This window comes from Pteropus medius, unplaced genomic scaffold (genome assembly GCF_902729225.1).
Source record: "Pteropus medius unplaced genomic scaffold, Ma_sr-lr_union100, whole genome shotgun sequence".
In the NCBI taxonomy this organism is placed as follows: domain Eukaryota; kingdom Metazoa; phylum Chordata; class Mammalia; order Chiroptera; family Pteropodidae; genus Pteropus; species Pteropus medius.
The window spans coordinates 7,136,065-7,197,012 of NW_024349803.1; the positions used below are offsets into that span (position 1 = coordinate 7,136,065).

At 50.2% G+C, this 60,948-nt stretch overlaps 1 protein-coding gene across 1 annotated transcript; it reads right to left on the reverse strand.

Moving 5' to 3' along the window:
* Window positions 1–1,157: 1,157 nt before the first annotated feature.
* Window positions 1,158–59,692, reverse strand: RAB6B (RAB6B, member RAS oncogene family). The gene is made up of 8 exons (XM_039837177.1): window positions 59,221–59,692; window positions 33,215–33,273; window positions 14,456–14,509; window positions 14,154–14,259; window positions 12,226–12,337; window positions 11,020–11,113; window positions 7,979–8,045; window positions 1,158–5,651 (listed from the first exon to the last, which is right to left on the reverse strand). The coding sequence occupies exons 1-8, from the start codon at window positions 59,288–59,290 to the stop codon at window positions 5,587–5,589; spliced, it is 627 nt and encodes a 208-aa protein (XP_039693111.1). The 5' UTR covers window positions 59,291–59,692; the 3' UTR covers window positions 1,158–5,586.
* Window positions 59,693–60,948: the final 1,256 nt, after the last annotated feature.

Below are 60,948 nucleotides of genomic sequence, written 5' to 3' on the forward strand. Positions count from 1 at the left end.
GGTTAGCATAGAATCATCAAAGCTCCTTTTTCTGCTCTTAGTTACTGGACAGCAAAACACAGCTACAGTGTTAGGGAAAGCCACCTTGAGCACCATCTCTTGATCCACGCAGGCACTTAGGCAGGACACAACTCAGTAATGTTCACATTCTCATCCAGGGAATCCCAACACCTGGTAAGGGAAGGGGCTGCTGGACAGTTGTGCGTGTAATACCATCCTCAGTGAGATTACGCCCTTTGCTGTCTGAAGTCATGTTCCTCTGTGTACCATAACCTTAAATTCTTGGAACAGCTATACTCTGGCTTTCATCTTGTGCACGCTGGCTCTCAGGCCTCTGCCCTTGACCGTCCCCTTACCTCCTTCCTCTACCTCACATTTTACATCTGGCCGCCATCTATTTCCTCCTAATCAGAGATGGGTTCCTTGAGGTGGTAGATTGGAGGGTGTTCCAGAAACTTTAGAACCTTTAAAGGAGAAAGATAATTAGTGAAGGTGAACTTGGAGAATGAGACTGGAGAACTTGGCTTACGCCACAGCCCAGGATTCCTAGCATTCACAGGCCAGGGCAATTGGCCTGTGCCCATTCATGGCCTCTCTGTCCTCTAAGGATTGGTCCCACAACTCTCCTGGCCTTCAAAGCATCTCTTACTCTGGAGATGATAGATGTGAAGGGGCCTCTCAGAAATGTTCTCTAATTGATGTGGGGTGAAGTTGGAGGTGGTATTTGGCAGCTTGGTGCCACCTGAAAGGTTAAGATGGTTCCCCTTAAATTCTTACCTGTAAATGGTCTCCTGGAAATTACCAGGAGGAAAAGTGATCCAGTCCCTGCAGCCACCCCCATTATCACCCCTCAGCCATGGCAAATGGATAGCAGGAACAGAAGGTATTAACACACCCCGAGTCTCAGTTCTGCCTGGAGTTTCCCTTTCCATCAGCCTGTAGGCAGAATGGAGATTATGAAAATAAGCGTGTCCTACCTTTCCCCCTTCTTAGCTGGCGGAGAGCCCAAGTGAGTAGGAGGAAAAAGCAAAGGGCTTTGGGTGGTGGACATACCACTGGACATAGGAGGGTCTTCATGCAGCATTCACTTGAAGAAATGTTTCCGCATCCCGCCCCCATATATGATTGTACCACTTAAGAGACATTAGACAAGAAACTTTGTTTTGAGAATTAGGACAGTTTATTGTTTGATCAACATGCTGAGTCTTCCACATTTTACACAGTTTTATGTAAAGTCAATGTGGCCATTTATGCCTGCTGAGCCAATAAGAGATGGAAATGCCACCCTCTGTGCTCCTCATGCCCAGTCACTTTTTGGGGATGGGTGAGGGAAACCGAGGGGAGGAGTTGACAAACACCACGTGGTAGGGGCCAGCCTTCGATGTATGGAGGCTTCCCACTGGAGGGAAGCACCCAAACCCTACTGCAAGGATACACCATACCCCGCCAGGAGTGTCACCCACACAGGTCTGATGTCCAGGAAGTTTACACATTGAGAGCCCAGGGTTTTGGAACGCCTAGTCCATTTCAAACAAAAATTCAAAGGGTGCCCTGGTCTGTGAGTGCCCACAACAATCAGAGTAGGTTTGGGGAACTGGCCCTAATTTGCAATGGAGGAGCCTGAAATGTATGCGGATTTTTTCCTGGCTCACTTAGATACACTGAACAGTCTCATGTCCTCACCAGAGTAGAGATGGTCTGAGGAGCACCCATACACAGCAGTCCTTCATGCGCAAGTGCACAGTCACATTCATACACACAGGTCGGCTAAGGATGAAGACAGAAACATCTTGGTTCTGACTGCTTCCAGCTTGCTGGGTGACTGTAAGCAAGTCAACCTTCTCTGTCTTGGTTTTCCTGCCTTTGAAACAGGAAGGGTTACAAGACCCCTGCTTCACATTTCTGTAGCCAGGTGACAATGCCTCACATTCTTGGGGGAGAGGTAGTTTGGAAACTAGTGAACATACAACCCAGTTGCTTGATGCAGACAGACAGACCTCATGTGACTCAGACATACATCCAGTCATCAGCTACATGTTCTCACACCCTGACATCCTCACCTGCCTTCCACCCTGTGAAGAAATGAGGCTGCTCTGCCTGCACAACACCGAAGCCAGCGGTGCCATTATTGTCACACCTGGGACTTGAGGGCAGGGGCTCTCAGCACTGGCTGGCCACCAGGAGGACAGAGACATACTCAAGATGTGTCTGCACCTTTAGTTACCACCACTTCAATTCTCGTTTCTGTTGCCTGAGACACTTAAATTGATCTCGCCACTGTTCCTTGGACCTGGGAACATTAAAGAATTGAAGAGGATGAAAAGAAAATGGTGACAGCGATAGCCTCTAACCGAAAGAAACCTGCTTGTAAATCACCAAGCGTGCTTACCTGGGACTATACAACTGCATTTCCAGGACTCCAGATGCTTTTGTCACACTTTCATTCTGGCATGTTACGTGCATTAATAAATATGCTATCTGCTTTTTCCATCTTACGCTCAACTTTTCAGATACCTGTGAAACAGAAGCTCTTCGACATCCTCAAAGAAAAAGAGAGCCTCAAGAAGATGACCCCGCTCATCTCCCAAGTCAAGGCTAGTCTCAGGAAAGGGACTGAGCCACTGGCTAAATTGAGATAATTTCCTAAAAGGATTCCTCCACTTTGCCTTGTACTAGCCCACCTATTTTTGGCAAAGATGCTGAGGCAATTTCATGACATCTTCAAGGGAACCTGATCATTTTATTATTGAACTTTAACTCTTTGAGTCAAGATCTTACCTACAAGCAAGAGGACAGTGATCGCACCTGCTCAAAACGAGAACCAAAGACCCAATGCACTTCTGCATTGTCTGGCTGGCCTAACAGATGCCAGGAAATGAGGGGTGGAAATCGGGCCATGGAATGGCATGGCAAAAGGACAAGATGAGGCAACTGCCTTCATCTTCAGAGGCCCACTTAGATATGCTGGGGAGAGCCTGGACTCAAAAGAAGATGTCATGTATGTGCGAGGAAAGGCAGGGCTCACAGAGGCCACATCAGGCCAAACACTATCTACTGCGCCTCCTACTGCTCCTCTAGGTTGTGATGGGAAAAACAAAGTTCATGGTGCCTTAAGATATGTATACACATGGGAAGGGAACTGAGTTTCTACTTTTTTTTTTTTAATAGGAATGTTTTAAAGAAAAGCTACTCTTTAGTACCAAGAAGGTAAAAATCTACCATACATTCATTCACCGAGACCCAGTGCAGATCACTGTAAATTGGGGCTGTCCCAGAGGCCACAAGCAATGGCCCTCACTGCCACTCAGGCCAGATGCTGTAACATTGACTCCTTTAAATTCTCACGAGGTAAGTAAGCACTCTTCCAACAAGCACCACTTAGGGGTGTGCCATGGTGGGGAGGTGCTGGCCCACGTGGCATGCACACCCGTGCATATAAGTACACAGAGGGAGAAATGGTGCACATATTCTCGTGGGCTATTTTTGCCTGTAGTGTAACACATCTATGTAATTATTTTATTGATGGCAAGACAATCACAAGTTTTTGACAATATTACTTATTTCAACACGTTGCAGTACTTTTGAATTTCGAAAACTGTAATCACAATGCAAGTTCCAACTTGAGAGCAGGAAAAACAAGAATATACATTGAGCACATGTACCTCTGTGAGAATGTGTGTGTGGAAGGTGTATACACAAGTCTATCTCTCTATATAATTATGTACACACATATAAAAACTAAACACATGACATTAGAATTACGTTCATACATTGGTCTTTGCCTTTTGGAAGAGGAGCTCAGTGGGAATCCTGCTTCCTCTTTTTTCACCTGAAGATAAATTTCTCTTTAAAGATCAGCTCTGACATACAGCCTCCTTAGCAGAGAGTGTGTGACAGGCTCACTGGACAAATATCAGTGAGTCCTGCCAGGTTTCACTGAACTTGCTGGCTGCCATCTTGGATTCATTTCTGAGAAGTCCCAAAATTCACTGCAATAACTTGTTTGAGTGCTGCTTTGTGGAGGAATTCACCCCCTACCACACCCCAGATGGTCATTTCGCTCACCTATGACATGCCCAGCAGCAGCCAGGAAGAAGAATCAAAATGCCAGCTTGGAGAGCAGGTTTTACTGTTTGTGGCCCGAGTCGCTGTCCACTGCCTGGCGTCGTGCAGGCTCGGGGTCAGTGAGTCTGGGTCTATTTGGAATACAGGCCAAGTGGGTTAAATCACTTAGTGAGAAGAGAGAGCTCTCTTCAGAGATTTTACAGGTCCTCAGACTTAGTCCTTCTCAGAAATGAGTCAAAAATGGTAAGGATGACTCTCTGGGCAGCCTTCTGGACACCACACGTCAACCAACCAGAGTGCTACTACAATATGCACAAAGGTATGTGCACAAACAACTACACTGTGCCAGTGGCGCAAAAACACATCAAGAAGTCAGCTTTTCCAGAACAGCACTCAACAGTATTAACCACCAAGGACCTGAGAACATGTATCTTCAAGGTGGTGGTTCTGCAGACAACCCTCCCTTCCCCAATCACAAATGGATTAATACTGTGTGATACAGGCTCCAGCGTCCCTGGCGTCCAAGGAGGAGGGTTTCAGGAGGCACACACTGAGTTTCTTTTTGCCTTTCCTATAGATTCAATCCAAATATGTGTGCTGAACGCTGGGCAGGTTGGTTAAAAAATTTTCAGAAGTACACATGGTGCCCCAAGTCAATAAACCACACGGTGACACTGCTCACCGCTGCCAACAGCACCTCGTCCTTCCTTCCAATGACCTCTTGCTCTGCCAATCACTGGGCAGGCCACAGAAAACACACGGTTGCCTGTGACAACTGCCCTCCACCCCCTTCAAGGCTTTTCAGAGAGGGGAAGGGAGAGGCAGAAATAACTCCCGTGGGGCCTGCTGCGGGGCTCCCTGCAGTCCACAAGGCCTTAACTTCAGCTCGAGGCCATGGCCGATGTTCCACTGTAGCCACAGAAGGACAGAGTCAGAGCCACTTCTACAGAGGCCGTTTTGTTCAATCAGTGTTTGATTTAACCAGGCAAGGCCTGGTTGGTTGGTCTGGGCCAGATGGCCAGGGATTGGAGCCTAATTAAGTTGCCCAGTTAATGTTTTAGTTTACTGGGCTGGGGGTGGGAAGAGGGCAGAAGTGATGAACAGTTCAAAGAGGACAGGAAGGAGGAGGTGTGTGGAAAAGGTTCTCTATAAGTTTACAAATATACAAAAACAAAAAAGCACATCTTTCAAATAAAAATGACTACATTTTTATCTGGCAAAAAGTTGTATACACATGATTTAAATTTTTTTTTTAAATTTTAACAGTTTTTGGCAATCTTAATAAAGTACAATATATTACAACCAAACCAAAAAATAGTTGTTTAAGTAACAGCTGTTAAGAGTGACGTGATCCCTGATGCCCAGCCTCCCTCCCCACCCCACCCTATTCCTAGAGACAGAGAGAAAAGAAAAATCCTCCCATCTTGATAAGCTCATTTCCCACCCCCTTTAGGAAGCTAACCAATAGGAAGCAACACAACAAGCGAGTAGTGTCAGAGGAAGCCGGCAGGTCAGGCTGCATTAGCAGGAGCAGCCGCCCTCGCTGGCTGGGGGCTCCTGGGGTTTGTCCAGCTTGATGTCAATCACTTTGGGGGGCTGGGCTAAGGAAGACAATTCTCGCAGAGATGCTACCACCCTGGCTTACAACCCTGTGCACCCCTCAGCTGCCCTGCGCATCTCCTCCATCCCTCCACAAACACCCAGGGACTCTGCTCTTTACTTGCCCTAGGAAGGAAGGATGCAGGGTCACCAGCTCCCACCCCTCGTCCTCTTCCCCGGCCCTCCCTCCCACTCACCCAGAGCAAAGCTTGTCCTGGGCTGTGGGTTGATCATCCAAACACAAGTAGGACAGACCCTTTCTCAGAAACCTTCCTGGTGACTGGTGCTGGAACACAGACTCCCAGCTGAGGCCGAGGCCTTGTTACTTGTCAGTCCCACCCCAAGGTGCACTGGAGGTGCAGAGCCTGCCGACCAGGCATGGATCCCCCATCTCAAAGCACAAGGCTACGTGGGTCCTAGTGTCACTCAGACACTGAGGATGCCACTGAGAGAAACCACATCCCTTGGGAAGGGCCTCAGCACAGGCCTCTCTCCAGCCCTTTCCACTGATGTCCTGGGCACTGTGGGCTGGAGGAGCACTGATCAGAACCACCAGAGGAGTGGGTTCAAAATGCACAGCCAGGCTGTTCCCTCTGCCCTGACCAGGCTGGGAACCCATCACGCCGGCCCGATCACAGCTGAGGACCAGGCCCTCGGCCGCGCAGGAAGTCTCCTCTTGGGCAGGGCTTCAGCACCTGCTGTGGGCTGCACTGGGGCGGGGGAAGGGGTGGGAGGTATAAGGCCTGCTACAGGCGCTGTTGCTGGCATCCTAGGGATGTTTTTGCGGCCCCTATTGGAGGATATGGGAGAAATTCTTTCACCCTTGCGTATAGTCTGCCCTCCATGTCTGCGGGTTCCACATCTGTAGGTTCAAACAACCTCAGATTGAAAATATTCGGGGAAAAAAATGTTTCGTTGTTGCTGATGGGTACAGTGTAGCTAGGCCTATGATGGTTGTAGGGGGGAATGTGTCTATACTGAGCATGACTCGACTTTTTTTTCTTGTCATTATTCCCTACACAATACTGTATAACAACTATCTCCATAGCATTTACATTTTTTAATAAGTCCACGTGTAAGTGGACCCGCACAGTTCAAACCTGTGTTGTTCAAAGGTCAACTGTATTTTCCATTCGCAATTGGGAATCCAAGGATGCAGAGAGCAGACTGCAGTTATGTGTGGATTTTCAAGTGCAGGGGGTGTCGGTGCCCCCAACACCTGCACTGTTCAACGGTCAACTGTATTAGGTATTATAAATAATCTAGAGATGATTTAAAGTATATAGGAGAATGTGCATAGATTATATGCAAATACACACCATTTTATACAAGGGACTGGAGGATCCACAGATTTTGGTATCTGTAGTGGCGGGGTTGGCGGGGGGAGGGGGGGGCGGGTCTTTGAACCAATCCCCTGCAGATACAGAGGGTGAACTGTACTATAAAAACCCATGCTTCTCCTACAGATCACATTTTCTCTCTTTCCCACTTTTTGGCCACTCAGCCATGGTGTATATTTTGAGTATGACTTTATCTCTGACTTTCCCTTGTCTTCCTACCTTTATTTTCCCTATGCCTTGATTTTCTTGTGTGCGTATACACATATAACATACATTTTTGATCTTGTGTGTATGTATGTGTGTACATACATATAAACACACATTTTTCATAACATGGCAGAGTATAAAGAAACAGGTAAATAGATAATAAACAACTACCTTCTTTCCCACTGGGCAAATCAGACTACCTCTCTGGACCTCAATTTCAGCTTCTGGGTGTTGCCTGAGATTTGGGGCGAACCACGTGAGTGGCATGCTAACCCTGTGTCATGAGCAGTGGCTGTGCAGGGCTGGGCAGAGGAGGCAGGCGGGACTTGGGAGGAGGCGTCTGCTGAGGAAGCCATCTCACGTGAAGCAGGCTGAACCACACTGAAATCATATCTGTGTATATAGAAACCTTCCTTCCAGTGAAGACTTGACTTGTACCCATGAGATACAAATCCATGTTCACTGTAAAGAGCAGTATTACTGTTTCTCACTCCCTGCCCCACACTGTCCCTCCATACACATCCCTCTGGTATCCCCACACTGTTTAGGAAGTAGAAGCTTAGATGGTTTGAGCTAGACAGGTCTTAAAGACCTTGGAGTTCAACCTCGTCCCTGTACAGAGTCCCCCACATCACACCTCAGCCAGGGAGGCAGGGCTGGAGAACAGGCCAGTGTCTGTCCACTGTTATAAAATACTAAGTGAATCACTGGATGGATCAACGGCTTCTCCAGCACATTTTCACTCAATCATCAAAGGAAAAGGATACTCCCTTCTTTGCTTTTCTCCTGGACATTCTCCATTCCAGGCAGAGCCGATGCCACACGTCGGAAGAGCTGGGGAGAGGGGGAGATGCGAGGTGAGCCCCGGCCCCATCCTTCCCCTCCCGCTCTCCCTGTGTCTCCACCCTCTGGGCTTTTCTCATTCTGACCTTGGGCTTTACTCTCCTGTCTGTCCCACTGTGTCCTGGGGGACAGGAGCTACATCGACTTCTCTCTCCCCAACCCCCAGGGCCTCTCACAGAGTTGGGCTTGGGAGGTCTCTCACCTGCAGGCTGGCCAGGGGGTCATGAGGAGCTAAGCGTGGGTCATGTGACCGCAAGGGACCCACACCTGTGCAGAAAATGATCTAGATCCCAGAAGACAAGCCTTTAGGTGGGCTTCTGTCCCACTGTTCATGTGGGAACTAGGTGTGTGGAACTGATTTTCCAATTGCCCTCGAGACAAATGACGCACTTCTCAGGGATTCCTACAAGTTCATGGGCACTGAGGCAGCTGCGCGCCGGGAGCCAGGGCCACACAGTCACAGCAGAGAGAGACTCTTCTAAGAGAATGGCTCAGGAGTGTGAACACGATGTGGGTTTGTTAGGGTGTGGGTGTGAAGGCGATGTGTATACTGTGTATAGAGGTGTATGTGTGGAGTGTGTACGGTGTGAATGTGTCTGTGTGTGTGAATTTGTGTAAGTGTAGGGGGAATGTGAGTGTGTGTGTGTGTGGTGTGTGTGTGTACAAGTGGGGTTTCTGTGCATGTAAGTCTATGTAAGTGCATGGGGAGAACTATGTGTGGGGTGTGTGTGTCTGCTGGGGATGTCAGGTAGGATGCTGGCTGAATGGAACCTAGAGGTGACCATAAGTACAAAGCAGAAGTACAAGGCACCAGAAGATTACGAACACTCTCCTCTCTCCCCCAAAATACCGATTATAGGAACTCAGTGAGCTCTGGGCTTCTAACTTCTCTTTGTGAGCTCTGAGGACAGGGTGTCTCATTCACGGTGTCACCCAGAGCCCAGCCTTATGGGAGTGCCCAGGCTGGCTGAGGGCCCTACGGGAGCACCCAGAGCCAAAAGGCATGTGAGTATGTGGCCGGTGTGCCCGGCAGGGTGCGGGACTCTGTGGGCAGGCTGCAGAGGGGTTTCCAGAGTGGGACAGGCAGAAGCGAGCGAGGGTGCAGAGGGCCCGGGCCATTCCTCACAAGCTTCCTTCGTGGCCTTGCCCCAGGCAGCCCTGCTCCACCTGCCTGATAGTTAAAATGGTCACAGTTCTCCAAGGGCCCAACTGCCAGTTAGAAGGCAGCTCTTGGGATCACATGTGGGTCTCAGAGAGCAGAAAGGGTCATGTTCAGAGTCCAGGAATCTGTACTATACAGAAACTCCTTCTCTGAACCACACAGGATTTCAACTGACCACATTTGACTTCCGCTCAGACCATCACCTGGCTTCCAGAGCATTCTAGAAAGGGAAGTATTAGTGTCTCCCTGACCCTGATCACTGGCACAGAGGCTACCTCTGCTTCCTCTGCTTCCCCGTATTCCCCCATGACTTTCCATCAGCAACCCAGTGTCTCCTGCATGCCTCAGGGATGCATGGCTCCCTCCTCCAGGAGATGCCATGTTAGTCCCAGCCTTACACTGAAGGAGGCTGGGAGGGGGTGGGAGTGAACGGGGCCCTGCTGCAGTCACTCCAATTGGGGCGGGGGCCCCGAGCCCTGGGAGCTTAGGGGCTCTCAGTCTGTCTCTTCCCACGCCTCTGCCACCTTCCCCACTGCCACTGGCACTGTCCACGTGGGGGGAATCATCACCGCATCCAGGCCAACTGCTGTATGAGGCACCACTGGGAACAGCCGGGTGAAAGTGACACCCCAGCCAAGATGTCCCCTTCACTCAAAGTCCCCTGCCCACACCATGGGCACCCCTCCTGCTGTACCTTTGCTTACGTTGTTCCCTTTGCCTGGGACGCCCTTCCCCTTGGCACCTCTCCAAGTCCTCTCCTTCGTGAAGGCAGAAGCTTCTAACATTTTGTGAACTACGGACCCCTCTGGCAGTTTGGTGACACCTACGAACTCCTTCTAAGTGTGTGACATCAGTTACAGAGAAGCACAAAGGAAACCATTTGGTATCGAAATATACTTCTAGGATCTTTAAAGATACAAACTGGTGATGTAGCAGCATTTGTGTTTCCCCACGAACTTATTAAGCATCAAGAGCTGGCAGTGTGTCTAATAAACACTGTGATACTCAAGTAGTGATGCATATCAAGTTCAAGATGCCGCGACACTGTAAGGTGATAAGAATACAGCTGCGATCTGTATGTGATAAAGCCACAGGGGCTGCTGCTGTTACAGAGTTTTGTTGCCTACATTCATCACTGAAGGTAACACTAATGAGCAGTTAGCCGTTAGTGAAAATAAAGCTGTAGGTTTTCCAACCCAAGTCTGCTGACCTGCTGAATTCCATCCATGGACCTCTTGGGAATCCATGGATCCAGGAGAACCCCGCTACACACACATACACACTCCGAGGCTCAGCCCTTCTATGGCTCCTCTGACCTTTTTGGTTCGCCAGGCCTTTCCCCTCTGAGAGCTCCAGCATACAACACAGGTGGGCTCCTTTCTCCAAGCCTGCCTGGCCCTCCACCCCTGAGCACTTGCCAAGCACAAGGTGGGGAGCCCCTGCACCCCACCCCCAGTCAGGCAAGATGCTAGGGAAACAATGCATCTCTCAGCCACCTGGCAGTTGGTGGCTGGACACTCACAGGATGCTATAGGGGCCGTGCCACTGGTTGCTGTATGGCAGCCAATGATAACACTCTCCAGACACCCCGTGAAGGCATGTGCTCCTCAAGCATTACCAGCTCTTGAGGCAAGCTTGTTCCCCAGGAGGCGGGTTTACAAGCACTCTGGTTGACTGCCCCAATCCAGTCACTAGCTCACTGGGGAAAGGCAGGGCCAAGCCTGTGGCCACACGTCATGCCGGAAGCCACACATGGGCCCCGTGGCCAAGCAAGGCCGAGGATCAGTACCAGGTGCATCCTACCTGCTTCACGTTGTAGCCGGTCTTCGCACTGGTCTCGATGAACATGACACTCAGTTCTTTGGCGCGTTGCTCCCCCTCCTCAATGGTTATCTGCCTGGAGAAGAGGAGAGAGGGGGTCAGTTCGGTGAGCAGCAGCCCCTGGTAGACGTGGTGGAAGCAGCCTGATATGAGGGGAACCCGCCCAGCAGGGCAGGGGAGCCGACCGAGCCCCTCAGTCAACCCTGAGGACAGGCTCCGATGCCAGGACTCCCTCCAGGATGAGGGAGCACAGGGCACAGCAGAACACCAGCCCCTTCCCTACTCCTTCTGAACTTTTTCCTCTCAGTTGAGAGCAGGCCCTGTGGCAGCTGGCTGGGGCTGTCCCATACCTGCCTTTCCCAAGAGTCACCACTGCCAGAGCCTAGGTTTATAAAATGCTTTGAACCACATACCGCCCCTCTGGGGGTTATCACCAGTTCCATTTTCCAAATGACACTGAGGTTCAAGTGACTGCTCCAAGGTCACTGAACTACTTAGTGAAGGAATTGGGATTTAAGCCCCATTTTCTTCATTTCAAAGACAGGATTCTAACAAAGTAGGTTCTAATTCAGATTGTTCCTTAAATGGTCAGAGTGTATTTTAGGAAGCCCACAGTCCATGCCTGGTGTTTTATCTGACCAAGTTGGGTCCCTTGAGATGACTTGACAAACATATGTAAGTGGCACCTAAGTTAGCCCTGTTCCCTGGAGCAGCCTCTTCAGAGAACGTATCACACCCACACGCAGCAACAGACCAGGAAATTCTGAGAACCAGGACCTTCACACCCACGCCACGCCAGCACAAGCATTTTATGGGGGCAGAGACACGAAGCACAAGCAGAAGCTGGCGGGAGCCCGAGGGACTGCTGCGTCTGCAGCTGTGCCATGGCCACGGCCAGCCCCAGACCACGCACCACTGGGCCAGGCCAGCTGCACAGGGCTCCACGCAGCCCACGCACACAGGCATGCTCCTGCCGCCAGTGCAAGGTGGGGCTTCAGAGATGAGACCCCCATGGGCAGGGGTCTACCAGGGGCTTTCAAAGCCTCTAGCACCTACAGGGGACCTTTCCCAAATGCAAGGGGACAGGTCAGACAGGGTGCTCACCACTCACGCATCCTAGAACTCCTTGTCCGGGAGGAGCTGCAAAGGCATGGAGGGCAGGCCCAGCCTGCCAGCCCCTGCACCTACCTCTTGTCAGCCAGATCCGTCTTGTTGCCCACCAGCATGATGATGACGTCACTGCCCCTCTCTGTCCTGACATCATCAATCCATTTAGAGGTCTGCTGGAAGGAGTTGAGGTCTGGAGGTTGAAAGTGAGGATAAAATTGGGAGTGAGATCCAGCTCTTGGAGGGAGAGGGGAAAGGTGGGGAGGGGCACGAGATGGGGACAGGAGGGAGGTGCACCCCTCAGACACCCAGAAGGGGACATGGAGTGTGCACCTCAGACACCCAGAAGGGACATGGTGTGCACCTCAGACACCCACAGGAGGACGTGAGATGCACCCTCAGACACCCAGGAGGGACGGGAGTGTGCACCCTGGACACCCAGGAGGGGCGTGGAGTGTGCACCCTCAGACACCCAGGAGGGACGTGGAGCGTGCACCCTCAGACACCCAGGAGGGACGTGGAGCATGCACCCTCAGACACCCAGGAGGGGCAGGAACGCACAGACCAGTGGGTCTGGGCCTTCCACAGGAGACCCACATGTGTTTATGGAGCTGCTGCCCGGGGCCCTGAAGAGCCCCTTGCGTTGCTGAGCCACTTTGCTGGAGGAGAAAAGTCACCCATCTAGAGGGTCACTGTTATGATCTGCTAAATGGACTAGTGGCTTTAATGGCTCACCTGAGAATCAGATCTGACCTTGGAGGCTCAGACTAAAAAGTGGGCACAGAGAACTTAGCTGAGCATGGAAACAGTGGAGGGGGTGCCACAGTAGCCCCTATGGGAGGAGTGCCCTACGGAGCAGACTCTCACCAAGGGGAGCTTAAAGGGGCTCAGGAAAGGGCAGGGGAGTTTCCAAAAAGAACCCTCGAGTCTACAAGTAAGACAAGGAGGAAGGCAGCCCCAGGAGCAGACGAAAGCCAGGGGAAGCAAGGCTCCTTCAGGGCAACCCTCCCCTCAGACAGAAGACCTGGCAGACTTCACAGAGGAGCAGTCACAGGGCGACGCCCACCACTCGGCAGCACACACGCCTGGGGATGCAGCGGGGGGCGGGGAGGGGGGACCCTGACCTGGGAAGCCTGTTTTCCGCAGCCTGATCTCTCTCCTGCTCCATGTCAGGCTGCATAAGCCCAGGCCCCCACAGGGCCCAGCTCTCACCTGCACTCAGATGGGCAGGGAGCCTACGGTCAGGGACAGGGGTGGAAAGAACGGATGGGCGGAGCCAGGGCAGCAGGCTGGGGCAGTGCCCTGGGTGTCTTCCCACCATGGTTGTAACCTCAGCCCCAGGGCTTACCAGGTATGTTCCATTAAACTTCCTGGGGAGTGGGCCCTGCATCAGGCCTTACCCCCTGACTCCCAGCCCCAGGAGCCTTCCTCAGGGCTGTGCGGTCTTTCTCTAGAATAGCTGTTTTGGCCAGAAGAGCCACAGTGTGTGAGAAGTGCAGCCACCCACGGCTCTTCCAAACCTGCTCAACCTCTCCTCCCAAGGAGCTCTATGAGGAGCTGGGATACCAGCTGACAAAACCACAGCTGCTGGGTCGAGCTTGGTCCAGGGACCAGTGTCTTCTCCCACCTTGCCACACATGCATACAGAAGTTGCTCTGTAGGAGTCTTTCTGGCAGCCAGGGCCAAAGAGGGCACAGAGGGTCTCACCTTCACAGTCAGGACCCTGCTCTGAGCAGGGCCAAGCGGGTCACGTACACCCGTGCCTGTCACAGGAGGGTGGGGAAGGTGGAAAGCATGCTGGTGTTCAAAAGCAACTCACCTCCCCACCCCTGAGCACATGCCTTGCTGCATTCAGATGTAAGCACGTATTTGCATACATGTACACGCACATGTGCACGCACATGTACACACACATGCACACACAATGCACACACACAAAGAGGCTATAGCCTGGCTGAGGCTCCAGTTGGGCCCTGGAGCCCTCTCTCCGACACCCAGGACCCACTCACTTGTGATGTCGTACACCACCACGGCCACTGTGGAGTCCCGGATGTAGCTGGGGATCAGGCTGCGGAACCTCTCCTGGCCCGCTGTGTCCCAGAGCTGCAGTCGCACCTGTTACAGGGAGGGCACTGGGGTCAGCAGGGGCAGTGGGGTCCTCATGGGGAGTGTGGGGGTTGGGGAGAGGCTCTGCGATGCTGGCTGCCAGCTCTGGGGCAGGCACAGACTCTGAGTGGTACCCGCCTAAGGGTCCAGGTGTTAAGCCCAAAGGAGCCCTCTCTGTCTCCCAGTTCTAAAGTCAAGCACTCACCGTACGATCCTCTAAGTACATGGTTTTTGACAAGAAGTCAATCCCAATAGTCGCCTGTTAGAGAAAAGCACAGAAAGGTCAAAACTGAAAGGTCTCAGGCAAAGGGGCAAAAAATAAGTTCAGTGATCCAGGCAGTGACAGCCAGCAAAAGGGGGCACACCTATGTCCAACCCAGGGTGGAGCCTGCTCTACTGTCCCTGTCTCACTCCCAAACACACACACAATCAGGAGTGAAGCCTCTCGTCCTTCTCAGAGGAAGTGAGTTTGACCTAAATAAGGATGAGGATAGGGTTTTAGGGAGAGATACAAAAATGCTTTGGGAAGGGAATCAGAGACCCGGGTAAGGAGGCCCACCCCCGCAGGAACAAGGCCATTGGAATGCATATCTCCAGCCCCCTCACATGCTGCCTAGAGGAGCAGGAGCTGGGTGGCCCCCTCCTAGAGCCTGCTGGGCCCCTCCTGCCTCCATCCGTGGCAGCCTTCCCCCTCAGCCCTGGAACTCTAGTGCCAGGTGGGCAGGGGTGGAGCAGGAAGCAGGGCAGCTGGCTTCTTTGTGGGGGCAGAGAGTAGCTGGCTTTCCTCAGGAGCACTGCAGACCTCCTAGAACAGCATCTCGCTAGGAAATCCCAGGGGCTTCCCAAACCAACACATTGGGAGCCAATGGTTCCTAGCACCCCTTATGCTATGCCTGTGCACTCTCTGTCCTGGCACTGGGGAGAGGCAGCTATGGGTCTGTGTGTGTAGTCAGCCTTGTGGCCAGATGGCTGGAACCTGTTGTTCATTCACTATGTAGCCTTGGGCAGACCACCCAATTTCTCTGAGCCTTACCTGTACCCAATGTCTGTGACAGGAGCTAAGATGCCGTCGGTGTGAAAGGGAGTCACTGCTACATAATTAATAATAACGAAGACTCAGACACAGCCTGAACTTCCAGGGCACTGGTTAGGTACAGTGTGGTACATCCGTGTGATGAGAATCCTTGGCAGTCATTAAAAATCACATTCTTGAAAAATATTTAAGGATTTGGGGGAATGGTTATCAAGTGAAAAAAAAAATCAGAATATAAAACATGTATAGTGTGATCCCAATTTGATTAACTGAAGTAAAGATAGAAGTATTTTTCATATTTTCTTAGACACTGAAAAGAAGGAAATATGCTAAAACCTTACACAGTGCCCACGTCTGGGTGATTTTTTTGCTTCCTTCATTACACTTTTCTCTTTTTTTCTACATTTTCTACAATGAACATATAATAGTTCTAGAAACAGAAAGAAAGTATTTTGAAACAAAAAAAAAAATGAAGTTTAAAAACAAGCTTAATTGCATAGAAAATTGTGCTTTAACTTCAAATTGTGCTTTAACCACAAAAACCACAACCAAGGGAAGCCCAGGGAAATAGGAAAGCCCATGTCTCCAGGCTCCGGGGCTGACTGCAAGGCTGTGCAGTGCATTCACACGCCCAGCTCATTCCACAAAGGAGTTTAAGTGGCTTCATCCTCCTGGAAGCTTTGCTTCAATGCAAAGATACAAAGTGTCAAGGAATCACACAATTCTGGAACACAGGTACTAAACGAACATCTGAGACACAACCCCATCCTTTACTCTGGAGAGGAAAGGACAGACCAGGAAAGTTAAAGCACATGCCTAGTGTCACGTCACCAATCAGCGGCAGAGCTGGGAGGTTTGGCGCCAAAATCTTGGCATCGCTTGGGCTCCTTCCACCTCAGCTTCGCACATCTCTCCTGCGTGGTGTAGCCACTGGGGAACAAGTCTGGAATTGATGGGCGGCTTGTGGCCTAAGCCTTGTTCCTTAACAGTCACACAACATCCAATTACTGGTGTATGTTAGAGCGATAATCCTTGTCTTCTGATATCTCTAAGGAGAAATGTGTAGAACGGGTAGATCTCTCTCAACTCATCAGTGCTCAGTGGGCTCCCCAGGGAGAGTCAAGCTCCTTCTGCCAAGTGACGCTTTAGCTAAAAACCAGGTGCATGAGCACAGAAGTGGTGGCAGGGACTGCTAGCTGTGTCCCAATATGCAGTCCCCCTTTCTATAAGGACTACGAATGTGTAGGTGGACTTATGCCTGCCCCAAATAAAAACTGTACTTCCCGGCTTTCTTTGTAGCTGGATGATTAAGTGCTGGTTGTTGGGATGTAAAGGTGATGTACGCATCTTCTGGGCTGGGTCCTTCATGGGGCTGGGGTAGGGAGATGTACTCACAGCTGCTCTCTTTCCCTTTCCCACCACTTGGAATGAAGACAGGTGGTGGTCAGTCATACTGGCCCATCCAGATGAGGGGGACAGAGTACTAATGACAGACAAGTCACTAAGACAGAGGAAGCCTGCATTCCTGACCTTGGGGAGCCACCTCAGCAGCCTTGCACTGCTGACGCCCAGACTGTTGTGTGACAGAACTGAACTTCTATTTTGCCTAAGCCACTGTTATTTTAGGTTTCTCAGAAGACTTAAGGGAAAAACCAAAAGAGACCTATCTTGAAAGTTTAAACATAGTAAGTAACCCTTCCAAAAAAAATTAGCTGCCCATAATTTAATTGCCTATTAAAATAAAACCCAACACTCATCAGAGGAAGGTAACAATACAAGAATCTCCATAACTTATTATTCACAATATCCACTACACAACAAAAAGAGATTACAGACATGTAAAAAGACAGGAAATTCAAGCCATAATCAAGAGAAAAAATCAATAGCAACAGAACCCTGGAAGAATATTAGATTAGCAGACAGGACTTTAAAATAACTGAGATAAATATGTTAAAATATAAAGGAAATGAATATGTTAGGTGAATTGCAAGAGATGTAAGGAAGCTCCAAAAGAAAAAAATGTAAATTTTAACACTGAAAAATACCATATCGAAAATGAAAATATGCTGGATTTGCATAATAGTAACTGGGACACTGCAGAGGAAAGGTCAGTGAACTTGAAGAAAGGCCAAAAGAAATTATTCAAACTGAAGAACAGAGTGAAAAAAGAGACAATAAAAATAAACACATGATTGAGAATTTCTAGGACAATAACAAGTGATCTGATATACATGTAATTAGGTTCTCATAAAAAAGGATAGAAACAAAATCAGCAAGTTTTTTTTGAAAAAATAATGGCCCCAAATGGTCCCAATTTGATTAGAAACATTAAACCACAGTTCCATGAAGTTCAGTGAACCTAAAACAGCATAAATACAAAGAAAACCATACCTAAGGATGTCATAGTCAAATTGTTAAAAGCAAAGATAAAGAGAAAGCTTACTAACAGCCAGAAATAGAAAACACATTATATACAAGGAAACAATGACAAGAATGATGGGTAATTTCTCATCAGGAACAATGCCCAACAGAAGACAATGGAAGACAATGGAACGACATCTTTGAAGTTCCAAAAGAATCAACTATCATCATGTCAACCTAGAATTCTACAGCCAGTGAAAATTTCCTTCAACAATGAAGGCAAAACAAAAACATTTTCATTTTCAGACAAGGGAAAGCTGTGATCATGTGTCGCCAGTGGGTCCTCATTCTTATAAGAAATGCTTTCTTGGTTGAAGGGAAATTTTACAGATGGAAATTTGAATTTTTAAAGAAGGAAGATAAGAGCATGGTAAGTGTATGCATAAATATAAAAACACATGACTTGCCCTTGATCCCCTCTGCTTCCATCCATATCAGCAACAGTTTTTAACACTCTCCACTGTTTTGCTCTTGCTCCATCCTCAGCACAGGTCACTCTCAGAAGGTGACCTAAAGTCTGACTTTACAACATGAGGTATAAACCCCTTCAATTCCTTGGTTTTATGCTCTAATATAACAACAATGATAACCACAGTAACAATGGCTCAACATCTGGGTTCTCATCATTTGCCGGCTATTGTGCTAAGTGCTTTACGTGCACTATTTCTTCCTAATAACCTACATTATGGGTTATGTTCTTTAGTATTCATATGTCACTGAAAACTGTGATATGAGATGGTAAGTTACTTTCCGACTGTCGACAACTGGAAGTGGCAGTCAGGATTCAAAACGTATTTGCAAAGTTGTCTACATGTGTCCAGCCTTATCCCCACATCCCTCCAGGCTCTGGGTATTTGCTCCTTCTCCTGTTCAAACCAAGCTCTCCTTGGGGTCCTCTTGGCTCTGGTCCTCTCCCTCCAAGTGATGCTCTCTCGGTCATCTCCTTTCTCTTCTGCATCTGCAACCTCTCATTCTCTACTCATTCCTTCCTTTTGCCCAAGAAACATTTTCAAAATTCTCACATCCTAAAGAAGAAAAATCCCTCCCTGTCACCAAGGGGCTCTCTAGCTTTGTGCCCATCTCTCACCTCTCCTCAAACGGTATGCTTTTGGAAAAAGTCTCCAAACCCACAGTTTGTACTTCCTCCCTTCCCACCAATTGTTTGACTAGGGCAATCTCGTTTCTGCCCTCTGCCCACGGAAACTCTGCTTGCTAGGGTTGCCAGTAGCTATTTCATCTCCAAAGTATATGGACGCTCCATAGGCCAGACTGCACTTGATGCACTTGACCATGTTGACTACTCCTCTTCCTTGACACTCTTCCTTCCTTTGCTTTGCATGACACTACTTGTTTCTGGCTTCCCCGCCTCTCTAATTGCTGTTCCTTATTGGTTTCTTGTAGGATCCTCTTTCCTTCCCTGTCCCCAAAATGTTGGTGTTCCCTACTGTTTTGTGTCAGGAGATTTCATTTACTCTCACAGCTTCAGAACAAGATGTGCTGATAGCTTCTCAGTCTACATCCCAGGCCTACCCCTGTCCTGAGCCCTAGATCTAGGTCTCCAGCTGCTTATTAGACATCTCTATCTATCTCTAATCAACATGGTCAAGTGCATAGAAGCCAAACTTGCTTCTTCTATTTTTCCGATCTTGATGAATGGTACCTCCATTTTTCTAGGTGGGGCCAAGCCTCTGGAAGCCCTTCCATGTCCCTCCTCTTCCCTTGCTCTCTTGTCCACTCCTTCGCATCAAATGAATCACTTAGCTGATTACTTTTCACCTGTCCACTTCTCTCCATCCCCAGCAGCACTGCCCCAGTTCAGACCTCCAGCCTCTTTTGCCTGAACAGCCTACACAGCCTCCTGACTGCTCTCTCTGCCCTCAGGTTCTCCTTTTAGAGTTAACCTTTCATACGGTACCAGGGTTATCTTTCTAAAGCATAAATCTGACCCTAGCACTCCTTCCTGTCCCTAGGAAACAGTCCAAACGCTTCCTATGGCTTCTTTTCCCCCTTGTCCGTCTTGCATTTTATACTTTAATAACAAAAACACTGGTCGAGATTCCACGCACACAAGCCACTTCATGTTTCTGTGCCTCTTACAATGTGGTCCCCTCCCCTGGAATGCTCTTCCACACAGTTAATACCTATTTTAGAGTTCAAGATTCAGCTCCTCTGCAAGTCATTTTCTGAGCCCTCAGGTTGGCCTCAAGGCCCCTCATTTAACAGTTTCTCTCCTAAATTGCAAAGATCTCATACTGGCCAGTCTCTCCCACTGGCCAGTGATTCGGCGATTCTTGACATGTAGTGTGTAGACCACTTGCTTAAGAATCATATCAGGAACTTGTAAAAATGCAGATTTCTGAGTCCCACTCAGATAGATAGAACCACAGTCTCTGGGGAACTGGTCTAGGAATTGTAACTCCAGAGAAGCCCTCAGATAACTCATTTGTGCAGTAAAGTCAGCAAACAACTGCCTAGACTCTGAGCTCGTGCTGTAATGAGTCTGAGGAGGCCGGGGCATCCAAGGGGAGGGGCAGATTCCTTGCCCAGAATGAGAGACAGAGGAAGATGCTCATGCGGAAGGTGCTACTCACAAATGAGGAAACCAAGGCTCATATAGGACCAAGGTGACATAGGATGTGGTGGCAGAGGCGGGATTTGAACTCAGGTCTCCCTGACTGCAAAGCCCTTGCTCCTGACTATTCAGTTGTATTCCCTCTGCTTCCTGAAATCCTTTCATTTCAGAAGCAGCCATTGTGGCCTGAAGCTGTCACTGAGTTTGCATGAGGGTCACATCTTGTCTGGCTCCCTATTGTCAGACTCTTATGGTCATCAGAGTAATAGCTCAGTAGAGTCCACTTAAGAGAGAGTTCATTTGCATTTTAAGGACAAGAACAACAACAACAACAATGAAGTCAGCTCTCTAAGGACAGAATGGAAACAAGAACTTTTAAGACAGTCTTCGCTGGGCCTTGGTTACCAGAAAATTTCTAGCTCTTCGGCATCATCTATTTTTCCGGACACGAGGCACAAGCAGTTGGCCCCACACTAATGCCAGTGGGAGCCCACTTCTCCCAGATAGGCCAGGTCTACATGGAGAAGGAGGTTATGGTCTTCCCTGGGCAGGTCCCATCTGGCAAACGGTAATTAACACTCACTCACTTGTCTATTTCTGTATGCTTACTATATGTCAGATACGGAGCAGAACAAGCCCTGTTCCCTGCCCCTAAGGAGCTGTTCCCTCCCCTGGGATGCCCTTCCACATGGTTAACACCATTCAGAGATCAAGATTCAGCCTTGAACGTCCAATCTTACGGAGGAACAAAGATTAGCGCACAGAAATGTGGGTCATGCCAGGTGGAAAGAACTAGTGTAGTTAGAGGGGCTCTAAGTGGAGTGGGACCTTGCTTCTGATCGATTTCCTGAGGAAAGGTGGGGCAACTATGCAAGTCCTAACTTCATAGCGGGTGAAGATGGGGGAGTAGTGGAGGATGGAAGGTGTGGGGACGAAACCCCAGATGGAGGGAATGGGAGAATTCTACTTGGGTAATGGCAGGGTTTCTATCTAACTAACCCTCCTGCAGATTATTACCATTATAAACTCTGAACAAAACATAACAAACGACTACCTGAAGACACTGGAAAGTGACTAAGAAGCAGGCAGACTCTGGAAGAGAGTCAACACTTAAAAGAAAGGAACAGCCCTGGGCGAGGTTCCTGTTTTAATGACTGTTCGCTCAAGCCCCTCCTGGAGCTGAGGTGGGGCTACCCACAGTAGTACTATTGAGAAATGAGAGGGCAGATTGCAAAGCTACCACAGAAGCCACAACGTATAGAAAATCCTGGAAATGAGAAAGCCATGGAGAGGGCTCCACAAATTCTGCATATAAATGCTGCCCAAATCTCTGATGACCAAAGCAGAGCCCAAGCAACCTAACCAAGACTGCAAACAAAACAAACAAATCTGAACAGAAATTTAAGTTGCTGCCTACCACAGGGAAGAGAATTGAGAATGTGGGTCCAACCAATACTCTTCCAAAGGAACAAACAGAAATCCATAGTCTTAATCACAATGTGTAGAAGATAACTCAACATTATGAGCCATATGAAGTAAAAGCCATATTCAAGAAAAAAAAGAGAATAATTGGAGACCAGCCCTGAGATGACTCAGATGTCAAAAGCAGCAAGCGTTTTGAAATAGCTAATATAATTATGCCCAAATATATAAAGTTATATGCTCATAATGAAGGTACAGATTTTAAAATCTCAGCAGAGAAAGCCAAACTATAAAGAACCAAATACGAATTTACAACTAAAAAATACAATATGTGAAAACTTTAAATTAATGATGGGTTTAACAGCAGATAAGAGATGATAGATGAAATAGTAAGTGAAGTTGAAAACAGATCAATAGACATTATCCAAAAGGATAATATGGGGACATCAGACAACAAGAACTAGCTCCCCAGGTAGGCTACATACACCCTCTTACAAAAGGCCCCAGAAATCCTGATGATTCCTTGTGACCTCCTATGACTTATACTCCTTCCCAAAGGCCAGCACAAGTATTGATGGGAACATGTGTATGTATGAATGTATGTGAATAGACATATGAATGAGTGGAGATACACCCACATGCATGCAACTATGTATTTATTTACATGTGTAAGTATGTGTATGTGGAAAGAAATGGGTATCTTATGCTTCTGTGGGTATGAATGTCGGGCAGAGAGGGAGTCACTTCTGCTTCGAAGGTAAAGCCCACATCCATAACATGTACATAGTCCTGGCGATGCCAGGAAGCTGAGGTGACCAGGAGCCTTCATGGGCCCTTGGGGAGTGGGTAGGGGGACAGATTTCTGCCAGAAAACCTAGGGCTCCCTGTCAATGCTTCCCAGGGCAGACCACGGCTGTCCAGAAGATCTGGCATGTAGCTAGCATAGTACCCCACCCAAATGGATCTGGGTACGGTCATGTGTCCAGAGGGCCCCCCTCTGTTTTAATGACCTCTGCAGGGTCTAAACAATATGTGGTGGGCTTGGAAGAATACTAGATTGGGAGTGTCCTGGAAAAATGACACTGGGCCTCAGCTTCTCATCTCTAAAATGGGGATAATCATAGCTTCCTTCAAGGATTGGCAGATTCCATGAGTTAGACTATGTGAACAAACTACATAAATGAAATGAGGACTGCCCAACTGACTGAGGGATTTCCAAGAGAAGCTATAGAGACCCATCTCATAGGAGATCCTCTAACAATGTTTCCCAGCCTGGTTTTGTGCAACACAGTCCCACGAGGCGATCTACAGGATAAAAATTAACTATGATGAAATGTTTCTCAGGAAGGTTGCATATTCTAGTCCCTAATATAGAGCCATAAAGCACATTGGCAGAGTAAAGGCTCTGAGAAGTCCTGCACTAAAGAAACATGAACAATTTCATGTAATCCAATGTTTCTCAAGCTTCTCTGTCTAAGAACCTTAGTTCTTGTAATTCCTATTAACATTCCAATAAATTAGGGTTCCCAGCTTCAGGAGAGGCCGACCCTCAAAGAGGTGGGTTCTAAAGGAGACTACATCACTCTTCTAGCTTGCCTTGGAATCTTAGTCAAAGCATTCATTCTCTATACTCCATTTCCTTTTATGAGGTATAGAATAAATTATCCTTGCTTGTACTGCCACAGGGATGTAAAGAGAATATCGAGACGACATGAGCAGCACGTTTGACTCTGGGGACTCTCCTACCAGTCCTTGATCCCTAGATCCCTATCCCCGCTTGGCTGTGCTGCATGAGCCTCCTATCCTGCCCAATGCCCCTTTGAGGAGGCTGGGCTGCACTCTGCTATGATTAGATCATCCCAAACCTGGCAATGCTTATTTATTCCTTTAATATCATCATGCTTGCAAACGGTACTGTTTATGAAAAATGGCAGGCACTTCGTTTTATAGAAAATATGAGGAATTTAACAAGCACAGATTTCATAGGCACATCCACATTTATCTTCTTCTGAAGGTGGTATTAAACAGTGTCAACGGAGGCTCAGACATAGTGCAGAGTGCAGACATTACATGCCTCCTTCTGCACAAAGGGTTCCATGGGCCCAGCAGATCCCCGAGGAAAGAGATGTTCCCTGAGGCACTTGTTGAAATCTTCTTTACTATGTGCATTTATTATGAAATGTATTTTGCATCCACATTCTGACAAGACACAGTAATAAAGTCTGCAGTGGAAATCTGCATGGTAATTTGCATAAATTGACTCAAGACTGTTTTCTCGGGAAAAGAAATCATGAAAAGAAGTGGATGTGTGTCTTCTTTTAGCCTTGGCCAGGCCCTGGCCCATGGCTGGGGAAGCATCCCTAAGTGGCAGAAAGCAGCTGGGACTGACAAGCCCTCGACAATGAAGCTGCTGTTTATGTTCTGCACCACCAACCGTCAGATGAGAGATCAGGGTAAAATCATGCAAATTAACATGTAAATGAGGTTGGCAAAACTTAAGAATTCAGACTGGCAAGTGGGTGCTGTGGGGGAAGGAGACAATGGCCTCTGGAAAACATGCTGGGAAGGGTCTGTCCTTGCCAGCAGCAACGTGCTCTGGGGGAGGGGGTGCTCGGTAGGCCACAGTGCCGGTTCCTGGATTCTTTCAGACACCTTTGCCTCAAAATCTGCAGTCCTGGTGGCCACTTTCCTCTCAGTAGACAGTGGCTTGTGCTCATCAATGCCCAGTTAAATATTTATCAATTGCTCTTTTATTTCCTAACTGGTCTGAAACATCAACCAAACAATATGCACCTTCCACCTTTAAATAAAGGGTTAAATTTCACCAAAATTGGTCAGTTCTTTGAAAAGCCACACAGACGCCCATGGATGTGTGGCCTGAAGCTCCCTGAGAGGGCTCCTGAAGGGTCACATATGGATCCAGGAACACAAGGGAGAAAGATGCTCCAGGTGGTGCACTTTTAAGTCTGTCTAAGGGCTACCTAAGTGTAACCTACAGAGTGAATTAGGAAAGATTACTAAAATCTAGGGCACAGATTTACATCATGAGTCCATTTAACTTATGAAATGTGGCAGGTGCTACTGGAGGACTCAGCCATTACCCACTGGCAACCTCTTACTCTCTTGCTTGCCTAGAGACTGTAAAAGCAGAATTCTGCTTTCCCAGTCTCTCTAGAGACTAAGGATGGTGTGATCCAATTCTGGCCAATAAGCTATGGTCTGCTGGAGGGAGAGGGCATTCTAGGGAAGCTCTTGCTTTCTTTTTCTGCCTTGGATGCAAAGGTGATGTCTGCAGCAACAACAGCCAGGCTGCATGAAGACAAGAACCCACACAGTGAGAAGGTGAAACAGAATGACAGCAAGAGCCTGGGGCCTGATGGCATCACTGCACAGCTGTGCCACCTCAAGTCCCACCACAACTTCTTGCACTGGGGAAACCAAAATCTTTCTTGTCAGCTTTCTGTACTAGAAGGTGACCATATTCCTAATTTGTATATGCTCATCAGAAGAGGGGGAGAGAAAGGCAGAGGGGAGGAGGGAGGGCAAGAAAAGATGTTAGAGCAAGGACAAGTCAGCCCTCAGTCCCTGACCAGTAAATGCCCAGAGGTAGCACTCAGATGACCGGCAGTGCCCCAGTGGGTCTCTGAGAGCAGGGTCATCCCGCCAAACTGACTGGCACATTTCACTATGTAAGGGATATTTCACTATATAAGGCTGCCACCTCACATTTTGACCACAGAACCTAATGTCTGCAAAAGATGGAACTCTGCTGTATTAATAGCATAGAATCGTCCTGTTGCTAGAGTTAACGGAGGACTGGACTTCAGTGTTCTGCGCAAAGTCCAGCATCATCTGGCAGTTGAGAAGCACTGCTCAAGGGTACATGCAGGGATGGTAAGGAGGCCCACAGTTCCCCATAAGGACATTTTGTTAGCAAGTTTTTGTTAGCTTCACTTCAGCATTATCAACTTAGTTTGGTGTAGAGTTGTTTTTAGTTTCGTTTTGCTTTTCTAGACAGTGCTTTTCTAGATATACACATCTATAGCAACAGAATTTTTGGCCTATAAATATCCATCATCTAAACTTTAAGACTCATATGAGCTATCATTTAGATACAAATTAACCACGGTCTTACTGCTCAAGTTTGAGGCAAATGGTCTAAGTGATATAGGAGTTAAATCCCATCCAAACAATTTCTAGGTTAATAAAAATGCAATACTAAGAAACCGAGATGCTGGCCCAGGGTCTCTCAGATAAGTCACAGACCCAGGGTGTCAACACAGGCCTCCTCTGCATGCAGCACCACTTTGAAGGAGAAAGAACGAACTGAGGTATAAGGGAACGTACTGAATCCTTCTCCTTGGTATGTGACCTCACTCTGACTACCTCTACCAGGGATGGAAGATCCCGTCCCATCTCCCCCAGGTGCTGGGTGGTTACCTGGATACCACATGGGATAACTGGTATCGTGGATTCTCTCCTTATGGCCCTCCACCTCCTCTCTGAATTCTGACACAGAAGACTCATCAGCTCTTAGGGCTTGAGGAATCCAGACTCTGCCCAACCTCTCCCAGGCCCGCCCACGTAACAGCCATTTTCAAACAGCTTCACTTGGCTGATCCACCATTACTTCCTGCTTTTCATTTTTCTTTGTGTTGATGGCCCCGATATTCTTCCAGGGTGTCTGGACAGAAACCCAGGGCCCACTCAGACCACTCCCTCTTCTGCACCCCACAGACCCACACTGTTTGCTCACCCCTTCCACTGTAGTGTGCTTCTCTCTCCTTGGCCCAGGTTCCTCACTCAATTCCCACGCAACCCTGAACGACTGCTCAGTGATGCTCCTTCCTCCCCCTGCCCTGTGCTTCCACACACAGAGCTGTGTCCAGGTCTGTAACTGCTCTGCCTGCACCTGCCATCCCTGCTCTGGCCAAATCTGTGTCCTACAAACTCTGAAGTCTTTGACCCCGTCAATGCCCACCTTAGGAACCCTCAATAGCTGTTTCCTGCCCACGAGCCCAAGCCCCTCCAAGCTTCCAGGGCCTTCCACAGTCCCCATCATCAGGGCCCACTTGCCCACTAGGCAGAGCGGCACAGAGCCTGGGGCCCATGGTATTTTTAGGGATCGATGAAAATATTTTAAAAATTTTTAAATATTAATTTCTTTTAAAATCTAAAGGAAAAATTAATATAATAATGAATTTATAAAAATGAATCCAGCCTGGATTATATTCATCTTTATAACAACACAGTTGTAAAACATAACTTCAGTATATATTATATAGTATATAGGATATATATTTATGTATATATACTGTATAAAATAATAAAATATACTATACTATAAAATATACTACATATATACACTATAAATTTTTTTTTTTAACGAAGGAGCAAAGTGCCCATGAAGAAAACAATGCCTAAGGCCATGAAAGTCAAAATGCGGCCCTGCCCAGTAATCCACCCACAGGCCCATCACCCTCCACCCCGACAGGCAGAGCCCCTCCCCTACCACATAACGCATGGCGCGCAGCACCGCATCATCACACCTTGGGCTTCCACAAATGCTTCTCTTTCAACATCAATCCTTCCTCCCTCCAATGCAGTTGCATCAAATCCTCCCTGTCCTTTCCCACTCAGTTCTCTTCCCTCTCTTCAAGAAAGCCTTCCATGCTCACCAGAACAGTCACTAATCTCTGCCTTGTTAGAAGCTGCTCGCACTCAAAGGGCCACACCACTGGCACATGATTCTCCTGCCACTCTTCATGAGCTTCAAGCACTACCATGCAATGGGAGGATGAGCGGGAAGGTACCTGGATGACAATGGCAGATCTCGTTATCATGTGGGCCTGAGACCATACTCCAGGCACAGCCCGTGCTCACGTGGGGCAGGTGTGTGAGGTCCCATCCCCTTGCCTTTACCAGCACACCACCCAGGATCTGGCCTTGCACGCACATGCCCTAGCTGAAAGACTGTCATGTCTCAGGATGGATGCAGTGTCCCTATCCCCCAGGGCTGAGGGCCCAGTTGCCTCATCTCGTGCCCGTGCAGCATGCAATTTGGCTCCTCTGAGTCTCCTGCCTCTTGGTGATCATGTGCTCCATGCTGTGCCACCTCCATAACCCCTGCACCCTGTGCACTGACTTGTTGCCTCCTGTCTGACTAATTGTACCTTCTCTTTAAGGTGAAGTACTGGGCATCTCCCCTCACCCATGGGAGGGACCCTGTTCTCCTGGTTGTCTCTCTGCTGATATGAGCTCTGTGAGAGCTCATTCATCTCCTTACAGTGACCTACCAACAAAAAAGGTGCTTACTACCTTCAGCATCTTATTTCCAAAGTTCCCATGCCCTTCCTGTCCTGTGGTCCCAGCAGGGTAGGGGACCAGGGTCCAGTGTCCATGAGTGTGGGTGTGTGTCCAGGGAGGATGTTATGGCTTGACTATTCCCAGGTCCTTTTTCTTTACTGAGCCCTACCTCAGACCGACCTACAAAGGCAATGTGGGGGCATTTTAGTTGTGGGGCTTGGCTGCCTAAGCCTGGCAACCCCTAGACCACCTGCTTGAGTGTGCTTGGACAAGCATTAGCAGAAACTGCTGCTCCAGAAAGAGAGTTCAGAAAATTAAACCCCACATGGGACAAAGCACAGCTCTCCACACTCCACGATCCCTAACAAATGATCATCCCTGAGCAACTGAGATGTGCTGCTGCTGTGTGGCCCAGCTGGAGCTCAGCTCTTCTGAAAGGCTAACCCTGTTGGGTTGGAAACAGACATTGGTCTGTAGGCTGCAGAGCAGCCAGATGGGTGGCCCCACGGAGTCAATAACCAGGCCTCGGTAAACCTGCTTACTTTATTAACTTACAATATTACACAAAGAAACATATAATCATTTTGAAAAGCCTTGTGAGGAGGAAAAGTGCTGCCAAGATATGCTCCTGGAGAAATAGTTTCCCAGGCCAGAAGCTGGGCCAGTAGCACCGGAAGGACCAGAAAGGCCTGGGAGCCTGGAGGGGTCCATGCTGGGAGGCGAGGGGTAGGCAGACCATGCTGAGGCCCTGGCCAGAGAGTCGGGTCCCCGATGGGATCAGACTGGGAGGTATTAGGACCCTATAGGGGGTTAAAGTATGTTCTCCAAAATTCTGTCTACTTGGAACCTCAAAATGCAATCAGACTTGGAAAAAGGGTCTTTGTGGATGTAATTAATCGGGGATCTTAAGATGAAACATCATCCTGGATTTAAGTGGGCCCGTAAATCCACTGACTAGTGTCCTTGTAAGTAGAGGACACACAGAGACACAGAGAGAAGACCACATGAAGACAGAGGAAGACATAGAGCTGCGCAGCCCGACACCAAGGAACACCTGGAGCCAGCGGACGCTGGAAATGGCCAGGAAGAATGCTTTCCTAGAGCCTCGGGAGGGACTGCGGCTCTGCCACATCTTGTTCCAGTCTTCTAGTCTCCAGAATTGTGAGAGAATAATTTCTGTTGTTTTAAGCCACTCGGTTTGTGGTAATTTGTTACGGCAGCCCCAGGAAAATAATATAGATCTAGGAGATGAGAGAAGAAGCCTTGGGGCAGGGCAGGTGGATTGCTGAGAGCTGAGAGCTCCTCAGGCACACTCTTGGCCTGGTAGGGCGAGGTGGACACAGCCATTCTGTTTCCTTCCCAAAGGCTCCGTGGGCCCCGGGAGTGCTCCAGAAACGCTCCTGCACCCCAGGGAGCAGCAGGGTAAGCTTCAGCAGGCAGAGTAAGCTCCAGCAGGCAGAGTAAGCTCCAGCAGGCAGAGTAAGCTCCAGCAGGCAGAAACCCTCTCCTGAGGGCAGCCCATCAGGCTGGTTTCCCCCCTCATGCTGTGGTAGGAGGTCCAGGGATGGGCCAGTGGTTCCAGCCTTGGCCATAAATTCATCTTAATCACCTGTGAGATTTTAAAAATGCTAATGCCTGAGCCGGCCTGTGCAGCCAAGACAGAAGACCCATGAGGGCCCATGAGAAACCCCAGAAGAGTACTGCTTCCAGATCCGCCCCTCCCACCGCCAGCAGTCACCTGCGGAGGCCTGAGACCTCCCATTACGGCTCTAGTGCAGGTTTCAAACAGGTAGCCCAAGGACCAGGCCTGCAGGTGTGCTTCACTGACCTACGGGAAGGGGAGAGGGGCTGGCCCACACAGAGGGTCAAGTCTCAGCACAGTGCAGGTACCAGAAGGTTTCTTCTCCTGTGCATTTTGAAAGTAATTTCTTAGTTGGAGTTTTACACAACAGAATTTTTGCAGATGTGAATCTCACCAGGCTGTTTGTATGTCTTGATTCCTCGCTTCTTCGAGTGAGTGGATTTAGACGGGGTGATGGGCAGGGTAGTGAGAGGCTGGGGAATGCATGTGTCAAGAGGAGAGCAAGGTACGAGTGTGTAGAGAGGGGTGCCAGGCAGAAGGCGGCAGAAGACCCACTCTCCTGAGGCCTGCAGGCTGACAAGGTGGCATCTCCCCGGGGTCCGCCAGGTGAACAGGATCCCCTAAAGAGGTCTAACAGGGGGACTGGGCTCTGCATGCCCAGGTTCCCTAGGGTCCTCATACCTGCCCCTTGGGGCCTCAGGTATGTTCAGGCTGAGGGAGACTCGGCTGACTGCCACCAGGATGAGGTTGAAACCCTTCCACCCTCCATGCAAGGCTCAGGGCAGGGCCAGATTCTGTGACCAGGTCATTTTCTCCTACTATCTCTTCAGATAGAGTAAGTGCTTGATATCTGTTTTCAGAAAGAGTGAATGGGGGAGCCAAGCCAGAGGCAGAACCAGAGGCACACAGAAAGGATGAGAAGGGGGAGGGGTGACTCTGTCCTGGGAAATGTCCGGAAAACACAGCTAATCAAGGCTTGGTGGGGGGTGGGGTAGAGGCGCTGGGCTGTACTGGCTGATGGACAGGATGTTTGTGGGGGTGGTGGGGAGTAGTCACCGTGCTGGGAGACAACTAGAAACATAACCCAGAGCCCCTGGGGATCTTGTCTACTTACAAACGTCTCTGCCCCCATGTTAAGAAAATAAACAAAATAACATTTCCCCCTCTACAGTCTCTAGAGAATTCATTAAAAGGAGCCTGTGCATACGAAGATTTGGAGCCCCAATCTCCCAGCCTAATTACCATTTTAAAGGGTATTAGGGAAGAAATTCTACCTGCTGGAAAAAAAAAAAGGTCAGAAAAGCCAGCAGTAGGGAGGGTATTTGCTTCCCCCGGGCCTCCTCTGCTTCTTACCATGACATTGACGTTGGGCCTCTATGGCCTCTCAGTCTGGTGGGGTCTAAGCCCAAGTAAGACAGTGCCTCTCCAAGATACTTGGTACCAACCTGCACTTGACACCAGGTATGGCCAGGCCCTGTACTGGGCCCCTACGGGGTCCTGGCCTCAGCCAGGCCCAGAGCCCAGCCAGGAACCAGAGCACATAGGAGTTCCTATAGAGTCTGGAAGCAAATGAGCCCCTAGGACAATGTGCAAGGGTAGAGGGGACCATGGAGAGGGGGAGGATGGGGATGGCCCCACCCACAGAGTGAACATGGACTCTGAGCCTTGATGAGTCAGATGAATTTTTCACAACACAGAAGAGGAGAAGGAAGGGAATTCTAGCAGATGCAACACCATGAGCCAAGGCGTAGAGCCATGATAGTGTCACTGCGTGGGGAGAAGCAAGCAGGGAGGCCCACCGAACCATGGGATGTGGGACGAGCAGTGGGCAATGGGAGATGACTGGAAATGGAGGTGGGCTGAGGTTTTGTGAGATTCAAACAAGACGGGGAGGAGCTGATCCATGTCAATAAGAACCCCTGCAGAGGCTCTAAGGTCATTTTTGCCATCCATCACTGCCAAGAACACCAATCAGCCAAGAGTCTCACTGTGCTCCATGGGACACCAACAAGAGTCATTATAATTGTCCTGATATTCAAAAACATCAAATAACTGAAATAATGTCTGTGAGATTACACACAAATGAACACCAGGTCAGACTTCAGAACTGAAGTCTGTTAGAGTTGGACTCTCGAATGCAGACAGATGTGGTAGGACTCCCCTCTGGCAGGCTCACAGCGGCGCGAAGCCCCAGCCTGGAGAGGACACAACAAAGCGTGGCTGAGATCACCAATCAAAGCCGGTGTGCAGGGCTGTGCACATCACTTGGGGCCCATCTCCTGAGCCTCATGTTCTGACCCTTCTGTCAATTCTTACCAACTCCATTAGTATTCTGTCATTTCAGATGACAGCAGAGAGAAAGCAGGGAATTTGAGAGAGGCAGAGAGAGGGGCTGTATTTGAGGCGAACACAATGATTGGTCCAGAGGGAGAAAGACAGACTGAAAAGCAGACAAAGAATGGTCACCAGCAGTGAGCTGTGCCCCTCATCCTCTGTCAGTCCAGAAAGGAGGAGTGACTTCTTAGCACGGCCATCGCCAGTGTGTTCTATAAATATTTGTCCTCTGAGGAATTGGTGACAAAAAGATTCCATGATCAAATACATCTGGGAAATCGTCCACACTACATCCTCTCAGCACGAAACCATACATTGGTGCAGTAAAGGCCCTGAAAATCCTGCAGTAATAAAAGAGTTGATTTACTTTTGCTTATCAGTGTCCCCCTAAATCTATACAAGTACTAACCCTTCCTCCCCGTCTTTTTTTCCTCATATAACACCTACTAATATTCCTTGGAGCTAGTAAATCACAGAATCTACTGGCTTAGAAAATACATTATTATTTGTCTCTGTCTTAAGGAAGAAAACAATATCTTTTTTTCCTTAAAAATAGTTGAAATGGTTAAATTTGGTGCCTTTTGCAAAAAACTATAGTTTGCAGAGAAAATTTACTTCATTTGCATAACCCTCCTGGCTCATCAGTGGTGCCAGGAAAGAGAAATGTTACTGACCTCCCAGAGCTCAGCCTTTGAGCCATCTGGAGCCACATCTGGGCCTTGAGGGCCAGGAGCCACAGAGGTCTAGCCTGTCTAGCCTCCTGCCTGTGTAGAGAGAGCAGTGCAAGCCCATCGCACCAGCCCCTCCAAGGAAGGAAGTACCTCAGCAATCATGTGTGTGTGTATGAGTCTGTCTAAGCGTGTGCACACACAGGCATGAAGGTCCAACAAATATAACCATGTTCTAGGAGCAAGTTCTCCTACTGCTCTTTTATCTCCCTCATTTTGCGTCTGGTCCATGCTCTTCCACGTGACAACCCCCCAAATAACCAAACACTATCATGGTTTATACTTGCCCATGAGGAGCAAGAGGGCACAGACTGACACGTGTCGTCCTCTACCAGGAACTGTTTCCTTCACGGAGGTTTGGACCTTCAGAGGACTCAGAGATTTTCCTGGGCTGGGGACAGTGCAGAGATGGGAGGCTCCTTCAAGGCCAAAAAAAACGACCTGGGCCTCAGAGAAGTCCCGTTCTCATCTCAGCATTAGCAAGCCCTAGAGAGAGGCCAGGGTGGGCTCCAAGGAACTGTCATGGCTGCAGACACGAGGGAGGGCAGGGGCACCCACGACCTCACCTGGTATGTGTTGTCGAAGCTGTCGTACATGAACCGTGTGATCAGAGACGTCTTGCCAACTGTAAAACAATAAGAAGAGAGGGGTTCAGCTACGGCATCCGAGCTAGGCTCCTTTAAACACATTTCATGTAAAGAAAACAGGTAACGAAACAGAAAAAGCCCAGAGGAAAAGATGAGATGTGGAAACAGATGTGGAAGCAGACCCCGGGAGAGGGACTCGGAGCAAGGTGGTTGCGTCGACACTGGGTGGGCCGCAGAGGCATTCTTGCCAGGCACCAAGGAGGGGGCCTCTGCTGTTCTGTGAATGGTCGCCACCCAAATCCTTGATCCATAAGAGCCCAGCTGAAGCAAGAGACGTATATGAAGAACCAGATCAAGTGGGTGCAAGATAGATGCTCCTCTCACAGCAGCCCACGTTCACCTGGAAATACTGCCCTGCCATTGGTCACAAGCTGGGGTGGAGGCATGCTCTTTAGTTCCCATTCACTCAGCCTGGGAACTGGAGAAGAGGTGGCTTTCCAAGGAACCAGGGGGCAGGGGAAGTAAATGGGTCATTCCCCAGTATCTCTCATGGGCAGGGCTATTTTTTGTAGTGTGTGCTCCTCACAAGACATTTAGTGTCCCCTGACCTCGCTGGGTAAATGCCAGCAAGATCCTGTCATTGTGACAACCCTGGACTGCTCCCGCCCCCAGCCAAATCAGCAAATACCCTCTAAGTAGCAGTAACACCCCCAACTGAGAAACCCCCGCTATGGCCAAGAGAACCAGGAAATCTCTTGGGATTCTCACAAGTGCTGCAAATTTCCCAAACTGCAGGGTTTGGCTTCTGACCTCGCCCTGCGCAGGTCCCCTGGGGCCTGGCACTGGCAGAAATGCCTACTGCAGCATTTCTATCATCTAGGAAGGAAGGAAGGGAGATCAAGGAACATCTGTCAGGTCAGGCTCAGCATGGAATGGTTCTCTACGCTGTCCCGCCAAGTCTCTGCTATGGCCCTAGGAGTCTCAGAAGGGATGGGCCCAGCTTGGCTCAGAGTCCTTCTGCTCCTGGCTGCCAGAAATTGATAACCCTGGTAGGGAAAGCAAAAGAGACAGCATGTGAGAGTTCTCCATTCGGCCTCTCCCCGATTCTCAGATAGTAGTATATCCAGAGGCTGAGCCTGGCGGGGTGGCTGATCACTGCCTAGATGAAGCAGGGCAACCCAACGGGGCTCCTCTGGGAAAAAGGTCCTTTTCTAGTTCTGAAGCCTCAATAGTGTACCATGTAACAGACAAGTGTAACCATCTCCTGACAGCCGACATTTATAAGGAAAAGATGATAGTCTTCTAGCCAGAAGGAACATCTGATGGACCGTGTTTGGAGCAAACTTAGATGGCGCCATCGTTGACCTGGAATTGGTTACCTGGATTCAAATCCTAGCTGGGGTACTGTTCAGCTGCATTATTTTGAGGTGGTCACTGCCCCTCTGGACCTCAATGCCTCATTTAAAAATGAGTATAATAACATCAAAGATTTCAAATGGCATTAGTAGAAATTAAGCAAAAGTGCCAGGCACACAGGAAATGCTTAAAAGTGTAAGGAAGTAGTAGGTAACTGAGATAAAACAAACAAACAAAAAAACGAAACAAAAAAAAACCACCACCACTATTGTACTGACCTTGCCTATCACATCTCTGCATTTGGTTATTCCCAATTTATATCCTTTATAATAAAACTGTCATCTTAAGTACAGTGCTTTCCCAAGTTCTATGGGTTAGAACCTGAGGAGGGTCATAGGAACCCCCAGATTTATAGCCAGTTGGTCAGAAGTATGTCCTTGGGAACCCCATTTGCAGCTGGCATCTGAAGTGGGGGGCAGCCTTTTTAGGGACTGTGCTCTTAAACCTAGGGAGTCTGACACCGACTCTGGGTGGGTAGTGCCAGGATACTGCAGTGCACCAGCTGGTGTCGGAACAGCCAAATTTTAAGATCTCTGAGGCGAGCAGTTAATGCACCCAGACTCCCTTCTAGTTTTACCTGGAAAATGCCCTTTGAGCTCCTGATAGGCATTTAACCTGTACAGAACTTTCTAATGGCTTTAAATCTGCTCTTAAATTTCAAGTGAAGGTGAGAAGTAGGGGCTTCCCACACTGAAAGGTCTGGCTGAAAAGTGCTAAGGGGACCCTACAGTAAAAAGTGGAGCAACCCTGAGCCAGTGAGAGGCGGATGAAATTGGGGAGCGTGCAGCTTCCTCCTTTTCCAAGAGACAATGGAAAGTTACCATCTCCTTAGGAAGAGAGGTATGGCAGGGCCCACTGGTAACTTCCTCACGTAGTGACACTGTACATTGTACACCTAGGGGAAAAGCGGCAAGCATCAGGGAGCAGGGTAGGGAGAAGGGGGGAAGACACGGGTTTTCCCCTGGTGGGTTCTTTCTTTCCTTGAGGCAGCTGAGAGGCTGGGAGGAGAGAGTGGAATCACAAAAAGCCACTAAAAGAACAGGAGGTTCATGGAGCAGCTGAGAACTTAGAAATCCCTACAAGGGTTTCTAATGCCAAGTCGCCCCTTCTCGAGACGCCAGCCACTGGCAGTGGGTTAGTACTGACTCGTTGGATGGAAGGAGAAAATTCCAATAAAACAAGCTGCTCATTGGGACTGTGCAGGAGGAACTTTTGGGTATGAGGTCTGGGCCATGGCCAATATTTTCTGAACATTCCCACAATAACCATCAGAGGCAACATGTGAACCCTGTATTTACAAAGCATGTTCCAGGCACATGCCAGAGGCTATGCCAGGCATAGATTTACATGACAGGAGTAAACAGAAGAGATAGGACACCTGCTGCCTGAAGCCTGAAGGATTCTATGCTTGCAGCAACACTGTATAAGCCCTCAGCACCACCCTGTTTAGTCCTCAGCTCTGAAGCAGGTATTCATGTCATCCCCATTTTATACAAGAAGAAATAAGCTGACAGCTACTTGCCCAGGGCCAGAGCTGCTTGGGGCCAGAATTGGGCAGCCTGACCAGGAACTGAGCTCCTATTCCTGACTCTTCTTGGCATCCACTGGGTTTCAGGATTGTGCCAGGTCATTACTGCCACCACTGTAGATGTCATGGAGTTCCCAGGAATAGCCCCTGCCAAACCAAGGCATTTTTTCCTTGGGACTGGCTGTAAGAGGTCTCGCCCCACTCAGGTGGTGCTTAACCCAGCTTGGAAGGTCAGAAAGTGGGAACTGAGGCGTCTTGTGGGGCGCTAGGAGGGCTCAGAAAGTGAGGGTGGCTAGGAGGGCTCAGAAAGTGAGGGTGGCTAGGAGGGCTCAGAAAGTGAGGGTGGGCAGGTCTGAACACCTGGGGCCCAGCACCCAAACTGCATCCTGGATTGCATGACTGACTCATTATTGATTTGTTGCAAAAGGGAATGACTATGATTATTCCTCTAGGCCCGTTTTTTCTCATTTCTGAGAGCAGAAGCCCTCCTCTTCCCTGCCTCAGAGCTTCCCAAGACCATGTATCCTCTTTCCATGCTGTTAGGATAACATGACTCCCACCCTGTCTGAACTCGTCAGCTTGGCCTCCCTGCTTAGACCCCCTCGATGGCTCGCCCTTCCCTGTGGCATACATCTGCACTCTTCATTGCAGGTGACATGGTTGGTGTGCACTGTCCCAGCTCCCAACTTGAGCGAGTCTGACTGCAGGGCATCCACCTTGCCTCTTGGCCCTGAAGTTCCAGGGGGGAACTCACCAGTCTTCAGGGGACTAACACGCTCTCAGAAGGAAAGTCTGGGCAACCCAGCCCGACATGAACTATAGGAAACACAACTTCACACTATCTGTAGGAGGCTACCCAGGGCCCTGAGGCAGAGCTTATTAAAGAGAGCTCCTTGCACGCCCCTTGCACACCACTGCCCAGACTCTGCCCTGGCATCACATCGAGGAGCTGAGCTGACAGAGGAGCTACCCTGTGGCAAGCTCCTCTCACCTCTAAAGGGCTGCTGCCCCTTCCTCGCCCCATACCCCACCCTCAACAACTGCCTTGGGTGCTGGAACCTGGAAATGGTGAGCTTGCACAACCCATATACCTGGCCACTCTCTCAGTCTCACCACAAAGAGCAGCAAGACAGCTAGAGCCATCACCTGACTGGGCACTACCACTGGGCTGGAGCCAAGGAGAGGCTCAAGAGGGGCAGTGACATTCAACCAGCTGGAACAGGAGTGGGTGTGTGGGAGGGGCAGGGGACACCCCCTGTAGTCCCTCCTGCCCTTCCACCAGCTCCTGCAGCCTCTGAGAGAGCTGTCCTTCCCGCACAGCTCTGTTCTCAAGGTCACACTGTCCCACATCCTGTCTAACAACAGTCTGAGACACGAGTACAGCAAAGCAGAGCTTTTTCTGAAGGCAAAGATTCAGCCCCACTGGCAGGATTTTATTAAAAAGAAGCAGCCAAATCATTATTGAGTTTTGGGTTTGTTTTTTTTTTAATCTCAGCTCATGGCTCAGCAATATTCTTGTAATCTTCTGGTAGTTTAGTCCCACATGATTAAGCAGAGACACACATTTTTCCTTTCAACCAAAGGAGAGTGAGAAATTCATTACTGAGTATTTACCAGGAACCTCTAGAAAGAATGAATGGAAACTAACTCTTACTGGGCTTCTACTTAGTGCCAGACAAGAAATTCAGTGCTTTGCTTAGGGTCCCTCATTTGATCCCATCATGATCCAAGGAGTGAGTTATCATCTCCAATGTCATAGAGCTGTTAAGCTGGGGAGCTGGTGTACAAACCCAGAACTGAAGCCAAAGTCCACATCTCATGCATGACGCTCTGCTAGTTTATAGAAAGATCCAACCAGCAGCAAATCGGATCACAAATAGCAGGGGCCCAGGTTGCTGGGCAGTCAGGAAGACTTTCAGGAGGAAGCAGGGTAGCCGCCAAGCTGTAGGAAGGTAGGGCGAGAACAGGTATTCCAGGAGGAGAAAACGGTGTGAGCAAATGCACAGAGGCAGCGAGAGAAAAAGCATGTGAGCATGGATAGGATGCCACGAGCCAGGTTCCTGGGGGTGGGGGGGTCACAGTATGTCCAGGAACTTGGAGGACACACTTGGAAGCCTCTACATCTGAGCTTTGTCTCAGGAAAAATGAGGCTAAACCAGGTGTGTGAGGAGAGGACTAAGTGACAAACACTGTTCAAGGAAGTTCCATGTGGCCAGAGAGTTAATTTAAACCAAAATCCATCTCTGGGGCCAGATGCAGAGGGAAGGAATGTGCAGGTGGAGAGAGGCGAGGCCGGAGGGCCATGTTGCCACATCAAGAAGCATGGATTCTCTCCCAAGGGTGGTAGGAGCTTCAGAAGGGTCTGAGCAGAGGTGTGGTGGGAACAGGTGTGACAGTTTATAATTTCTATCGTGGATCACAAACTATTCCCCACTCCACAATGCCACTGATATTATTCAGGGGTAAATCTGGGCAGGCCTGTGGCTGTGGCAGAAACGGCACTGTGTGTGACTCCCAAGGCTAGACAGAAAAGGCAGCACGGTTTTTGTCTGGAGAGTTCTCACTCCTCATATTCAGAAGCTGCCCCTTCGCCCTGCTGTGAGGAGGCCCAACACAGCCTAAATGAGGGAGACCACAGACACGCACATGCAAGAAGGAGGCCCCAGTCAACAGGCCTGTGGGTGAGGGAGCCCACAGATGACTCCAGCCCCCAGCCTTCAAGCTACCAGCTGATGCCAAGTGATCAAAGACACACTTTCCCTGCCAGGACCTGCCCAAACTACAGGATCCTGAACAAAGTAAATATTCTTGTTGTCTTGAGCCACTAGGTTGGGGGTGGTTTGTTATTACACAGCTTTAAGTAATCAGAGCAACACATCTGTGCTTTAGGAAGAAAATTAACACTTCTCTAGGGGGAATGGTCTACAGGGGAAGACTAGGGGCAGGAGCCCAGCGAGAAATGGCAGATCTTGGTTAAAGCAGAGGCAGTGGGGCTGGGAAGAAATGGAGAGCAGAGGAGGGTGACAGCACCTAGTGACTGGGTAGATTCAGAGGAGAGCCCAGGACACCTCCCTGTCATTTGGCTTTGTGACTAACAGATAAGAGAGCCATTCCTTGAGCCCAAACGACCTGGACGAGGAACAAATACCAAGTTTTACCCTGGGATCAGATCACCCCTAAAAGCTTTCTTTAAAATTGTCAAACCAAAGCCTAAACACTAGTGCTATATTTTGAAAAAAATCATACAATGATTAATAATAATTCAATCTCATGAGCTGAGGATCTAAGCTTATTTTCCATTATTGACATCACCATGAAACAATTATTTTCTTACCCAAGTGTGAGCTGCTGGCTGAGGGGTCTTGTACCACCCATGGGCTGTCCAAATGAGCTCGGTCCCTGGAAATCCCACCAGTGCAAGGTGGGCTAAATGCTGGCCCTCCACAATCAGCTACCAGCACCCAGCTTGACCTCACCCACCATGGGGACCACTCACTTCACCAGCCTCCCACAGGCCCCAGTCCCCATCTCAGTGGCAGGTCCCATGTAAATAGGTTTTTGTACATTTGGGTGGCTGAAGAAGATGTAGCATCTCTCTACCCACTCAATAAACACCCAGCGGGGGCTTACTGTGTGCCTGGTCCATACCGGGCACACAATTCATAGCATAAAAGCTGATGCACTTATGCCCTCCAGCAGCCCGTGTCCAGTGGTGGAGCTAGATTCAGGTGGAAATACCTAAGATGTGAGGCAACCTGGGTGGGCTACTGAGAAGCTGACAAAAAGGCAAGGTTACCTTCTGCTGGGGAACTGCATCAGCCTTCTGAAGGAGGTGGCTGTTGGACAGGTCTGGATTGGTGGAGACAGGGCATCGGTGGACTGGTGTTCCCCAGGGGAGAGACCAGACAAAGCCGGCGATGTCAGGCATCCTGGGCATACAGCTGTCACTTCTGTACACTTCTCCAAGGCTGCCATGTGAAGCCAAACCCGCCTGGGGCTCTGGGGACAGCACTTATGCAGGCTTCTGGGCATGGCTTGTGCCTGGGCCACAGGCTGACAGCCACGTGGGCCATGAGCCCCAAATTTCCGCTCTGACACTGTCTCCTACCATGAAGAACCCCTCTCTACCCTGTCATCACCACGGTGGGTGTGCGTGCAGGTATGGGTTGACAGATTGCTGTGAGGACCAGAAACGGAGCAGAACGTGAGGCAGAGTATAAGAACTTAGCTGGGACTCCATGGAGGGTCTACCCAGACCCGGCAGAGTGTGCACAGCCCATGAGGTAGACCTCGCTGATCCAGGCTCTCGGCCACAAGTTCACACGTACCACCTACGCCAGCTCTGGGGTGCTGCTGGAGAGACACTGGGGTCCCACTTGGTCCTCCTCAGGGTCACAAAGTGGGAGACAGGAAAGACCTGGTGGAACTCACAGCCATTTCTAAGCCACCGTGGTGGGTTGCTCGCCTCTTAGTTGCCTGTGTTTTTAGGAGAACAGTCCCCATGATTGGGAAAGCGTCTCTGTATCCTTGGCCCACAGGCCCTCTTAATCCAGCCCAGGTCAGAGAAGGTCCACAGTTGTCGGAAGGTGGCCCCTGGGGTTGAAAGGCAGTTCTGCTCCCTAAGGCTCAGGCCAGCAACCCACTCCTAGGATGGGCCGGCTGACACGGCTATCCCATCAGCTCAGTCTGCAGAACACAGATGGGGAATGCCATGTGAGTGCTGGAACGGGCCGGCTGGCCAAGGGGCTCAGTCTGTGCCCTGCAGCTGGGAAGCAGGCCAACCATCCTGGCCCGGTGTTCCTGTTCCTTAGGGGCCTCGAGAGAGGACTCCACCACGTACCTCAAAACCCTTGCCCACGAAGTCCCCCATTACTGGCCTAACCATGGGGTGCATGGGCCCCAGGCCTTGTGGTACCAAGAACAGGTGGGGACGCCAGCTACATCTGTCTGATTCTTGTTTTCTCTTGTTCCATTTTCATAAAACTAAAAATCCAGCCCCATCCTCCCTGCAAGGTGGACAGCCTGGGGGGCTGGGGACCAGGCTCCCTGCTCCACACCCACCCTGCCAACCAGTACTCAGACAGGCGGCCCCAGACCAGGCCTCTGCCAGCTCCTACCTGAGCCCTGAGGGGCCAACTGGCTCATCATAGGCTAAATGAGGAAACACACGAAAAATCCCATTTCAAACTATTCCCCAAAAGACTCAGATGGTAATTAAGAAATATGCAAAGCTCTTCATTGGACACTTTAATTAAGTGTCTTATTTCCCTCTGCCAGAGGAAGCTCAGCCACCTGGGCCTCACCAAGGGACTCAAGGAAGACGGAACAGAGGAGACTGGGGTGGGGGAAGGAGCGGGAGGGGTCGGCAGGACAGTGGTGGGCTGGTCTGGCCCAGGCCCTTTCTCTTGCTCCAGCTGAGAGGCTAACCTATTGCTGACCATCCCCGTTGTCCTCCACCCGCTCTGGCTCCTCTGTCCAAGCCTAGTGACTGAGGAAAACTTGTCCTGAGTCAAGGCTGTGAGGTGTCATTCGCTACCCCTGATCAATCCCCCTGCCTGCTGGAAGAAAGGAAGCCTGGGGTTCAGGAGGGAGGTCTGGCCTCATATGTGCTCCTGGCCGGCTGTGGACCTTGGACCTATCACAGCTCTTGCCTAGGGTCTCAGCTTTCCATCAGAGTACAAAGGAACAGGATGAGTGCATCCTAAAGAATCCCATCAGCATAAGAGTCCATGCTTCAACCATGTAGAAAGGATGGGGACAGGAAAAGGAAAGGCAAAATAAAGTAAAGGTCCCTTGTGACCCAGGAAAGCTACAATGCCAGGTGGGGAGTTTTCCTAGCATCTGCGAGCCCACGGGGTACTCCCAGGATGGTTGGTCCTCCACTCCATTCATTCCTCCTTGAACACCTTAACTCAGCCCTGAGGATGCCCAAGACATGACAGCTTGCTAGGGCTCCACATGGTGACAGGGGCTGGGACCCGGGAGGTTCAGCCTCAGTCTCCCTGCACTAATGTCCTGGCCCACCTCCTGCTTCTTTCCCCAGAGGTTCTACCTTTAGCAGAACAAGGTAAGTTCCAAGGAAAAGGGCTCATGGGGCTGGGCTGGGCTGGGAGAGGCCCCTGCCTCTCAAGTGGCTACACTAGCAACACTGGCTGCCACAGAGCAAGCTTGGTCATGTCTCCTTCTGCCTGGTGAAGTACTCTCATCTTTGCTTTTCTTCTCTTCTTCTCCACTGCAAATCATCCATACCCAGCACATACCAGGAGCATCTAAGAGAGTCTACACCTGACCTGAGATTTCCTTTTCTCCCCTAGTCTAGAGCAGACCCTCCCCAATCATTACTCTCATATTTCCATTGTCTGCACAAATCAGCGGGATAACGAGAATAGATCTCTCTTGTCTGCAACTAAGAGTTTAGAGAGAGAGAGAGAGAGAGAGATGAAACAAAGGAGAGGTAAGCCAAAAAGAGAAGGCTGGAACAAAAAGTTTATTTACAGAAATATACCTTGTAAGATCTTACTCAAGTCATTGAAGTCAGACTAAGAAATTATCTGATGTCCATGGCCGTCAAAGCAAAAAATTAAAAAAAAAAAAAAATACATGACCAACTGTAAGATTCACAATACTCATGAGATAATACCAAACTAGCTGTTGAGCTTTTTATGAGTTGAAGAACAGAAAGTTCTTGAAAAGAATTTGGATTGCAGAAATCATGTGGCCACTTAAAGGGCAAATTTACATGTTTATATAATCAACTAGATGAACGTCACTGGTGAAAATCAAGGATGCTAGCCAGACCAGACGACTCCCTCCTACCCAAATCAATGTTCTCACCCATGGGCCCAGACTGGTGGTGTCCCTGACAAATAAACGATTAAATGGAAAACCAAGGGCCCAAGACTTCAGCTTCTGATCAAGGAGGAATAGGGAACAGATTAACTCTCTCACCTGAAAGAACCAAAACACAGACAAAATATATGATTTTCAAGACACTAACATCAGGCACTGAAAGACAGTGAACCCTGAGAAGCATGAAACAAATGAGGTAAGCCACACAACTGCCCCCAAATTATTGCCTCGAGAAACTTTCAGGCCACAGCATAGGAAAGGGGAGCCGGGTGGACCCTAAGGTGAATAAAGAGAACTGAGAGTCTGGAGTAAACGAGGCAGCTAGAGTTCACCAGAGAGAGTACCGGAGAGGAGGGAGATGCCCAAAGAAGGAAGTCCGGAGGTCTGCAAAGAGTGTCTGTCAAGTCTTCAGCTGAGGACTGATCAGTAAATGTGGGTAAGGAAACTGCTGGAGACTGGGGAAAGAACCACCCAAATGGATTAAAGGAAACAGCGCCTGGCATCCACGCGGGGCTTGGGACAGTGCCTGGTCCCACGTTTCCGCCTCTTTCCAGAGTAGAGAGCCTCATCAACCTCAAGACATTGCGAAAATGACTCAAAAGGGCTGTGCATCAATAGTGAGTAATAATTAGCCCCAGACTGAGCAACGCTCTGATCCCAGTTAACAAATCTTAAGAATATTTGTAGGTATACAAAAATGACACGGTATACAACATGGCAAAAGTCACACTGTCTAGCATCCAATAAGAAAATTATCAGGCATGCAAAGAAGCAATCAAATATACCCCTAATGAGGAGAAAAACACAATCAATTGAAACCAACCCCAAACTGACACAGATGTTAGAATTAGCAGACAAAATCATTAAGAAACAGTTATAACTGCATTTTGTATGTTCAGAAAGTTATATAGAGATGTAGAAAGTGTTAAAAAGGACACAAACCAAACAACAGAGTTTTTACATCGAGGTAAAAACTACAATGTGTGAGATGAAAAACACATTGGATAGGATTCGCAGTAGATTAGACAAAGCAGAAGAAAGTATCAGTGAATTTGAAGACATAGTGATATCTAAAATGAAATAAACAGAAAAAAAGAATAAATGATCGAAACACCAGTGTGTTGTGGGATAACATCAAATGGCCTAACATACGCATAATTGCAGAACTCATGTGTAACCACCATGTGGGCACGTGCACTGAAATGCATGCAAATTCTCCCTCTCCCTCTCTCTCTCTCAATAAAGCAGGCATCAAAAGACTTGGTATATGGGAACCCTTTAGTTCCCCTGGTGTCTTAGTTGTGAAACTGAGAACCTTGCAAAGATGACATCTTCAGGGCTTCTTGAAAACCACCTGAGATCTGGCCAGTCTGTGTGGGCTGCATAGCTCCTCCCAACCAGTGAGCCCACCCACTGTGTGGACCCTCTCTTCTCACTGAGTCTCATATCAAACACTCCTATCAGCTTCAAAGAGGTACAGGGTCTCCCCTCTAGGTCCCACAGCATCGCCATCACCATCACTAGCACCCGCTAGCTTTGACTGCTAGCCACCCTCTACCCTCTCACAGTACACACCGTTACCCTTTGGCCTGGCTTTCCTAGGGTAGGCAGAATGCAGTTCATTTCAATTGGTTTGGGGTTCAGTCCAACTCCAGCCAGGCCCTACACATGCCAATCATGTCCATGTGTCTGAGTGGCTGTATGGATGCCGTGAAGAATTAATTCATAGTGAGTATATGTCTGTTTGAGAGAAGGAGGAAGCATGTGCTAAATTCTCACTGCCAGCTGATCTTTTGACAAGGCTAGTGTTAATGCAATTTGGTAGTTTGTTTAACTGATAGGAACTCTTGGCCCATCCACAGCATAGAGTTTGGCAAAGTAATATATTTTCTCATGTTTATCCTTTTCTTGCCAAGGCAAATTGCTGGTGGTGTTGATGTTAAAAGCCTCACTTACAAGGAGAGATGAGTAGGGCAGTGAGAATGGATAGAGAGAACTCGAAAGGCAAGGTTTATGTTTCCTAGATTGTCAGTTGAGTCCCAGTCAGAGGGGCTTTGTGACAATGGACCCATAGCTCTCATCCACGGGGCACAGCTGTGGCCTGGCTGTGAGACCAAGCTCACTCAGGCAGGTGGGAGGTGGCCTCCAGAGTAGAGTGTAGGCTTCTACGGAATGCCCACCCCCTTTCAGAGAAACTCTTGGGCTGGACAGCTATGGACAGCAACTCCTGTGCTGACTCTGAGGTCTCCATGAGCCTGGGGAGCTGTTCCTGGCGCTTGTGCTGGCCCAGCTTCTCTCCCTGTCCTCACATAGCCTGCTCACTGCTGTTCACCTTGCTGCTTTGATAAAGAATAAACGGGAGCAATCCCAGCCCCCTGCACCTCCAGAGCCAGCTGGGGAGAGAAGAATGGATGTGCAGACTTCCCCGTGCAGTTAACAGAAGCCTCCTCCAGCCCTCAGGACAGACTCAAAGTCACCTGCTCAGGATTCACTCAGGGAAGAGGAACAGCCTTCCAGGTGAAGTTTAGAGGTGAGAGCCATTGCTTCTGGGGGTGGAGAAGGCACTCTAGATCTCAGGAACCCTGGGAATGGACACAGGACCACCCAATAGACAGAGATGACATTATGTCTCCACTCCTATTGGATCATGAATGACTGCTGGTCAGGCACTGGGGTGGCCAGATGGCCAAGCTGGGAGAAGGGAGCAAGGAGAATGGAGTCGATACCCAGGTCTCAGATGCCTGGGTAACCAGGACAAGAAGGTGGTTGTCAGGTTCACCTGTCCCCATCCCATAAGCTCCAAGTCCCTAAGGAGCCTTCTCAAAAGCAGCATCACAGATGGCATGAGCCATCAAGAACTCTGGAGCTGAGCTTGCCCAAGTCTGTCACTGAGTTGAGATGCGAGGGCAGAGAAGAGGGGCCACTCGCCCAGGGTCACAGAGCACCAGGGTCATGGCCAGCCAGTCTCTCTCCTGGTATAGAGCCAAGAGCTTTACCTCAGAGGTTTTTGAGCCCATAAAGTTTACCCAAGTGTGCCCAGGACAGGAAGATGCTGCCTCCTGAAGCCCCAGTGGAAACACACAACATGGGAGGTGCCAAGGAGCAGTAAACCACAAGAAGGTGCAAAAGGTGGCTTCTAGAAAGATCACAGATCACAGCGGCCTCAGAACACTAAGTCATGGCAAGAAGGCACCTGGAGAATGTCTGATGTAGCCCTGCATGTGATGGGAAAAATCAGAGGCACAGGCAGCAGGAAGGTTTGCTCAAGGCCACATAAAGAGAGAACAGTAGCAGAATGAGAACCAAGGCCCAGCTCCCAGATGGCCCTCGCCAGCTGCTTAACCAGGGGTAGGTCACAGCCCTTCCTGGATGAGCCAACTCTTTGTCTGCAAAATAAGGGCATCTCTAAGACATCTCCTCCCTCAAAAAATCTTCACCCCATCTGTGTTAGTTATTTGTTGCTGTGTAACAAACACCACAGATTTGGTACCTTACAACAACATACATGATTATCTCACAGTTTCTATGGGGCAGGACTCTAGGCAAGGCTTATCTGAGTCCTCTGCTCAGGGTCTCACAAAGCTACAATCATGGTATCAGCTGGTCTATGTTTCTTTGGGGTGCTCTTTCAAGCTCCTGTAGTTGCTGATAGAATTCAGTTCCTTGTGGCTGGAGGACTGAGGTCCCTATTTTCTTGGGAGCTGTTGGCCATGGGCTGCTCTTAATTTCCTAGAGGTCATCCACAGTTCCTTGACACATGACTTCTTTGTAGCCCCTCTCATAACATGGCAGCTCACATCTTCAAGGCCAGCGAGAGGAGTCCTCTGAACAGACAATCACAGGAGGGACAGCCCATCATCACCTTTGCTATACCATATTAGCTAGAAGCAAATCTCAGGTTCCATCTTCATTCAAGGGGAGGGGACCTTCATACAAGCTTGTGACTTATGTGGGGTCACTTCAGGTCATGTCCACTATACCATCTCCCATTCACAGGTTCCTAAGAGATGCTGCCTCTACTCTTCACTCAGCCTCCACCTCCTCTCCTATGGGGGTCACCTGCAGTAGAACCTCACAGGTCTCTCTGCCTTAAGACTGAAGTCACCAGCTGGCCTGGATGGAGGCTGTGGGTGCGCAGAGGCTGGACCCCTGTTGTGTCTACGTCACTGTGTATTTTTGCACACTGCTCTGCCCAGTTCTCTCATGTCATATCCAGCCCTCCCCCAAGCTGAGGTGCTGAGGTGGGTGGACAAGCCAACACTGCTGTCCAGACCAGAACCCCAGCTTAGTGTGGCCCTTCTGCTGCATGATGGAGGGCAGGAGAGGGGTTCTTCTGGCTCAACATCTAGGGTTCTGCCCTCTTCTGATATAGGTGGGAGAGAGCCAGGGTGGGGGTGAGGGGCTAGCTGGGCACCTTTTCAGGCCTGCATTTCACATTCCCATCTGGGCAGAAGCCTGCAGTGTTTTGGCTGGATGTGGAAAAGTGGAGGGTGGGACTTATTGAATTAGAATCAGGGGAGAATTTCTGGATCTTGGTGCCACAAGTAGAATCTGTTAATATCCTAAAAATAAGTGGCTAATTTGGGAGCAGCGTTTTTCTCCCTAAAAAGAAACCCTTCTTGGAGGTGCTCTCCACTCAGAAAAGAGCAGAACTCAACCAAGATGTCCTGGTGCCAAGACTAGCTCCTGCTCACAGCAACCCAGCCTGGGAACGGCAGGGTCCCGGCGGGCAGAGCCAGCCAGCCAGCCTCGGGAGGGAAAGACAAAGCTCAGTCTGCTCACCAAAGCCCAGTGTTGGCAGCACCGGGGCACTGGAGCTGACGAATGTTCTCCCTTGAGCGCCAGAACAAGGTAAGAGCCCTCTCTCCACTCCTCCCGCTCTGCCTGGCTGGTGGTTGTCAGCCTCCGTCGAGCAGCAGCCCCACTCCTCACCTCGTCCTCCACAGGAATACACAATTGGTCCCATCACTTCTGTGCCCCAATACACATTAATTTCTCCACAGGAAACTCTAACCTTTAATTCTATCTGGTCAGAACTCTGGGATGGACAGCACCACCGCCGAAAGCTGCAAACCACCCTTGGCTTTTCCAAGGCCCCAGTGCACAGCCAACAAGCCCTGTCTCTGTGGCTCGCCTAGGTCTGTCTGTGTCTGGTGGGAGCACTTCCCTGCTGTCTCTCTCTTCCTCCCATTCTTCTTTCCTAGCCCTCTCCCTTCACTGGATGGGAAAATCAACAAGAAACATTTTCTAAATGCATCACTTTACCCTCTTCAGTCTGTGCGGTGTTTATTCTCTGCTCAGCAATAGGGTCAGAACAGAACATTTTCTCTACCTCTCTCTGAATTAATGCACCGCCCCCAGAGAGACCTGTCTCTGGTGCAGAGGCCATAGTCGCTGCTCTCCTGTCCTGAACCAGGGATGGATCTCTTGGTCCTGTCTCTGCCCCAGTGGCGGGGACAATAGGGGACCAGAGAGGACTAAAACAGGTCAAAGCCGAATTTAGCTGCTTGTGGTCAGCTTCCAGGCCAGTTTTTCTCGAGGCAGCAACTCCTGGCAGGGGAGACACCTCTGCTGAGCAATGAGCCAAGAGGACAGACCTGACCTCATAGACAATAAATCTAGCCCTGCTCAGAGGGGTCATGGGTGGTGATTGAAACATGGTGTGATCACTGATGATGCATAATTAGGATATTCTCCACCCACCAGCTACACTGGCAAAGGCGTAGTGGTGCTCAGTAACCTCCATGGGCACCGCCTGAACAGAAGACACGAGGGACAGGGAGCAGAGGTCACCAGGGCTCGGGAGGGTAGGGTTTCAGGCCTTGAGAAGAGACTATGAGCTGGCCCACAGAGAGGACTGCACTAACTGACCTGAACAGGCTGCCTGTTCCGGACTAGGGCTGAGTTCATGATGGCAGCCTCTGCCTTCACTCCAGCTCCCTGGCTCTTGCCCTTCGCTTTTTGTGCAGCCAGCTAAAGACTGAGTTTCTGTCTCCAAGGCAGAGAGAGGGGCTCACACCTCTCCCTCAAGTCTTCAGGAGCTCCTGAGCTTGTTGGGGGAATTGGAAGCCAGAAGAGAAGAGCAAGGGAATCCATGGGAGAAAGCAAAGGAATTGAGTCAAGTGTCCCCTGGAAGAGGAGCCCATCAAGGGAGGAAGTGATAGGAAGCTGCACAAAGGGCCAGGGGAACTCACACACCCAATGACCAGGAGTCAGAGGGAGCTCACAGAACCAGTGTCTAGGGGGCTGGGAGCTCACCTACCTAATAACCAGCTTCTTGCCAGGTGGTACATACTGCCCTGAGCAGGTGACAAAGGCGAAGAGTCTGGAAGGGTGGCCAGAGGTCGTGCAGTACCCCCTTGGCAGGATAGGAGCAGTCAGGGGACTCAGGGCATTGTGGAGGCAGGAAGGACAGAGGAGCTTGAGGTGGACAATTCTGGAATATCTAAGGATGGGGCGGCTTTGCAGAGAAAGACAAAAGCCCCTCCCCTACAACCTTTCATTGTTCCCGAGTCCTCATTCTACAGAGAAAGAATCAAGAAAATATGCAGCCGCATGTGTTTCCATAGTGTAGCAGTAAGAATGTCTGCTTTACACGCAGAAGGTCCTGGGTTCATGCCCCAGCAGAGCCATGGTTCATGGTCCACCACCCTGAACAAGCCCGATGTCTAATCTCAGAAGCTAAGCAGGGTCAGGCCTCGTTAGTACTTGGATGGGAGACCATCTAGGAAGACCAGGTGCTGTAGGCATAAAAAAGAAAAAAAAAAAAAAAATGCAGCCCCAGCAGGGCTGAACTTCAGAGCCAGAAGGAGGCTTAGACTTACACCTCTCATAAGCCCTCCTCTAACTTTTATCCTTGGAATGTTCCCAGACTTGCCTGGTTAGGCTGCCTGGGTCTCCTGCCTCCAACCGGGCTGTACCTCACCTTTGTCTTGTAATCCATGACTGCGTCCTTGCTTGGTTAAAACCCCTAGTAGGTCCCCACTGTCTTCAGGGAAGACCCAGAGTCCTGTATGTGGAACAGAGGCCTGACTCCGCCCACTTCCCCAGGTTTGCCTCCTCCTCCCAGGCTCCCTGCACCTAGGCCAGCCACCTTGCACCACGCCCAATTCCCAAGAAGCCCCAAGTCCTTCAAGGCCCTCGGCCTTGACACAGCCTGGCCCTCTGCGCACGATGCCCCCCTTGCCTGCCAGTGAATTCCTGATGGCTGTGCACGACTGCCTCTGGGAAGCCTTCCCTGACAACCCCAGCAGACCACACCCACAGCCTCGCTTGGGTACTTCATATTCACACTGGCCGAGACCTGTTACCTGCTTACCTCACCAAGCACTGTTCTAACCACAGTACTGCAAAGCCCCTGCCCCTGTAGTTGCGCTTGTTGGTAAAGTAAGAGCTGTGGGAATGTGCAGCTGTAGGAGCCCCATCAAGTGGGGCAGGATGTCTGTCCCACTTCCTGCTGGGATGGGGTGGGGGGAGACATGTGGACCAGGGAGTTAAGAGACCTTGGTGCTCTTCCCACAGCTCAGCAGTAACTGCTCTGGGTCTTGCACTCTGTGTAAAAGCCTTCACCTCACATTCTTCACCTACAAAATGGGATATGCAGCTCTACCTGCCAGATCACAGATGTGCATCCTGCAGCTCACTACACAAAGATGACTGATCAGTGATTCTCAAAACCTCACACACCTACCTATTTTCCCCTCATACATCTACAAAGGGGGGGATTGCTGTCACTATTTCATTAACAAAATTACCTATCACCTGAGCATTTACCATGTACCATGTACTGATGTATTCGATCTTTGCAAAACCTCAACAAGGTAATGATCACCCTATTGTCTGGTGAGGAAAATGAGCACAGGGTGGTCCTGTTGTACCCCAACACCATCTAGACAGTGAGGGGTGGGGCTGGGGTGGGAGCCAGGGCTCTGGAGGACGGGGTAAGAAATGGGGTTGGAGAAGGAACTGGGGCCAGGTCAGCAAACCTGCATGGTTTGGTGGGGACACTGCATACCCCTCCTGGTGCTGGCCCTTTCTCAGCCCTCCCTGTTTACCACCCACCACCTGGCTGCAGAAGGAACTGTCTTAGAGCAGGAGTGCCTGGGAGCTGTCACCTGCTCTGTTGTCCTCATCACAGGTCCTTTCCGTATAGAATAAATGTCTGCCAGCAGGAAGGGCAGGAGAGCCCCATCCCTGTTGCTTGGCAACCTGAGCCAAACACATCATCAGACTGATTAGCCAGAGTGCCCTGGGGGCACATAAGGGAGGAGTGAGCCCAGGGAGGTGGGCCAAGAATGCCTCTCAGGAGAAGAGGTAGCAGGCTGGAGAGGGCTGTGCACTGGGGCCTGCTTGAGGAAGTTCTAGTGGAAACAGCTGGTAGACTCCCTGATTCCACACCCTCATCCCTGCAGCCCCTCTAACCACTCTGGCCAGCAGTGCCATCTCTACGCTGGAAGTATTATTGACTTGACATTGTATTCTGAGCTGGCACTGAATTATAGCACCAGAGTTAGAGCTATATTGGCTGTAGCATTTGCCTGGTCCAATAGCCTCTGGGGACACATCGAGAAAGCCAGAGATGGGATGGGACTTATCAAACATACAGCTGACTGGTGACTGACCTGGGACAGAATCAGTGTCTCAGGTCTGATAGCTCCAGGCCTACAGAGAGGATGAAGCCAGGGGGAGGGTTACCCCAGAGCAGGTGGGAGTCAGCTACTTAGTTTGAGTGGTTCTTCCCTTCTTAGTATTTAGTTCTCAGCTAAAACCTGCAAGGTAGTCTCTCCTCTATGCAGTGGGCCAAAGGCTGACTTGGGAAGGCGTTAGCTGTCCCATACTCTCTACCAACATCCTTCAAATCACCCATAAATGAGCAGTTCATTCTGTATAAGGATGACGTGCCTGCCAATCAATCCACCATTCCAGATCCATCAGACTCCTGCCCTCCTCAGCTGAGGTGTGGCTCGGTCACATCTACGCCTAGGAAGAATCATCATTCTATAGCCTTAGAAAGAGGATGGGTGGTGAGGGGTCCAGACTGAGTCTGTCCTTCCTGAGAAAATGGGTTCCTGGGTTCCCGTGTCCTTCCTCCAGTTAACCTCAGATGGCATTTAGGGATACCCACTATACCTGAGGCTCCACATGGGGCACCCTGCCACAGATGTGCCCCATGTTGCAGGTCAAGAAACCCAGCTTCCTTCCTAGAGCTCTCCTGCCCTCCTCCCTGCTTTGGGCCTTGGCATCCCTCACCAGCCTAGGGGAATCAAAGGCCTCTTCCTGACACCCCCATGCTGGGATCACTGACTCCTCAGCAAAGAGTTTGGCACACAATCCCTGAGAGGCATTTATAACAGACCTCACGTCCATAACGCCTCAGTGGCCTTCTGTCTCACCCTCGCTACTCCCTGGCCTGGGCCTGTCTTAGAGGCATGAGGCCCAACAAATCAGTTTCTCACAGTGACCTGGGTTCAAATTCCAATCCTGCCACACTAGCAGTGAGCCCTTGGGCATGACCAGCTCTCACTGATCCTCTGCCTCCTGACCTGCAAAATGGGGTGAATCCCACATCTATGGCAGAGTGCCCTGTACAGAACCTCGGGCATAGTGGGTGATCCTAAATGCCATCTGAGGTTAACTGGAGGAAGGACATGGAAACCCAGGAATCCATTTTGTCTGGAAGGACAGACTCAGTTTGGACCCCTCTCCATCCACCCACCTTCTAAGGCCCTGGAATGACAATGTGTCCTAGGTGTAGATGTGACTCAGCCACGCCCCAGCTGAGGATCCTCCTCCGGTTCCCTATTTCCTTCAGAATAAAGTGCCAGCTCACGGCAGAGCCAGCCTTTGTGACTCACCCTCACCTCATCTCCAGCTATAGGGGAAGCTGGGTGAGACGGTTACCCCAATTTTAGAAGCCCCTTTCTCTGGGGAAACCCCACGAAGGCAACATGCCCTATCACTGACTGTCCAGGCCCCAGAAGAAAGCCGTGGTCTCCAGCACTGAAGTCAAACAACTCTCCCACCCACTGTCTAGGCACCTGCTGGGGTTCCTGGCTGCCATTCTCTCGATGCACCTCCTGGAAGTAACCTTTGCTTTAAAGGCTCTCTTCTGCCCATAGAAGCAAGGTATCATCTGCTTTCTCTTGGACCCCAGCCTGTCCCTTGGGTATGTCACTATCTGGGAACAGGTGGTGTCTGTCCCAGGACATGTGGTTGTGTCACCTGGGCTCCCACTGCCCTTGGTTACCAAGAGACCAGGATAAATATGCTTTTCTACTAAAAATAAATCACTTTATTAAATTGATTAAATATTCATAGCAGTGAACATTTATTCTTAAAAAGATTTCACTCAGTTTAGGGCAAAAGTTATGAAACTAATAAAGGGAATTAGAAATTTCAAGCCCCAAGATACAGGAAAGAACCTCTTTTAGGAGTCCTTAGGAGCTCTGAGTCTCCATCCTTTCCTTCCCTGATCCAGGAGGCACAGACTGGCCTATCGTCTCAGTCCCCTCAAGCTTTCAGTCCCCAGGCCCTGCCAGGGGCCCCACCATTTCCCCGCAGCCTGTCTTCTGAGCTCTAACAAAATCTATCCATATATCAGGGTGTGTCTGGTACTCTTCCTGGCAACCTCTCCCATTTTCTCTTCTCTGTGGTGAGAAATGGAAAAAGATAACAGACGGACAGTGGAGAACATGCCCAGCACAGTCTGTCTGTAGTCCACCCTGGTTTTTAATGAATTTTGCTGCCCTACCCAGCCTTTCTCACCTACCTCAACAGTTCTATCCAACAATTTTTCTAAATTATTTATGCATTGAGACCAAAAGCCATGCACATCCAGTGGTTCATTCATTCGGCAGCACTGGAAGACACAGGAAAGGGAGATCAGGGACGCCATGCAGGCTGGATGGGACACCCCCGCAGACCTGCCCTGGATGAGTCTGCAGTGCCGGGGTAATATCTATAAGGATAAATATTCATGGGCTGATTTTAGGGATGTAGTAAGTAACAAAAAGGACAATGAGATTATTTGTTATATTTTAATAGGGTTCATCATATTTGGTGGCTGCAAATGATAACGATAATCAGATTATGCAAAAGATGGTAATTATTATTACATCTGTACAATCAGAACATAGTCTAACCATTTCTTTTTTCTCTTCTAGTTAGTTCCCTTGTCTCTGTCATCAGCATCGAGGGTGCCACTTTTCTCTTATATCACGTACAGGCTAATTCTCATCTTGGTGTCCATCTAACTCTCACCGAACACACACCTCTTTAAAACCAAGAAGTAAAGGTTCTGTGTTTGAACCCAATATCGAAGGTTCCCTCTCTTATTCCAGACACTAAGGACGGGAGAGAAACTGGAAGGAGAGAAAGCAAGGCTAAGAAGCTGAGTTGTGTGGCAGCTTGGTGATTTACCCCAGACCTGTGACAGCATCAGGTTTGGGTGTGTCCCTTCCTTCCCACCTCTGGTGGCCTTACTGTTTTCTTGTAGGTCTTCAGAGATGGTAGTGGGGATAGGGGTGTCCTGAGAAATTCAGGTTCTGTGAGATGAACTGTGAGTCCGGCATGACCAAGGCTAAATGATCCAGTCATCTGAGACAGAGTCTTAAGAGTTGCTGGTAAAAATCCTCTGGCTTGAGAAAGCAGCAGGAGTCAGGATGAAGAATCCCATTCCAAAGCCGCCTTGACTCCCTTCGCTTTTAATCTATTGATGGGCCATCAGCAAATCTCGCACAGTGAAGATAATCATATCATTTTCAAACTGAAATAATTAATAAGCACAGAACTCCTGACGATGGGGAGGAGGAAAGATGACTAAGCCCTAGTCCTCTTAAGGAGCTGAAATTCGCCTTTAAGGGGCTTAAAATTCAGTTAGGGCTTTTGTACTTTGAAGAAGAGTTAATAAACATTCTATGAGTTAAATGTTTATTGAGTAATCGAAACAACAGAGAGGTCATAGTGTAGCATGTGATTAACTGCTTTTTAAAAATGCTCAGTAAAAAGAAACATGGTGCGTGCCCAGGTGTGTCACGCACAGTGGGGCAGCTAGTCTGGGAGTTGGTGAGGAGGAGAAAACTGGGATGGGCTTCAGGCACAACTACTGAGGCAGAGAAGGGCTCCCTGTGTGGTCGTGGGTGGTGGGAGATCAGGCTGGGGAGGTCAGGCCATGGGTGGCCCAGGGTGAGTCCTCCAGGCAGTGGGAGGCCACTGAATGCTCCTTAACGGGGAAGAATAGGAAGAAAGTGGGTGGAAAGCTCCTTCTCAGTGCCTGCAAGCCAGACACTGGAGAGTCGCCCTTGTCCTCCTACCCTTCTACCCCACACACTTTTTCTCCAGACCAGAAGAACAGACAAAGCTTCCTGGAGAGGGCGGGGCCCTTGGAGGACCTACTCCTTGCACTCGGCCCAATGGAGCTGGTTGTCTATAGAAGCATCTTTGCCTCTGCTATGTGCTTCTAGAGTAGCTGTTATGGCTCTCACAGACCTTTACTGTAATTATATCCACAAATGTCTGTATTCCCCAGTGGACCATAAGTTCCATGAGGCATGGATACACTCAAAGATCTGATTAAATAAATAAACGGATGATGGAAGGAAGAAGCGAGACAGAGCGAAGTGGCGGGGGGAGAGAGGGGTGGGTGAACAAATGACTAAAGGACCAAGTGGCAGCTGCACACGGGGTCACTGTGTTGCACAACTCCAGGGACACTATTCACATTGTGCTCGAGGTGGATGACACCTGTAGCAGCATGACTGCCAGGGGGCAGGACCGGGAGGTATCTGGTCAGAGGAAGCTGGCCTGCTGGCTTTAGCCTGGAAAAGCAGCCTAAATTTGTCATGTCCATCAATCTTCCGGCTTTAGCTGGAGGAGTCTCAGGGAAGGAAGATCAGAAGAGGCCAGAGTGCAGCAGATACATCCACATCCCTCCTCCTCACTACACACACAGAGATGTGCCCGGCGCCCGAGAATGCCATTAGAATTTACGAGGAAGACGTGTGTCCTGCAGGCCTGCTCTCCTTCTACAGACACCTGACAGAGCCTGTCTCCTTTGGATGCCAAGCGCCCTAGTCGGAACTGGTGTGCATCAGCCCCTCTGTCCTCTATCACTGCCATCAGTACATGGCATGACCAGCAGGCCCAGAGAGCCATCTGAGCACCAACAGGAGAGCACAGCCTTCCTATTGCAAGAAAACCCCTCACCCTAGGTCCACAGCACCCTCCACAATCCTACTCACTGCCAGGTTGACATTGTCAGCTGGCCTGTATCATTTGGCCCTGGGGACAGCAGTCATTCTGCTGCCAGGAGGGGGTGCTCTCTCATGGCTGCAGGTCTTCTCTCCAGAGTGGCTCAGGAGCTTCCCACTCAAACCAGGCCCCTGGCATCTCTGAAGGCCTGATGCTTCTCCTCATCATTGGGCTCTAGGCTGGGTACTCACCCACTCACTGGTCAGGCACAGGAAACAAGAGAAGGCCACATCCTTCCAGCCCCCTTCCCTGGCCCCTTTCCAGTAGACTCAGCTCATACAGGTATGCCCAGCTGCTCTAGAAGGCTCCACTGAACTCAGCTGGCTCAAGGTCACAAGGGAGGGAGTGCCAGGGTGGGAATGATGGCCAGACCTCAGGGGCTCCCACCACCACAGAGGCTGCACAGGATGCTTGCACAAAAGGACCAACACATGCAAAATTACGTGCAGGCAAGATGGAAGCAGTGGCTGCAGTGGCAATTCCCCTGTCCCAGCTGACTCAGAGAGGCACAAATCCCTTACCAAACTCAGGGACTCTGAAAGCTCTGTAAAATCTAAGGTAAACAACCCACTGATGACACATCCAAGCGGGAGGAGGCTTTTCAAGGCCTATGATTCCCTGCCAGGAAGGACCAGAGTGGCCAATAGCCAATCTCACTGATGGCAGAGCCTTTTATCCCTAATGTCCATGTTCCAAGTACCCACAAACCCTGCTCCCAACCAACTAGCCCAGAATTCCCACCAGGTCGCCCAACCCAGCCCCAACCCTAGCCAGATAGTGGCAACCTTCACCCCCTCTCAGGAAGGCTCCCCAAATCTAGACTTCCCCAATTCAAGGTCATCTTATTTCCCATTGACATGTTAGGAACAGGAGATGTGAGTTCCAGCCCCAGAAGTGTTAACAACTCACAATGAGACTCTGGGCAAGCCCTCCCCATCTCTGGGGCTCAGACTTCTCATCTAAACATGCTGAGGAGGTGAAGCTCCATCTCTGAGGCCTAAGCTCTCATTTCTGTGATTTTAGGAGCAAAGCGGGTGTGCAGGCCTCAGCTCGTCAGGGATTCTGAGGGAGCCCAGAGTTTCACTCAGACTCACTAGAGACATTCTCCTCCCAAAAGCCCTGGCCCGTGACTGAAGCATGTTCAGATTTGGGATGGGCAAATGTTTGTCGAGAACCTATCAGAGTCCAGGCCCTCTGAGAGGCACTGCGGAAACAAGGGGTAGAAGGACTGCCCACAAGTAACCATTTCACAGAGACGGAAACTGAGGCCCAGCAAGGCCTCGAAACCCATTCAAGGCAATATAGCTAGGCATTCAACTTCCAGGCTGCCTGATCCCTGCAGAGTCTCTCCCAGGGCTCCAGGCCCGTTGAGAAGAGTGCTGGGATGTGAAGACCCCTGAAATTCCTTCAGGCACGGGTAAAAGTGAGCTCTAAAACTAGAATCTATTAAGATCAGAAATGCAGAGTCCAGAACATAGGGCTGGCTGGCTGATTTGATCTAGTTCTAAAATGCCCAGCCTGGCCTCAAGACCCATCCCCACGTCAGGGCCTTGATACACTTCTCTGCATCATCTATTCCAGGTAATGGGCAGCAGCAGACAGGAGACTGCCATGTGATCTCCACAACCCACAGGTACAAATACCACAGTAGCACTGTTCCAAGGTTGCCTGTGTCTTGGCTCCTTGTACAGAAAGGCACCAAACCCTGTGAACTGATCTGTAGAGCTAGAGCTGGGAGTCCTGCCCCCAGGGACTACCTTCTCCCTGAGCAGAGCTAGGTCCTCTGCAGCCCTGGGTGAGAGGCCTCTAAAAGGATGCTCTGAGAACCACCCCTTCCTACAGGTATCATAGGAGTCACGTTCTTCAATCTGGTCTTTCCACCTTGGAACCAACCTGGATTTTAAGGATGCTTTTTACCAGGGGAGGCTGCTAGCATCAGAGAAGCCGTTTCTGTCCCACCCCACCCCGCCCCGCCCCTGGCGGACTGCCACGATGACCTCCCCTCCCCCAAGAAGGGCAGTGAGCTGGGAGGTGGTGGTGGGAAGAATCGGCTGCCCACGCGCTCTGGGGAGGGATGCTGAGAAGCCAGGCAGGGCGTGTCATCTGGTCCTTTCTCTGTCCATCACCAGTCTTTGAGGCGGCCTCTAGGTGAGAGGCGTCCCTGTACCATCCCCCAAATCTGCCCGGCCTTGGGGAATCCTCGTTTTCGTCCTGACCCCGGAGCCCCAAAGAGGCTACACATGCCCGTGAAGGACAGCAGGTCTAGAATCTTTTTTGCCCAGGGGACTAGCCAGGGGACGTAAGCCCGGGGAAGTAGGCGCCCTCTTCCCTCACGGTCCGGACTAGCTCCTTCCAGAAGAGACAGGTGTCAGTCTTCCCCCAACGGCCGTCTGCCCAGGGCCTGGACGCGCCCGAAATTATGCATGGTTGGGGGCAGGATCCGCAGGGAACCCCTCCGGTGCATTGGGGTAGGGGGCGGCCAGACGACGGCCGCACCGCGTTCCCGAAAGAGGCGCGTCCGTCCTCGCCCAGACCCCCGCCAGCGCCCAGCCACCTGCGCGGTCGCCCGCAGCCGGTGCCGCAGTGCGAGCGAGCCAGAGAGCCCCGCACCTTCACGCCTCGGCCAGCGCCGCGGAGCGAGCCGCCGCCCTCCAGCCTTCCCTCCGCGGCCGCACCTGCACCCGCACGCCTAGCCCCCCACCCCAGATCCCACCCTCACCCCCGCCTCTGGCCCCAGCGCCTTCTCTGTCCTTACCCTTGGCCCCTCCCCTGCCCGGCCCCGCCCGAGCCAGCCCCGACCTCCACATGCCCATGACTCCCCTCTAGCCCGGCATGAAGGGGCCTTTCCGAGCCGGGGCCAGGGATAGCAAGGGGGTGGATGATTTTGCGGGAGGTGGGGGAGGTCGACTCGACGCCAAGCCAAGAGAATAAACGGGGTACTTACCGCTCTGTTCCCCCAGGAACACCAACTTGAATTTTCTCAGTGGGTTCCCAAAATCTCCCCCTGCGGACATGGTGCTGGCAGCCGGGGCCGGGAGAGGAGGAGGAGGAGAAGCGAAGGAGCAGGAAGGGGAGAGGAGGAGGAGGGCGAGGGGAGGCGGCCGGCGGTGCGGGAGCCGGAGGGGGAAGGGCTGGCTGCGCGCGTCCCTGCCTCCCCAGCTGCGTCCCGGCCCCGGCCTGCAGCTGCGTGTCCGGCGGCGGCGGAGAAGGAGGAGGAGGAGGAGGAGGAGGAGGAGGAGGAGAAAGGCTGGGCTGGGCTGCCGCGGGCGGCGCTCGCTGCGGTACGCGGGGCGCGCTCTGAACGCCCGAGGCGCGGCGCGGCCTGAGACGCGCGGGCGGAGCGGGGCGCAGGGACAGCGCACGGGGCGGAGGAGCGCTCTCCAGAGCCGCGCCGCTCGGCCCCCTCCCGCTCCGCTCTTCCGCCGGCGCCTGCGCTCTGCGCGCTCCCCAGCCTCTGATGTCATGCGCGGCCCGCGGGGCTGCGGGGCTGGGGGGCATCCGCTGCCCACCCGAAGCCTACACCCATGCGGGAGAGAACTGCCTTGCCTTGCCGCTGTCGGGCTCTGAACCGGACCGTCTCTCGTTGCCCCTCTACGTGTCTTCACCACTTTACCTCGCCCTCCTTTAAATGAAGAAAAATGACATGAAACTGTCAGGGGATATTTGTTTTGGGTCTTTAAACCTAGATGCCAGTCCTTTCCTTCCCCTCGCGCGACATCCATGCACTGCGTAGCCAAACGAGAGGGCGGAAAGGAAAGGAGGTGTTGGGCGGGTGTTGGGCGGGTGGAGGGAGGTCAGCCAGGGTGTGGTGGACCGTGAGTGTGCCAGAGGGCTCCACTGTCACCCCGTTTGGTCTCTGGCCCTCCCTCCCCTCTCTAGGCCCAGATCCCTCCTCTGGGCGCCTCTGTGGGGCCATAGGTGCCTGCGAGAGAGCAGGCACCGGTAATGAGCGCACCTACTTCTAACCAACCTCCATTTTATCCTAAATCTGCTGCCCCATGGGAGAGAAGGAGCAATGATGCCCTGAATGTCAGCATGGCCATCTCCAGGACAAAGCCCTGGATTCCCTGACCCTTGGTCCTCCGGGCTGACAACACCACTCCTTGCCCTAACAAGGTGTATCGGGACAATGAGCTCCTGGAGGACAGGACAATGACTTCCCATTTGTCTCTAACTCACCTGACCCATTAAGATGCACAGAATAGTCCTGAGCAGGGGAGAAAAAACGAGCAAAGGCCAAGCGTTAGAAGCACTCCCAGAAGGATCATTCAACATTCTGATTAATGAAGGTTTTACAAAGCTGTCTTTTACTATCCCGCTACCAAGTGGTCTCGTTTTTTTAACGGCTATTTTCACTGCTGTATAGTGTTCCATTGTGTGAATATATGAGTTTATTTGTTCATCTATTGTAAAGGGATATTTCAGTTGTTTCCAATGTTTGGTTATTACATATATTGCTGTTCTGAAAATTCTTGTACATGTTTTTTTGTGTGCGTGTGAATATATGTAGCAAAAATATATGTATATTTCTTCTAGGTATATAACTAATGTAGAATATACATAGAGCATGTATATTTTCAGATTTAGTAGATATTTCCACCTTTCCAAAGTAGTGTACCAAGCACCCGTGGTATATGAGAGTTCCAGTGTTTCACATCCTTGCCCACACTTA

Bases quoted from the DNA above. Each gene is read 5' to 3' on its own strand.
- RAB6B (XM_039837177.1), bottom strand. From the start codon at position 59,290: ATGTCCGCAGGGGGAGATTTTGGGAACCCACTGAGAAAATTCAAGTTG. The intron at 12,338-14,153 runs GTGAGTGGGTCC...TTCAACCTCCAG, and splicing joins GGTGGTGTACGACATCACAA to ACCTCAACTCCTTCCAGCAG. The intron at 11,114-12,225 runs GTAGGTGCAGGG...CCTCTTCTCCAG, and splicing joins ACGGATCTGGCTGACAAGAG to GCAGATAACCATTGAGGAGG.